This window comes from Ziziphus jujuba, chromosome 1 (genome assembly GCF_031755915.1).
Source record: "Ziziphus jujuba cultivar Dongzao chromosome 1, ASM3175591v1".
Taxonomy (NCBI): domain Eukaryota; kingdom Viridiplantae; phylum Streptophyta; class Magnoliopsida; order Rosales; family Rhamnaceae; genus Ziziphus; species Ziziphus jujuba.
Genome location: NC_083379.1, coordinates 13,377,176 through 13,448,992, shown reverse-complemented (window position 1 = coordinate 13,448,992; position 71,817 = coordinate 13,377,176). Strand labels below are relative to the sequence as shown.

Sequence of the window (71,817 nt, the reverse complement as noted above, 5' to 3'; positions counted from 1 at the left end):
TTGATATAATAATAATTGTGTTGAAGATTTTTCTTTATCATAATTAATAAGAATCGTTTGGTTTGCCTATAATTTGTTACAATTTGTTTTTAATGTTTTCTTGTGCATGAATGTATAAAGTGGCCTTTCCACACCAATTCTTAGATTTGTAATAACCCTGCGTTAATTAGCTGTTTGGCTTTTATCAAGTTTAAAAGTTATATCCGCCCTGGCCTGTAAAAGCTGAGTTGGGACTTTTTCGAACAAGATCTATGGTGGGCTCTATGTGCACACCACCTAAAAAATTGAATATGCTAATTCACCTAATACAAATAATGCCAAAAAAAACAAAAAAGACAAAAAAAAAGCAAAAACCATCACAGTTATGTGCTTAAATATTTTAACTGTTATTTGAAGTTGAAAGTAAAACATATTGATTAATATTTTTAGAAAACCAAAAAAAAAATAATAATAATAATAATAAAAGGGTAACAAGCGACCCACAATATGCTTATGCGTCACCTGATACAAATAATACAAAGAAAACAAAAACCAGAACAGTTATGCTTCTTAAATATTTTAACTGGTTATGTGAAGCTGAAAGTAAAACAGATTGATTAATATTTTTAGAAAACCGAAAAAATTAAATTAAATTGTAACAGGCGACGCACAATATGATTGTGCATCACCTTATAAAAATAATGCAAATATAAAAAAAAAAAAAAACATAATTATGCTTCTTAAATATTTTTACTGGTTATTTGAAGTTGAAAGTAAAACAGATTAATTAATATTTTAAGAAAACAAAAAAAAATACAATAAAATGAATTTGTATCAAGCGACGCACAACATGCTTGTGCGTCGCCTGATACAAATATTTTGTACCAAAAAAAAAAAATCAAGCTCTGTGATGCTGCTTAAATATTTTCACTTGTTATTTGAAGTTGAAAAAAAATCAACTGATTAATATTTACAAAAAACCAAAAAAAAAAATAATAAGTTAACAAGCGACGCGTAATGTTGATTATGTGTCACCTGATATCAATAATGTGGGTTCCAAAAAAATAAAAATCCAGCTCTGTTATTTTTCTTAAATATTTTCACTAGTTTTTAAAGTTGAAAGAAAATCAGATTGATTAATATTTTATGAAAAAGAAAAATAAATAAATTGAAGGTGAACAGGCGAGTCACAATATGCATATGCATTGCCTGATACAAATATTTTTGAAATAAAAAACTAAAACAAGCTCTGTGATGCTGCTTAAATATTTTCTCTTTTTATTTAAAGTTGAAAAAAAATCAACTGATTAATATTTGCAAAAAACCAAAAAAAAAATTACTAAGTTAACAGGCGACGCATAGTGTTGATTACGCGTCGCCTGATATCAATAATGTGGGGACCAAAAAAATAAAAATCCAGCTCTATTATTTTTCTTAAATATTTTCACTGGTTTTTAAAGTTGAAAAAAAAAATCAGATTGATTAATATTTTATGAAAAAAGAAATAAATAAATATAAGGGCATCAGGTGACCCACATTATGCCTATGCATCGCCTGATACAAATATTTTTGAAATAAAAAACTAAAACAAGCTCTGTGATGCTGCTTAAATATTTTCTCTTTTTATTTAAAGTTTGAAAGAAAATCAACTGATTAATATTTATAAAAAATAAAAAAAAATTAATCATAAGTTACAGGCGACGCATAGTGTTGATTATGCATCGCCTGATATCAATAATGTGGGGACCAAAAAAATAAAAATCCAGCTCTGTTGTTTTTGTTAAATATTTTCGTTGGTTTTTAAAGTTGAAAGAAAATCAGATTGATTAATATTTTATGAAAAATAAAATAAATAAATATAAGGGCATCAATCGACCCACAATATGCCTATGCGTTGCCTGATCCAAATATTTTTGAAAAAAAGAAACAAGAAAGCTCTATGATGCTGTTTAAATATTTTTACTTGTTATTTAAAGTTGAAAAAAAATCAATTGATTAATATTTACAAAAAACCAAAAAAAAATTAATAAGTTAATAGGCAATGCATAGAGTTTGTTATGTGTCGCCTGATATCAATAATGTGGGTTCCAAAAAAATAAAAAACCAGCTTTGTTATTTTTCTTAAATATTTTCACTGGTTTTTAAATTTAAAGAAAATCAGATTGATTAATATTTTATGAAAAAGGAAAATAAATAAATATAAGGGCATTAGGCGACCCACAATATGCCTATGCATTGCCTGATACAAATATTTTTGAAATAAAAAACTAAAACAAGCTCTGTGATGCTGCTTAAATATTTTCACTTGTTATTTAAAGTTGAAAGAAAATCAACTGATTAATATTTACAAAAAATGAAAAAAAATTAATAAGTTAACAGGTGACGCATAGAGTTTTTTATGCGTCACCGGATATCAATAATGTGGGGACCAAAAAAACATAAAAATTCAGCTCTGCTATTTTTGTTAAATATTTTCACTGGTTTTTAAAGTTGAAAGAAAATCAGATTGATTAACATTTTTCATTAGTATAGCATTTAAACAATACAATTCATATAAAATATACGCACGCTATTAAAGGCAACTCTATTTGACTGCATATTCAGCGACTCTTAACGGATGGGTCGTATGTTGTTGTTTCTAGCGATTTCTTGACATCGACATTTTTTGGATGCATCGTCTATTTATTGTATTTTTACTAACGCATTAACCTTAGGGTCATGGTTTTATTTTTTTAGACGCATTTATTTCGTAACGTTCCTAAATGGATATCGCTAGATCTTAATTTTCACATAGTGAAAATTCAAATTTGAAATATTCTTTTTGGATCGGGGTTATAGTTGGAGGAAATCGAGATATCAGACTTAGAAAGATTTTGTAGATTTTGATAGAAGGGATGTCCAAAACAACATCATATAAGACTAAGAAGAAAGATTATAAAACTAAAAAGTCACTATTAGTGTTTGATCAGTTAACATGGAGATGTATGTGACAACATTTCAAAACTTGTCATAGTTAGATTGTAAAATATAACATTGAAAATCGGAACCTAATCAGTTTATGGCCATCTATGACAAAATCTATGTGACAACACAAAAGTTGTCATTGAATAACTGGGTCAATCGTACTAATGGGCAGGACAAAATAGTCATTGAAGCATGCCTGCTAATGTGTCAATGAAATGTTTGTCACGGTTGATGGGCCTTCAGTGACAATTTTTTTAATGGCAATCAGAAAAATTGTAAAAGTTTCTCTTCTTTTTTGGTCCTTCTTTTTTTTTTTTTTTTTTTTTTGGGATAGTGTATGTCAGGACCCAAAATTCCTCACCGAAACCCTAGACAAGCCCTGATCCCGGGAAACCCTACCAGACCTTCTAATGGAAAATCCGGCGGAACCTCCCCTAAGGGTTGGACTTACCATAAATTTCCTGCACTGAAAACACACTTCTATATACATCCCCTTATTCCTCCCACATTACTACAAGTTGATTCTACAAATTTACAGCACTCCAAATGAATAACAGTAATCCAGTGCATAATTAATACATAAATGTCCGAGACAGTATACAGAGCTTCATGAAGTACTATTAAGCATAGAATACAACAAGGATGAAAAAAATATTACAATTGAAATAAATGAAGACAAAGGTAACTTCTCGAACTGAGCCAGCGACAGAGATTAGGTTCGCTCCGGAAGAACGTCTACCACCCCTTGCACCTAAGGGAATGGAATTTAAAAATATGAGATGCTAATCATTTCAGTGAGTGACCCTATCTACTGAACACTTTTAATATTAATAGTATAACAAATAAAAGAATTTAACTAATACCAACAATTAAATAAATAAATAAATAATAAACATTTGAAAGTAATATTTTCTCTCAAAACCCTCACTATTCACTCCGTTGAAAATGTTTCCCTTTTAAAACATTTTCACAAAACCCATTATTCGTATTTCTCGAAAACCAAGGGATCAATTAATTTAATAATTAATAATTAAATAACCCAAATATAAATAAAATGTAATAAAATATAATAAATAATTTTTGAACACTTTAGGGTTTGAAATTTCTATCCGAAAGTTTATACTTGACGCACCACACCATATACCAGTGATGGCCTCTGATACCCAGCGTCCCGAGCACCGACTGGCGGGGAGGTTAAAGAGAGAAACTTGCATACGGCGCTTCGGCATCCCGACAGCGCCGCTGCTAAAACCGTCATCCCGGCCACGGAGGGGGGCGGCTGATGCGCAATATATAAGACTTGCCTGACCTCGGTCCAAGGGCAACTCATGAGAGACATAATAACTTGCGCGCTAATCCACATATACAGCCACAACACCAATACTGTAGAGTGCGTCTAAAACCAATTATTAAATTTCTTATTATCGTATCGATTTTCCAAAAATCAACGTGGGAATTATACCAATTTTCAAATTCATCATCCCACATTTTCCTTTAACATTTCCGGTACGAAACCATCGATAACATTATACCAATAATTTTTCTCGTAGCACAAAGTCCATCAAATAATATTCCACGGGCATAATTATCAAATTTGAAACCACCAATTTAAACAAATATTTTCCTTAAAATATTTAAACCAATTATGCCCAAAAAATGATATAAAAATCCAGACACAATTAATTTATGAAAATATCTTGCTCATGTGTAATAAATACAATTAAATCATAATAATAAAAATCAAAAATTTCTTAATAACCCAAAATTCCATTTAGCATCAATAAACATGTACGTACTTATAAAATAATATTTTTCCACAATTATAATTAAATTTCCACCACATGAGCATAATTCCAAATATCAATTTAACACCAAATAAATATAATTAATCACCCCTTACCTTAAGCACGTATATCAATCAAGATCCTCCGCAGGATCAACTCCACTACCCACACATGTACCTAAAACATCCACAATACACCAAACCAATTATATTAATATTTTAATCGGGTAACTCCAAATGGGTACCCGGGGAGCGAACACAAACGACAACCAAAATTGATGAGTAATATACCGAATCGAAGCTTGAGTGACGAGGATTACGAATCCGGTCTTACTTCTCGGAGGTCGGACCTGAGGTGGCCGGAATCTCGCCGGAAAGCTTTCGGGGTTCAACTCTTTGATTCTCTCAAACCGTCACGAATTAAAGGAAAAGAACACCGGATTTGGATTCAGAGGGTCGGAATTAGTGGAGAGGGACCAGAGACGGGACTGGGTACTCACCGGAATAGGGATTTCTCCGGCGAGCCGTCGTGATCACCGGCAACCGTCGCTGCCGGAGGCGCGTACGGTGGCTGGTGGCTAAGATTTTTGGGAGTTTTGCAGATCGAAGGGAGAGGGTTTCAACGGTACTGACGGTGACAAGAATGGAGGCCGGAATGTGGAGATCTCGGCGGTTGAAGGAATCGGCGCCGCCGCCGGAAAAAGCTCTGATCCGGGCGCGTCGCCGATCGGTTGGCCATGAAATTTTGGGGTTTGGCCGGGAATGGAGAGGCGCTCCTGTTTGGCCGGTGCGTGCGGCAAGAATCGGCCTGAAAATTTTGCAACTCCGGTGGCCGGCGATTTTCTCTCTCCCTCTCTCTCTCTTTCTCTCTCCTCCCCCGTCGTTTTGCCAAATAAAAGACACCGTGGGTGACACTGTTCGCCCACGTGGACCTCTCAGATGTCGACATGTGGCGTCACTGTGCACTTAAACCAGATATAACAAAATATTACGGTATTCGGAAAACTTCACATGTCCATAACTTTTTAACCAGATGTCCAATTTAAGTGTGCCGCTAGTCTATGAACTCGTATCGATGAGTACTTTACAACCATATAAAAGTCAAAACAAAATTCTACAACTATAAAAAGTCAACTCCTGGCACCTTTTAGACAGTTTGGATCTCGACTTGTCTTGCCCATAACTTTCAAACCGTAGTTCCATTTTCGACGTGCTACTAGTCTACGAACTCGGGGCATCAAGTACTTCGCCACGGTACCATGGTCAACTAGAATTTTCAATTGGAACAAAAAGTCAACTTTTAACCCACTCGGTCAATGGTCAACCTCGATCAACGTGCGAGAATTTTGATGTGGTTTGGGATGGGGTGTTACAACCTTCCCCCCTAGAAGAATTTCATTCTTGAAATTCCACACGTCACTGGAACAGGTAGGGATACTGATCACGCATCTGCGCTTCGGGATCCCACGTTGCTTCCTCGATTAAATGATTCCGCCATAAAACTTTAACTAAAGGAATAGTCTTGTTACGTAGCTCCCACTCCTTGCGATCCAAAATCTACACTGGTTGCTCTACATACAAAAGATCTTCCCTTAATTCTATGTCAGGAGTCTCGAGTACGTGTGATGGGTCTGCAATATATTTCCGTAGCATCGAAACATGAAATATGTTGTGCACTCGGGCTAGCTCTTCCGGTAAAGCTAATCTATAAGACACGGGGCCAATCCTCTCTGTAATCTCGTAAGGCCCAATATAACAAGGACCCAACTTACCTCGTCGACCAAAGCTTACTACTCTTTTCCATGGAGATAACTTTAGGAATATCCAATCTCCTACTTCGAATTCCAAATCCTTCCTACGCACATCGGCATAACTCTTCTGTCGATCTTGGGCAACCTTCAACCGATCCCTAATGATCTTCACCTTGTCCAAGGTCATCCGTAAATACTCAGATCCAATCGCATTATTCATTGCAAGGAGTCTTTCTTCTCCTACTTCACTCCAGCACAAAGGTGTCCGACACTACCTCCCATATAAGGCCTCATACGGGGACATCCCAATACTCGCCTGATAACTGTTGTTATAGACAAATTCTATCAATGGCAATTGTTCATCCCAGCTACCGTGAAATTGCATAACATAAGACCTTAGCATGTCTTCTAATGTCTGAATTGCGCGCTCAGCTTGTCCATCAGATTGCGGGTGAAAGGCGGTGCTGTAGTTAAGTCTTGCTCCTAATGCATCAGCCAACTTCTGCCAAAGTCGTGAAGTAAAATGTGGATCTCGATCAGATACGATGGCTAGCAGTACTCCATGAAGACTCACAATACATTACACGAACAACTGGGCTAATTTCTCGGGTGAAAAATGCTTTCGTACCACTAAGAAGTGTGCCGACTTGGTAAGACGATCAATGATCATCCAAACACCATCATATCTCCTGGGTGTAGAGAGAAGCTTGAACACAAAATCCATATTGAGTTCCTCCCACTTCCACACGAGAATAGGTAAGGATTGGAGTAGTCCTGAAGGCTTCTGTCTTTCTGTCTTTACTTGTTGACAAATTAGGCATTTTGATACAAAATTTTCCACTTCTCTCTTCATGTCGATCCACCAATAATACTTAACAAGCGTTCGGTACATTTTGGTACTCCTAGGATGCATCGCATATATCGAGCTATGCGCTTCTTCTAAGATCTCCTTCTTGAGTTTTGGAACATCAGGAACGCAAAGTCGTCCTTTATACACGAGGGCCCCATCCCTCCTTATGGAAAACTCCGGATCAAGACCTTCTTGTACCTTGCCCTTAATTGTTCTCAATTTAGGGTCTTCCATTTGAGTCTCCAATATACGATCCACTAACACCGGTCGCACCTGAAAACTAGCCATAAGGACTCCCGAAGGATGCATATGCATTAACACCCCATTTTCTTCAACTCCACCATGAGAGGTAGTTGGATGGCTTGAATGTGAGCAAGAGATCCGATAGCCTTCCTACTCAAAGCATCTGCCACTACATTCGCCTTGCCCAGGTGATAATCAATCACACAGTCATAATCCTTCAATAACTCCATCCATCTCCTTTACCTCATATTTAATTCCTTTTGAGTGAAAATGTACTTGAGGCTTTTATGGTCGGTATAAATTTGGCATGTGGCCCCATACAAGTAGTGTCTCCACTTCTTTAGAGTAAAGACTAACACCGCCAATTCTAAGTCATGCGTAGGGTAATTTTGTTCGTGCTGCTTCAATTGCCGTGATGCATACGCTACCACCCTTTGATTCTGCATTAGCATGCAACCCAACCCTTGATGGGATGCATCACAATAGTCTTCCAAACCCTCATTCCCATTAGGTAAAGCTAAGACAGGTGCGGATGTTAACCTTTGCTTCAATTCCTGAAAACTCTGCTCACACTTGTCTGTCCAGCTAAATTCAACCTTCTTTCGGGTTAAGTTATGAAGCGGTCCAGCAATTCTCGAATATCCTTCTATCAAACGATGGTAGTATCCCGCTAATCCAAGAAAACTTCGTACTTCCCTCACAGTGGTAGGGCGCTCCCAATTCAACACTGCCTTTACCTTATCAGGGTCCACATAGATACCTTTGGCTGACACGATGTGTCCGAGAAAATCCACTTGATTTAACCAAAACTCGCACTTGTCGAATTTAGCATAAAGCTGATGCTGTCTTAGAGTTTGGAGCACTCTCTTCAAATGCCTCACGTGCTCCTCTTGGCTCCTATAATAGATCAGGATGTCATCTATAAATACAATGATGAAATAATCCAAGTACGGACGAAACATCCGGTTCATCAAATCCATAAAAGCTGCTGGGGCATTGGTAAGTCCGAACGACATCACTAGGAACTCATAATGTCCGTACCTCATCCTAAAGGCAGTCTTAGGAATATCCGACTCTCGGATCCTTAACTGATGATATCCAAATCTCAAGTCGATCTTGGAAAACACTTTGGCACCTTGGAGTTGGTCAAATAGATCATCTATCCTTGGCAACGGGTAACGATTGGGGATGGTCACCTTGTTAAGTTGTCGATAGTCGATGCACAGTCTTAGACTACCATCCATCTTCTTCACAAACAATACTGGAGCTCCCCATGGCGATATGCTTGGTCTAATAAACCCCTTATCTACTAAATCTTGCAATTGGACTTTTAATCGGGTAACTCCAAATGGGTACCCGGGGAGCAAACACAAACGATAACCAAAATTGACGAGTAATATACCGAATGGAAGCTTGAGTGACGAGAATTATGAATTCGGTCTTACTTTTCGGAGATTGGAACCCAGGTGGCTGGAATCTCGTCGGAAAGCTTTTGGGATTCAACTCTTCGATTCTCTCAAACCGTCGCGAATTGGAGGAAAAGGACACCGGATTTGGATTCAGGGGGTCGGAATTAGTGGAGAGGGACCGAAGACGGGACTGGGTACTCGTCGGAATAGGGATTTCTCCGATGAGCTGTCACGGTCACCGGCAACCGTCGCTGCCGTCAGCGCATGCGGTGGCTGGTGGCTGAGATTTTTTGGGGTTTTGTAGATCGAAAGGAGAGGGTCTCAATGGTACCGACAGTGACAAGAATGGAGGCTAGAATGTGGAGATCTCGGTCGTTGAAGGAATCGGCGCCGCCACCGGAAAAAGCCCCGATCCGAGCACGTCGCCGGTTGGTTGGCCATGAAATTTTGGGGTTTGACCGGCAATGGAGAGGTGCTCCTGTCTGGCTGGCGCATGTGGCAAGAATCGGCCGGAAAATTTCGCAACTCCGGTGGCCGGCGATTTTCTCTCTCCCTCTCTCTCTCCTCTCTCTCTTTCTCTCTCCTCCCCCGTCGTTTTGCCAAATAAAAGACACCGTGGGTAACATTGTTCACCCACGTGGACCTCTCAGATGTCGACATGTGGCGTCACTATGCACTTAAGCCAGATATAATAAAATATTACGGTATTCAAAAAAATTCACATGTCCATAACTTTTTAACCAGATGTCCAATTTAAGCGTGCCGCTAGTCTATGAACTCGTATCAACGAGTAATTTACAACCATATGAAAGTCAAAAAAAAATTCTACAACTATAAAAAGTCAACTTCCGATACCTTTTGGACAATTTGGATCTCGACTTGTTTTGCCCATAACTTTCAAACCGTAGCTCCGTTTTCGACGTGCTACTAGTCTACGAACTCGAGGCATCAAGTACTTCGCCATGGTACCATGGTCAACTAGAATTTTCAACTGGAACAAAAAGTCAACTTTTGACCTACTCGGTCAACGGTCAACCTCGGTCAACATGCGAGAATTCCGATGTGGTTTGGGACAGGGTGTTACAACCTTCCCCCCTTATAAGAATTTCATCCTCGAAATTTCACACGTCACTGGAAGTGCTCGTCGATACGAGTCCATAGACTAGCGGCACGCCTGATTTGGACATCCCGTTAAAAAGTTATGGACCTGTAAAATTTTAAAATACCGTATTGTTTTAATATTATTTTTAAGCATGTAACACTGTACCACATGTGACTTAATAAATGTGATGATGTGTCACCATGATGAGATGCCACATGTCAACCATGCTTAATACCATATTATTTTATTATTGTTATTTTATATAATAATATTATTTTTAATATTATTTAATTATTTTATTTTTATTTTCTTTTCTTCCCTTTTCTTTTCTTTTTTTCTTTTTTCTTTTCCCCCACATGGGAAAAACACCCAGCCACCCAAATTTCTTCTTCTTCTTCCTCCTCCTTTTTCCTTTCCTTTCCTTTTCTTCCTCTCGGGCCCTTGCCGTTTCTCCATTTTCGGTCACGGGACGACCACACGCGCCGATCGATGTGAAAGCCCGTAGTTGGGCAACACCGGCGGCCAAATCTCTGGCTGAATGGCCAGCGAACGCGGCGGGATCGGCCTCTAACGCCGGCGGCCAGTGTGCCGCTGGTTTGCTGGTTTTCCGGCAGCCACCGGTCGTGCAACCGGTCCTTTCCCACTAATTTGGACCATCTAATTCCGATTCTAAGCTCCGAATAACTCAACTCCCGTCGATTTGCGAGATACGAGGAGATCAAGACCGGCCGAAGCTTTCTGGCCAAATTCCGGCCACCGCCAGTTGAATTGAGCTCAATAGAGGTCAGTAATGTGATCCTCATCTCACAAGCTTTCCATAGACTTATAATTTGTCAATTTTGGACAATGTTTATGTTAGGCCCCCGGTACCAGGTATTAATTATCCGAATAAAATATTAATTTATTTGAGTTGTGTAATATTATTGTTCTAGGAACACGTGTACATCGTGGAATTGATTGCATGGAGGATCTTGGATTAATTGCGTGCTCGAGGTGAGTGATCCACCTTCAAAATTATTTTGGGATGTTAAAATATATATATTTTGTGTTAATTGGTTATTTGAAAATATGTTTGATGTGTTGAATATTTAGTAAATTTATATTTGAAATTTGTTATGCCAAAATTGAATGGAATTAAATATTTGGGCATCATAAAATATGTTGGTTCTAAGGAATTTGAGATTTTGGTCAATTTTATCAAATTTCATTGTTGAAATATCTCATAATTAAATATTTGATAAATATGTTTTATGTATTTGATATTAAGAGAATTTCCAGATAAATTGTATTGCTAATTTATAATGTTTTTAATATATGTTTTGGTGCCAAAAGAATATATTTGGAAATTTAAAGAAATTGATTTATTTTAATTATTGCTATGGTTATTAGTTTTAACAATTGTTTTGGGGTTTAATATAATATATATGTGTTTATGAATAATTTGGCTTATATACCATTTGATTGAATGTTTAGATTATGCATATAAAAATATTTGCCTTATTAAATATGAGTTGTCATTTTACATAAGGTTTGACAATGTATTAAATGGGTTTATATTCTAATGGGTTCATAAGTGAACTTGGAGTAGTTAAATATTTTGGTATTTAAATTGGGGTTTTAAATCATTTCGGAAATGATTTATTTGAGAAGCAGATGGAAAGTTTTATAATTTTAAGTATGTTCCAATATTTTAAGAATTTTATGGGTTTAAAAATTGATTTATGGTGAATATATTTCACTGTGGTATTTCTGATTTTCGTATGAAATGACGATTTGAAAATTTTGAAATATTTAAACAAGTGGTTGAACTTGACAATTAAATTATGATTATGATACAGTAGGATACTGTATCGGTTATTTTTTATTGATGTACCATATAGTACCAGAGTTTGGTTCAGTATTATATTACAGCGTGCTGGGTTTACCACGGTGCCGTGAGGTTGGGTTCATCCAACGGTTATCTATTATTATCATGGACTGTGAGGTCAGGTTTATCCGACGGTTTATTATTATTACCACGGTGCCGTGAGGTTGGTATCATCCAACGATTTATTATTGCCACGGACCGTGAGGTTGGGTACGTCCCGATGGTTATTTATTATTTCCACGACACCTTTCATATATTGAGGGTCGTGAGGTGGGTGTATTCCACGGTTTACAGATTGGTACATCGTATGGTATATTTTATATGTTGTATAACTTGTTGTTTTTATTATTTGTTTAAATTTAAAGTTTTACACAACTTTTATGGAATTGTTATCGTAATTTTATTACCTATTCTCATTAATGTTTACAAGTTATTTGTCTTGATTTTATCATTTAAATCGATTGATATTTTAAAATAAATTCTATTATATTTTTATCAATTGTTTTATATAGATGTTTAAATTGATTTAAAATATTCCTTTGGTTATTTTCTTGATTTAAACAATAAATTTTATAATTTATATATTGGATTTATTTTTGTTCTTATGCCAAATTTCTTTAATATAAGAATTATTTATGATTTTATTTATGGTATCCAATGATGTCTTATTCTATATTTTTCCATTATAAATTTGGATCCTTAAATTCTTGTATTTTATTCGAAATTTATTGACTAATTGTTTTCCTTGATGTTTGGGGTATAAAAGATTGGGTTTTGCGAAAATGATTTTAAAAGGGAAACCTTTTCAATGGAGTGAATAGTAAGGGTTTTGAGAGAAAATATTATTTCCAATTAATTATTAATTAATTATTTATTTATTCTTAATTAACCAAGTGTACCATAATTATCGTTGCTTTATAATTGTACAGTAGATAGGGTCACTCACTGAGATGATTAGCATCTCATATTTTTTTAAATTTCGTTCCCCTAGATCCAGGTTGGGAGACGTTGATCGTCCCGGACGAGCCCGACATCTCAGTTCATTGCCGAAAGTCTAAGAAGCATTTCTTTCCTTTTTCCTCTCCATCTTGTATTGCTTCATCTATCATTGTATTAATTCCACATTTATTTGTATAATGCTCTGTATACTGTATTGGACATTTAGTTATTAATTATGCACTGATTTACTGTTATTTATTTTGAAGTGCTGCAAATTTGTGGAATTACATTGTAGTAACGTGGGAGGAATAAGGGGATGTATATAGAAGTGTGTTTTCAGTGCAGAAAATTTGTGGTTAGTCCATGTCAGGACCCGTCCAAAATTCCTCACCGGAACCCTAGACAAGCCCTGATCCCAGGGAAACCTACCGGACCCTCCAATGGAAAAGCCAGCAGAACCTCCCCTAAGGGATGGGCTTACCACAACTTTCCGGCATTGAAAACACACTTCTATAAACATCCCCTTATTCCTCCCACGATACTACAAGTTGATTCCACAAATTTCAGCACTTCAAAATAAATAACAGTAATCCAGTGTATAATAAATACATAAGTGTCCCATACAGTATACAGAGCTTCATGAAGTACTACTAAGTATAGAATACAATGTGGATGAAAGAAATATTACAACTGCAATAAGGGAAGAACAGGGTACTTCACGAACCAAGACAGCGATGAAGATCAAGTCCGCTCCGAATGAATACCGACAAACCTGGTACCTAGAGGAACGGAATTTAAAAATATGAGATGCTAATCATCTCAATGAGTGACCCTATCTACTATACAATTATAATACCACGGTAGTAAAGTAGATAAATAATAATTAGTTGGAAATAATAATTTCTCTCAAAACCCTTACAATTCTCTCAGTTGGAAAAGTTCCCCTTTTAAAACCTTTTCACAAAACCCTTTATTCGTATTCCCCGAAAACCAAGACATCAAATAAATACCAGAAACAATAATAATTATATTTTTAATTCCAATACAATTTCAAAATATTTATTTTAAAATCACAGTTCTGAAAATCACTTGATGCACCCACTATATACCAGTGGCGCCAACAGTACCCAGCGTCCCAAGGTACCGCCAAACAGGAGGTTATAGAAAGAAACCAGCATACGGTCGCGTGGTGTCCCACCGCGCCGCTGCTAACTGGTGTCCCGGCCATGGAGGGGCGGCCTACCCTCATCCGATGGCAACCACAGGACGACCTCATAAAATCACCTGCGCGCTACTCACACCCACCTGCGCTCTAATCACATCTGTGTGCACACTAACCATATCACATATAAACAGAACACCAGTACGTGCACGGTGCATCTAAAAATCATAAAATCCACATATTTATTTTATATCTCAAAATCTCAAATTTTCCTTAAATATACCGGGTTTATTCCATCCAATTAAACCCGGAAATTCTCCACAATTTCTTTATAATCAACGTCATAATTCCATGAAAATTCAAATCCACCAACTCCCAAAACCACCAATTTAACATTCCAATTTTTCCCAATAGCATAAATAATTCTTGAAATATAATAAATTAAATCACATAATATTCCATGGGCATACTTTATAAAAAATTGAAGTCACCAACATAAACAAATATTTTCCTTGAAATATTTGAAATCAAATCATGCCCACAATAATGTTAAAATCACAAGAATTTCATAAATAATTGAATTTCACAATAAATCAATTAAATATTTGGCACATAGAATTTAAATTCCAAATATTCAAATCACACATAATATTCACCAATTTAATTCCCGAAATTAATTTGAAGGTGGGTCACTCACCTTAAGCACGTATCTCAATCAAGATCCTCCGTAGGATCGACTCCGCTACTCGTACGTGCACCTAAAACATCCACAGTACACCAACCAAATATATTAATATTTTATTCGGATAATTCCTAAATGGGTACCCGGGGAGCAAACACAAACGACATCTAAAATTTACGAGTTATATACCGAATCGAAGCTCGAGTGATGAGGATCACGGATTCGGTCTTACTTTCCGGTGATCGGACCCGAGGTGGCCGGAATCTCGCCGGAAAGCTTTTGAGATTCGACTCCTCAATTCTCCCAAACCATCACGAATTGGCAGAAAAGGATGCCGGATTTGGATTCAGGAGGTCGGAATCAGTTGGGAGGGATCGGCGGTGCAACTGGGTACTCGCCAGAACAGTGATTTCCAACGAGCCGCCGCGGTCACCGGCAATCGTCGCCGGCGGCGGTGCGTGCGGTGGCCGTTGGCTGAGATTTTTGGAGGTTTTGTAGATCAAGGGGAGAGGATTCCAACGGGACCGGCGGTGAGGCAAACAGAGGCCGGACGGCGGAGAAATCGAGGTTTGAAGATTTTCGGCCCCTTGCCGGAAAATGCTCCGATCCCGGCACGTCGGAGGTCCGGTGGCCGTGAAATTTGGTGGGTAGGCCGGACTTGAGAAGGTGGTGAAGGGTGGCTGGCAAGTGTGGCCGGAAAACGGCCGGAAAGGGGTCAAACGGCGGTGGCCGGCAGTGGAGGGAAAAATCGCCGCCGAGCTTCGCCGCCTCGATCTGGGCGAGTCCGGCGGTCGTGAGATTTTGGGGTTTGGCCGGAAATGAGGAGAGGCTTCCGTCTGGCCTGCGCGTATAACAAGAATCGATCGAAAAATTGGTCGGAATCCGACGGCCGGTCGGTTTCTCTCTCTCTCTCTCTCTTTCTCTCTCTTCCCTGAGATTTTTGTCCAATAAAAGCCACCGTGGTGACACTGTTCATCCACATGGACCAATCAGGTGATGACATGTGGTGTTACTGTGCACTTAAGCCAGATATAATAAAATATTACGGTATCCGGCGAACTTCAAACGTCCATAACTTTTTAACCAAATGTCCGATTTAAGCGTGCCGCTAGTCTATGAACTCGTATTGACGAGTACTTTACAACCATATAAGAGTCAAAACAAAATTATACAATGGTAAAAAGTCAACTCCCGACACCTTCTGGACAGTTTGCATCTCGACTTGTTTTGCCCATAACTTTCAAACCGTAGCTCCGTTTTCGACGTGCTACTAGTCTACGAACTCGGGGCATCATGCACTTCGCCACGGTACCCTGGTCAACTCAAAATTTCAACTGAAACAAAAAGTCAACTTTTGACCCGCTCGGTCAACAGTCAACCTCGGTCAACGTGCACGAATTCCGATGTGATTTGGGACGTGGTGTTACAGTCCAACCCTTAGGGGAGGTTCTGCCGGATTTTCTATTGGAGGATCCAGTAGGGTTTCCCTAAGATCAGGGCTTGTCTAGGGTTCCGGTGAGGAATTTTGGACGAGTCCTGACATTCGTCTTAATGTTAAAGACCTGATTTAAGTCTAACTGAGTGTAGCAATATATCTTAATTAATGCCTAAAATTTTTCAATTTTAATTGAGTTTGACCAATTCAATGTGTGAGTCCTAGATTTAGGATACGTTTGGTTTATAGAATAGATAGTGGAATAGAATAAGGATTCCTAAAATTTTGATATTCTTTTATTTGATTGAATTTTTAAAATTTGCCTTATTTATTCTTATGGAATCCTGATTCCTTAAAATAAAGAATTGCTATTCCTTTTAAAAATCTCATAATCTTTATTCCCTAAAATAAAAGAATGCGAAACACGCTAATTTACGTTCTTTTTTTTTTTTTTTTTTTGTTACGCTTTGAATTTTTTTAGTTTCATATTAACTTTTTTGTCTTTTTTTACCAAACTAAATAATAGGAATAGATATTCTATTCCACCTTTTTTATTCCTAAGAATTACTAATCCTTAATTTTTAGAAATAACCATTCTTTTAACCAAAAGTAACCTTAACTTTTTGGTATGACCAAGTTTTGGTTTTGACGAGTACATTATATAGAGCTTGTTCATATGGATTTGTAAACTGACAATATGCTTAATTCTGAATTATGATTAAAAATTTCAAATTTGTGAAATTCTGAATTATAATTGAAAATTTCAAATTTGTGAAATTCTGAATACCAATATTTTATATATGTCCAGACCAATCCCACTTTTGTCTGTATTTGACTCAAGTGTCTATATATATCTTAGGAAGCACGCCATGCATCAAAGAAATAAAAAAAAATAGTACCCAATATATCCCAAAAATTCCCCAAGAAAACAATCAGTCCCACGACTCATATAGGACCTTACTAGGATCAATTATGACACTCCATCAGGTTTGATATAATTGACCATTTTGTCGGCCATTGTAGCCTACATGTGCCACTCTTTCATGTTACCTTTCAAAAATCTAGCCGACTATTGAAATTTCACAGTGAACTATCATCAGATGCACGGGGATCGGTGTGTTGCAAGCCCTTCACCAATGTTCCAATCAAGTTGCCAGAAATTCAACTCTTTTTGGCTATTTCAAGCCAACCCATACAGCCTTCAACTCTAATTTACATCCTCTAAGTTTGAATTTGGCTTCTATTTGTCAAGATTCCTTACAATTTGAAAGATCCATCAACATTAAGTTTAACTGAAATTTTCCTCGGATTTTCCAAGCATCAACTATATCTTTGAACCAAGGTGAGCTTACCATCTTATTACCTATTTCAAGAGCTTTCCATTGATATATAATTTGAGAATTTTGGATATCGTTTGAATATATTTCTTTTTTTGGTTAATTAATTAAATATCGGATAAAATTAGACTTTGTTTAGACAACCAATGACCAAAGTGGAGTTGATTTTGCATAATTAGATGCTATTAGGATCTAAGAGAAGGTTAAATTTTATAAAATTGACCATAAAATAAAAATTCCCAAAGTTAGGTACTATAGCCAACTAGGTATAGTGTAATTTGACAGGTAAGTGTAACACCCCGTACCAAAAAATATACATAATTAAACAAATTCGACCAAATTGACTAATTTTGACCAAGTTTGACCAAGTAAACAATATATGGGTTCAAGTTGACTTTTTCAATAGCCAATATGTTTTGTTTGACTAAGATACTATTATGTAGATCTCGTCGATAGGAGTTCATAGACTGGCGGCACGCCAAATTCTGAGTTATGGATAAAAAGTTATGGTTCTGAGAAGTTTTAAGCATAAGTTTTAAATCAGTGTCCAAGCCAGTCCCCAGTTTTTATCTGTTAGTGATCCAAGGCTTTATATAAGCCTAGGTAAGCATATCAAACAGGAAACAAAGCCCAAAATACCCATTTATTCCCCAAAACCCGAGAAATTCTCTCCTTATACCCACGGGTCTGAACTGGGTTGTTTCGGTCAGTTTACCGTCGAACTGGGTCACCGCCTTTTTGCCCATTTCCGGCCAACCACCACTTACACGCGCCAGCCAACTAGAAAGGTCACTTGAGTTTCACGGCAAGAAGCAGTCGGACTCGCCCAAATCAGGCCGGCGAAGTCCGCGACGGCTGGCGAGGTGGGTCACCAGATTTTCTCATTTCTTGGCCCTTTCAGGCCAACCTATACACCTTCTTCACTATTTTTGACCCCTCTGAACTCATTTCCGTGGTTATTTTGTCCAGATTCCTCACCGTTTGAAAGATCTGACAATGGAAAGTTCGGCCGATACTTCAACAGTGTTTTCCGGCCACCGGAGGAAACTTTGGACCAAGACACTCGAGTTGAGCCTGGAGGCGATCCTGTAGAGGAGCAGGCGTGAGCATTTATAGTACTGTGAGTGGTTATTAGTTTTAAAAATGTTTTGGGTATATAGTATAATATATATGTGGTTTGATTATTTTACTTATACCTATCGTTTAATTTGAATGTTCATTCTATGGATGCATGAGGATCTGTTTCTACATATATGTGTTATCATTTTATATGATTTTTGTCAATATTTTAAACGTTTGGCAATTCTATTGAGTTCATGAATAAACTTGTGGTATTTAAATATTTTGGTATTTGAATTGAGTTTTTAAATCACTTTGGAAATTAATCAATTTGAGAAGGCATATTGAAAATTATATGATTTTAAGCATGTTCAAATATTTTATAAATTTTTAGATGCTTAAAATCGGTTCATGGTGAATATATTTCACTGTGGTATTTTTTTATTTTAGTAGGAAATCATGATTTGAAGTTTTTTTTGAAATATTTAGACAAGTGGTTGAGCATGAATATTAAATTATGATTTATGATACAGTAAGATACTGTATCGGTTATTTTAAATTGATGTACCATATAGTACCAGAGTTTGGTTTAGTATTATATTACAGCGCACTGGGTTTACCACGGTGCCGTGAGGTTGGTTTCATCCAACAGTTATCTATTATTACCACGGACTGTGAGGTCGGGTATATCTGACGGTTTATTATTATTACCACGGTGCTGTGAGGTTGGGTATGTCTCGACGGTTAATTGATATTTCCATGACACCTTTCGTATATTGAGAGTCGTGAGATGGGTGTCTTCCACGGGTTACAGATTGGTACATCGTTTGGTACATTGTGTACGTTTGAACATATTATTGATTTACAAACATTATGGTAATTTCTGCATTTTCATATTTATTTGGTGGAACTGTATTTATTATATTTTATGCTCAAATATTTATATCTTGATTTAAGACATTTTATAATATTACAATGATCATCCATTTTATATTTGAGCATCGGTTTTATGATATAGTAAATTGGGATACAAGTTTGGATCTTGTGAAATGATTTTTAAACAGGAAACTTTTCAAACGAGTGGAACGAGAGGTCTTGAGAGAAAGATTTTTCATAAATAAATTATTATTTTTCTATTATTATGCCACTCACTGAGATTTCTTTATCTCACATTTTATTGTTTTAAATTCGTTCCCCTAGGCCAGGCAGCTAATAGCAGTCTACCTCGCGCACAACTTATCGTTTTGTTCCTTCCACGACAGCAGCCGTATTTATCTCTCCTTTATCTACTATTATCTTTTGGATTTATTTATTGCTTATTTGTACTCGTGGACTTCGTTGATACTCTTAGAATGCTTTGATTTTAGATATGGGACTCAGTAGAGACCATGGTACTTATGCGTGTAGTTATGGCCTGTAGTACAGTAGGCTGGTTGTAGACTTTATGTTGTTGTGGATTTATTCTTTTTTTTTTTAATATACATATTGAGGTATTATTATTATCGTTTGTGTTTGTTGTCCACGTTTTAAGATGAGGTTCTATTGGATATTCTCTAAGGATTGTTCAGTAGGACTTCACTAGGCGAGGCCACCCAGGGGATCCTGGGAAGGTTCCCAGGGCGGGTCCTATCATAAGTGTACAATTTCTATAATACAAAATTAGTATTATTAGCACTTTGGGTGTGCAATAATGCTTTAGATAAATTTTTGGAAGCCTAATTAATATTTGCACATTTTAATCACTCATACTGATTAGGATTGGGCACCACCGGTATATGTGAGTTAACTTACTTTTAAATATATTTGTGGGCGTTGCTTAAATATGAATTTCATGAATTTGGAACCACATGTGAATTGTCAGGACCCGTCCAGAATTCCTCCCCGGAATCCTAGACAAGCCCTGATCCCAGGGAAATACCACCGAACCTTCCAACGGAAAATCCGGCAGCACCTCCCCTAAGGGTAGGACTAACCAAAAATTACCTGCACTGAAAACACACTTCTATAAACATCCCCTTATTCCTCCCACAATACTACAAATTGATTCCACAAACTTACAGCACTTCAAAGAGCAGTAAATCAGTGCATAAATAATAACTACACGTCCAATACAGTATACAAAGCATTATACAATAAATGTGGAATTAATACCATGACAGATAAGAGGCAATACAAGATGGAGAGGAAAAAGGGAAGAAATACTCCTTGAACTTTCGGCAACGAACTGAGACGTTGGGCTCGCCCCGGACAATCAACGTCTCCAACCTGGACCTAGGGGAACGGAATTTAAAAACGTGAGATGCTAATCATCTCAGTGAGTGACCCTATCTACTGAACACCGTTAATATTTATAATATACCAAATAAAAGGGATTTAATTAATCAATACCGAACAATTAAATAAATAAATAAATAAACAATTAAAGTAATATTTTCTCTCAAAACCCTCACTATTCACTCAATTGGAAAAGTTCCTCTTTTAAAACATTTTCACAAAACCCGATATTCGTACCTCCCGAAAACCAAGGGATCAATCCATTTGATAAACAATAAATAAATAAATACCCCAATATATAATTAAAATGTAATAAATCATAATAAGTAATTTTTGAACACTTTTGGGGTTTGAAACTTTATCTGAAAATTTCACTTGAGGCACCATGCCATATACCAGTGATGCCCTCCGATACCCAGCGTCCCGAGCACTGACTGGGGGGGAGATTAAAGAGAGAAACTTGCAAACGGCACTTCGGCGTCCCGACAGTACCGCTGCTGAAACCGTCATCCCGGCCAAGGGAGGGGCGGCTGTGGCCAATATCAAACTTGCCTGCCCACAGTCCAATGGCAACCACGGGAGACATAATACTTGCGCGCTGAACCACATAATACTTGTGCGCTAAACCACGTGTACATACACCAGAACACCAATACTGTATGAGTGCGTCTAAAATAATTATTAAATCAACCGTACCGTTCTTTCCAAAAATTACCGTGGGAAATATACCAATTTTCACATTTACCATCCCACATATTTTCATTTAATAAACTCGGTACGAAAACATCGATAACAGTAAAACAATAATTTTTCTCGCAACACGCGGTTCAAAGAATAATATACCACGGGCATAATTATGAAAATTAAACCACCAATTTAAACAAATAATTTCCTTAAAATATTCAAACCAATTATGCCCAAAAATAATACTTAAACCACGTACGATTATTACCGAAATATACTTTGCTCATGCATAATAAATAAAATTAAATCACGATAAAATAATAATCGAGAAATTCTTAGTAACCCAAAATTCCATTTAGTATCAATGGGTAAATATAAATATATAAAATAATATTTTGTTCCTGATTATATTTAAATTCCACCACATGAGCATAAATTACAGATATCAATTTAACACCACATAAATATAATTAATTGTCCAAAATAGTTTTCAAGGTGGGTCACTCACCTGGAGCACGCAATTAACCTAAGATCCACCATAGGATCAATTCCACGACTCACCGGTGCTCCTAGAACACAATTCACACACAGTCAAATAAATTAATATTTTATTTGGGTAAATAATACCTGGTACCCGGGGGGTCAAACACAAACGTTAACCAAAATGGTTGAATAATATACCGAATCGAAGCTCGTGGAACGAGGATCGTATTACCGGTCTCCATCGACCCCAATTCCGCTGGAGGTGGCTGGAATTTGGCCGGAAAGCTTCGGCCGGTTTTGATTCCTTTGCATCTCACAAACCACTTCGAATTTTGGAAATTGGAGGCCATATTTGGACTCAGAGGATCCAAAATAGGGGGAGAGGGTGGCAATTTGGACTGGGTTGGCTGGAATACGGCGGAATCGCCGGAAAAAAAATCAACCCGCCGCTGCGACTTCACCGGCCCGATCTGGGCGCATTGCCAGCCGGCCGGTTGCCAAATTTGGCTGGTAAGCTCGCCGGCGTGTGGTCTACGTCTATGGCGGGCGCGTGTAGCTTATGGGTGGTCGGAATTTGAAAAATACGGTGAGGCCGAGAGGGAGAAAGGAAAGGAAAGGAAGAAGAAAAGAAGAAGAATAAGAGGAGGAAGAAGAACAGGCCCCCGTGGCCTTTTTTCCCACGTGGGGAGAAGAAAAGAAAAAGAAAAAGAAAAAGAAAAAAAGAAATAAAAAGAAATGATTTAAAATTAATTAAATAATATTAAAAATAATATTATTACATAAAACAACAATAAAAAAATAATTTGATATTAAACATGGTTGACATGTGGCATCTCACCATGGTGACACATGGTCACATTTATTAAGGCACACGTGGCACATCGTTACACGTTTAAAAATAATATTAAAATAATACGGTGTTTGAAAAACTTTACAGGTCCATAACTTTCAAACCACATGTCCAAATCGGACGTGCCGCTAGTCTACGGACTCGTATCAACTAGTATTTCACAACCATGCATGAGTCAAAGCTCAACTTTGCATGAATAAAAAGTCAACTCCGGCACCCTTTGGACAGTTTGGACCTCAACTTGTTTTACTCATAACTTTCAAACTTTAGCTCCGTTTTCAACGTGCTACTAGTCTACAAACTCGTGCCAACGTGTACTTCGTAACGGTACCTCAGTCAACCTAGAATTCCAACCGGAACAAAAAGTCAACTTGACCCCTTTCGATCAACGGTCAAAATCAAAGTCAACGGTCAACGGTCAACCTCCATCAACGCGCAAAAATTCCGATATGGTTCGAGACGGGGTGTTACATGAATTTTGAATATTCATGATTATCTACATAGATACATATATATATAGTCCTTCGATGGTCAGGTTGGACCTGATCAACATGGTGCGGACCAAAAATGTGCCAAAAAAGTGGACCATTGGATTCAAATAGTTTTACTAGGATGGCTCAAATTGTAAGGAAGCTCATGTGCCAAAAATTTCCATTCGCACCAAGTCTTTTCTCCTTTTCTCCTTTGATACCCATTTGCATCACACCTCTTCTCCTCTTCTTCTTCTTCTCCAATAATGTTTTTTTTCCTTTGCCTCCACCACCATCTCTAGCTCGTACGCAAGCCGTTGTAGCCCTGCCGTACCACAATCAAACTTATTAAAAAAAGGAAAGAAAACGAAAAAAAGTTATTCAAAAGTTAGAAAAAAATTACCAAAAAAAACAAAAATTTACAAAAGCCAATGCTTTTACAATGTAAAAACGTTGGCTTTGCACCCCCCTCCTTTTTAATTATCTTTTAATTTTGTAATTTTCAATTGGTTCTTAATTTTTTTAGTTAAGTTTGAATTTTATAATTTTGAATGATACTTGTAAAAATAAAAATAAAAATTATAAAAAAATTAAAAAAAGAAAATAACAAAAACAATTAAAAAAATTTACAAAACCAACATTTTACATTGTAATTAAGAAAAACTTTGAGGGTGTGCAATATAATTATGGAAATATAAAAATATCCGATTGTAATTAAGAAAAATCTCGAGAATGTGCAATGTAATTATGAAAATATTGAAGGTATCCGGGTGTAATTAAAAAAAAACTAGACCTGGCAACGTATTGTGTTAAATCGTGTTTGTGTCGTGTTTTGTCATGTCGTGTTCGTGTGAAATTAAGTTAATCCAAATACGACCCATTAAGTTTTCGTGTGAAAATAGATAAATTCGAACCCATTTTATAAATTAACGTGTAACCTGTCACCAAATCCGTTAACCCTTTAACGATAAATACAAATTTGAAAATTTAAATTTCACTTAGCTTTGAAATAGTAAAATAATATTTGTTTTAAAAAAAATTATAAAAATTCTTGTTTGTTTTTAGATTTTTTAAAAATTAAACTAAAAAAATAAAAAATTAATACATGTTTAACAATATATTAAGTAATTTTAATATTATTAAATATATGTAATTACTAAAATACTCCTCTTTAATGGATCTAATGGGTTTGTCGTATTTTATCCGTTGAAACCCATTAATTTATTAGATCTTATTAAGTAATACTGATACGAACCTGATACAATATCGTCAATCCAAATCCGTAAATTATCGTGTGTGTTTATATCATGTTATCGTATCGTGTGAGATTTTATCAAACTTAAGAAAAATTTTAAGAGTGCCCAGTATAATTAACCCTTTTAATCACTTAAAATAATTTTTCCATTATCTCGTTTATATCAACCTCACCATCAATATTATTAAAATCTTAAATATAAAAATAAACAAATAAAAAATATCAACAACTTCTCCAATAATATATATATATATATATATTATTAGAAAATATTTTATTTAATGTTATACAATACAAGTTCTATCACCAATACTGAAATAATGTGTAAAAAATATTTATATTATTTTAAATTAATAATGTACAAAAATAAATATAAAAATAATAAAATATTATCGGAATATCTATAAAATTTTACTAGGCCCAAAAGAAAATTTACTATTTTTATATTCATTTTTTTTTTTAAACTATGGAAAAGGAAAATAATAATAATAATAATAAGTTTAATGGTCCATATACCCGATCCATAAGGCCGGGTTCCCGCTGGACAAATTGGCAGACGAATGAGGATAAAAATGTGGGCGTTGGGAAGTGAAGCGAAAATGAGAAGGAGATGGGAGGCAACTGGTTGATTCAGTGTATGAGTGTTAGTCGTCCAAACCACACCGCACTTTTCCTCTCCTTCAGACGCCTCAATATTCCCTTCACAACCTCCACCCTCTTCTTCCCCACCACCACTACCACATCATCCACCCGCTTCTCTTCCTCTCGTTCTCCATCGTCTTCTGGTCTCTTTCCACTTCACTTTCAACCATTTTTATGTTTTCTTCTTCAAAAAATTGTTTTGGGTGTTGATTTATTTTATTTTATTTTATTGTTGTTGTTATTGAAGCTAACTTGGAAAATGGCAAAGTGGGTAGAGTTGGTTTACCTCAGCTGCATGTTTTGAAGCAGAAAATGGAGCTTCTTAGGATAATCTGCACCCATTCTTGTGTCCCTGGACGCTACTATAATCTTCTCTGTCCAAAGGTATATTGGTTATTCATTCAAACTACCAGGTGGTGGCTGTTCATATTGTTTAGCATAATGTTGTAAGTGGGAAGTATACTCTGTTGGTTTTTGCTTGATATGGTGCAAAGGTGGGCAGTCAGTGGGAAGAAGTTGATGAAGAAGCTTTCAATTAAGCAAGAAAAATGGGTTTTTCATTCACAAACGACCAGTAGAGAAGGTATTGGAATTTCAGCTCGGTCACCAAGCTATTACATATAATGAAAAAAATGGTAATTATCTAACCCGAAAAGGTGGCAAGCTATTACATATATATCAATTTACTAATGAAACGGTGCATTCTATTACATATATATCAATCTACTAATGAAACGGTGCATTTTGTCTAATCGTTCACAAGAAAATCAGAACAAAGTAAAACGATGTGTTTTGGCTTCATAGCAAATGATTCACGTGATTGGAACATACACCATCCTAACGATCATCTAATTTAAATTAGGTTTGTTTTTTAGCTACTGTAGCACTCTATTCTCTCCTACTTTAGGTATTGTTACTGTTCATATTGAAGTTGCTGTTGTTTTGAGCTTGCTGTTGCTGCTGCTGCTGCTGATGTTGCGGTGTTGCTGCTGTGCTGCTGTATTGATGCTGGTGTGCTGCCGTGCTGCTGCTGTTACCATGTTTCTGCATGTCGTGCTGCCGCTGTTGCCGTGTTTCTGCATCTCCATCATATACTCTGCGGTTTTTGCTTAATATAGTGCAAAGGTAGATAGTTAATGGACAGAAGTTTATTGCTACACATTGTGCAAAACGGGTATTATGCTCTAGCTGGTTTTGTTAAAATTTTATTACTACTATAGCTTTGTATATCATTGAGTTGAGAAAGATATTATACTGTAATAAATTTTTGTAATTTGTTGGAAAAAAATATAAATAAAATGAAAACTTATTTTTATAGGTTTAAATTTTTGGATTAGTGATAATTTAATATGGTATTATATTAAAAAAATACTAATTTTAAAACTCAACAATTTCATTTAAAAATGATCTATGACAATGAGTGTTAGGACCAGAAAAATATAAATGAAATTCAACAATTAGATCGTCATTAAAATGCAGGATTTTTCTGTTTGGCTATTTCTCACTTTTATGAGAAACGGTCATACAGATTTTAACAACAAAGGTCAATATTGTAAAATGCTAAATCATATAGAATACTTTTTGTTGCCAAACGTAGAAACGTCCACCATCATCAAATAGTCAAATTGTTCAATCTGCAGGATTTTTCTGTTTTGCTATTTCACACTTTCATGACAACATGGTCATATAGATTTTAACAATAAAGGTCAATATTGTAAAATGCTAAATCATATAGAATACTTTTTGTTGCCAAAAGTAGAAACGTCCACCATCATCAAATAATCAAATTGTTTAATCTGCAGGATTTTTCTGTTCGGCTATTTCGACTTTCATGGCAACACGGTTATATACAATAAAGTTCAATATCGTAAAATGCTAAATCATGTAGAATACTCAAATATACAAAACTGTTCTTGCAATGTTCCTTCAAATTAAACATTATTTCAAAAGAAGGAAAATATATATATATATATATATATATGAATGAAACCACTCCCCCACAACTTTTAATTAATATATATATATGCGCATCATAGTGGCTGCACACTAATTTTACGGTGGGCGTAAGGTTGTTTAAATCCGATAATAAATCAACTTATTACCATTTATTATCAGCACCTATATCCATCATAGCAACATCCTTATATATATATGTATATATATACACACATAATATATACATATATATAACATTAAAAAAAGAAAAAAAAAAAAACGTTTTTTTTTTTTTTTTTCAAAGGATTGTTTTCGGTTCAATACAGTTCTATTAAAATATATAAATAAGTATATATATATATATGGACTTAATTATATATATATATATATATAAGGAATTTTCTTTTCTTTTCTGCTCACACACACACACCCACACACACACACACATATATATATATATATATACAATTTGTTAAATTTTGATAAGCCTAATACATATGGTATGCAGCTGATGAACAATCAGAAACGTATGTGAAAGTAAATTTATAAAAATCTAAACCAATATCATGAAGTCAAGGTCAAATGTCAATGAAATGCAAATTGCACGACATTCTTATCAACTTGAACTTGGTTTTCAAACTTTTCCTTCTCTCCAGTTAATCCATTTCAAAGATGAATTTTAAAGGTTTAATTAATCAATCCTTTCCTTGCACGAAAATATTTAACCATATACTCGAGGTAATATACACGTAATCTGAAAATAAACGAAAAAAAAAACTATAAATAGGGCTCTCTTTGTTAACTTTTATTCACAAACCCATCAAAACAAAATATTCACAAACCCATCAAAAACAAAATGAACTCCCCAATAACCTCTTCAATGTCTTCTCTCCTTTTTCTTTTTCTTTTCTCATTTTCATTGGCATCATCAGCTTCAGCTCATACCCATGAGAACTTTCTCCAATGTCTTTCTCACTATCCAAACACCACCTCCAATATCTCCCAACTCATTTACACCCAAGCCAATTCCTCATATGCATCTGTCTTGAACTTCTCCATTCGAAACGGTCGTTTCTCTTCTCCCACAACACCAAAACCCCTCGTCATCATTACACCATTACAACTTTCCCATATCCAAGCAGCCATTAACTGCTCAAGAAAACATGGCATGCAGGTTAGGATTCGAAGCGGAGGCCACGACTACGAGGGTCGTTCTTATGTCTCCCAAGTACCATTCGTCGTGATCGATCTGATAAACCTAAGATCGATCACGGTTGATGTTGATGAAAGAACTGCATGGATTGAGTCCGGTGCCACAATCGGCGAACTTTATTATAGAATTGCAGAGAAAAGTAGAACTCTTGGATTTCCTGCAGGCGTTTGCCCTACCGTTGGAATTGGAGGACATTTCAGCGGAGGAGGATATGGAACTATGCTACGAAAATATGGCCTAGCTGCTGATAACGTCATTGATGCACATATAGTTGATGTAAATGGAAGGTTTCTTGATCGACAATCAATGGGAGAAGATCTTTTTTGGGCCATTCGAGGCGGTGGAGGAGCGAGTTTTGGGGTTGTTCTTGCATGGAAGGTTAAACTTGTTCCAGTTCCATCAACTGTGACTGTGTTCTCAGTTAATAGGACCTTGGAACAGAATGTTACCCAACTCGTTCATCGATGGCAATACGTGGCGGACAAAGTCGACGAAGATCTTTTTCTCAGAATCCTCTTACAGAGTTTAAATGCAAGTGGTGAAGGGAAAAGGACAATACAAGCTACATTCGATACCTTGTTCCTGGGAGGTGTGGATAGGCTTATTCCATTGATGGAGAAGAGCTTTCCCGAGCTTGGTTTGACGAAAGAGGATTGTATCGAAATGAGCTGGATCGAATCCACTCTTTACTTCAATAGATTCTCAAGTGGAGAATCATTGGATGTTCTTCTTGATAGGACTCCAGGTTTTATTCCTTTCAAAGGGAAATCTGACTACGTGAAAGAACCTATCCCTGAAGAAGGATTGGAAGGATTGTGGGAAAAACTGCATGAAGAAACTGCAGGAAGAGCTCAACTGCTCTTCATTCCTTATGGTGGAAAAATGGCTGAGATTTCGGAATCCGAAATTCCATTCCCACATAGAGCTGGAAATATATACAAAATTCACCACGTGGTTGTTTGGGAAGAAGAAGGAGATGAAGCTGCACAAAGGCATATAAGTTGGATAAGAAAGCTTTATGCTTATATGACTCCCTATGTGTCTAAAAATCCAAGAGCTGCATATATGAATTATAGGGATCTTGATATTGGAACAAATAGGAATGGAGTTACTAGTTACACAGAATCAAACATTTGGGGGATCAAGTATTTCAAGAACAATTTCAACAGGTTGGTGCACGTGAAGACCATGGTTGATCCAACCAATTTTTTTAGGCATGAACAAAGTATTCCACCTCTTTCAGCTAGGGTGTAGAAAATTGATAACTAGAAATTAATTCTTAGGTATGTAAAGAAAATTAAGTACCATACATATTTACCCTCTACATTTTTATTTTTATTTTTTCTAGTTTTCTCATATAGAATAAATGTTAAAGGTCATGTGGACTTTTACACACACACACACACACATATGTACATATATATATATATATATATAGTCTGCATCATGGTCTTGTTACTTGTTGATATAATAATAATTGTGTTGAGGATTTTTCTTTATCATAATTAATAAGAATCGTTTGGTTTGCCTATAATTTGTTACAATTTTTTTTAATGTTTTCTTGTGCATGCATGTATAAAGTGGCCTTTCCACACCAATTCTTAGATTTGTAATAACCATGCGTTAATTAGCTGTTTGGCTTTTATCAATTTTAAAAGTTATATCTACCCTGGGCATGTAAAAACTGAGTTGGGACTTTTTCCAATAAGATCTATAGTGGGCTCTATGTGCACACCACCTAAAAAATTGAATATGCTAATTTAATATGATATTAGATCCAAAAGAAACTAAATTTAAAACTCAACAATTTCATCAAAAAGGATCTATGTGTTAGGACAAAAAAATATAAATGGAATTCAACCATTGGGTAGTAAATAAAATGCAGGATTTTTCTATTTGGCTATCTCTCACTTTCATGACAAAACGGTCATATAGATTTTAAGAGTAAGGTCAATATTGTAAAATGCTAAATCATATAGAATACTTTTTGTTGCCAAACGTAGAAACGTCCACCATCATCAAATAGTCAAATTGTTTAATCTGCAGGATTTTGCTGTTTGGCTATTCCACACTTTCATGACATCACGGTCACATAGATTTTAACAATAAAGGCCAATATTGTAAAATGCTAAATCATATAGAATACTTTTTCGTTGCTTAGAAACGTCCACCATCATGAAATAATCAAATTGTTTAATCTGTAGGATTTTTCTGTTTGGCTATTTCACACTTTCATGACAAAACGGTCATTTATATTTTAACAATAAAAGTCAATAACGGAAAATGCTAAATCATATAGAATACTCAAATATACAAAACTGTTCATGCAATGTTCCTTCAAATTAAACATTATTTCAAAAGAGAAAAAAAAAAAAAAAGAATTAAACCACTTCCCCACAACTTTTAATTAATATACATATGCGCATTACAGCAGCGGCTGCACACTAATTTTATGGTGGGCGTCAGCTTGTTTAAATCGAATAATAAATCAACTTATTACCGTTTATTATCAGCATCTATATCCGTCGTAGCAACATCCTTATATATATGTATATATAAAAAAGGATTGTTTTCGGTCTCAATACGGTTCTATTAAAATATATCAATAAGTATATATATATATATATATATGGACTTAATTATATATATATGGAATTTTTTTTTTCTGTTATGCTGACATATGTGATACATATATATATATATATATATATATATATATATATAATTTGTTAAATCTTGACAAGCCTAATACATATGGTATGTAGCTGATGAACAATCAGAAACGTATGTGAAAGTAAATTTAGAAAAATCTAAACCAATATCATAAAGTCAAGGTCAAATGTCAATGAATGCAAATTGCAGGACATTCTTATCAACTTGGACTTGATTTTCAAACTTTTCCTTCTCTTAAATTAATCCATTTCAAAGATGAATTTTAAAAGGTTTGATTAATCAATTCTTTCCTCGCACGAAAAAATTTAACCATATACTCGAGGTAATATATACGTAATCTGAAAATAAACGGAAAAAAAAAAAAACCTATAAATAAGGCTCTCTTTGTTAACTTTTATTCACAAACCCGTCAAAACAAAATGAACTCCCCAATAAGCTCTTCAATGTCTTCTCTCCATTTTCTTTTTCTTTTCTCATTTTCATTGGCATCATCAGCTTCAGTTCATACCCATGAAAACTTTCTCCAATGTCTTTCTCACTATCCAAACACCACCACCAATATTTCCCAACTCATTTACACCCAAACCAATTCCTCATATGCATCTGTCTTGAACTTCTCCATTCGAAACCCTCGTTTCTCTTCTCCCGCAACACCAAAACCCCTCGTCATCATTACACCATTACAACTTTCCCATATCCAAGCAGCCATTAACTGCTCAAGAAAACATGGCATGCAGGTTAGGATTCGAAGCGGAGGCCACGACCACGAGGGTCTTTCTTATGTCTCCCAAGTACTATTCGTCGTGATCGATCTGATAAACCTAAGATCGATCACGATTGATGTTGATGAAAGAACTGCATGGATAGAATCCGGTGCTAAACTCGGCGAAGTTTATTATAGAATCGCAGAGAAAAGTAGAACTCTTGGATTTCCTGCAGGCGCTTGTCCTACCGTTGGAGTAGGAGGACATTTTAGCGGAGGAGGATACGGAACTATGCTACGAAAATATGGCCTAGCTGCTGATAACGTCATTGATGCTGTTACGGAATTGGGAGAAAAACAAATGGCAACAGAAACAAAGAAATCGAAGAACAAACACACAATTAACGTGGAAACCCTTGACGGGAAAAACCACGGGCAGGGAGAAGCAAATCCAATATCGAAAGATTTGTACAAGGTGAGCCAAATTTCGAGATACCCTAAAAAAAAACCCCAATTACGGCCGAACAAAAATACAGATATATATATAGTACAGAAGAAACCCCAATTACGGTCTCGGGCCTATCGGCCCGAGACCTCCGCTTCCACCACAGAGCCCCAAATTTTTCTCCAAAATTTAGTTTCACTAAATGGGTCGCACCGCGAGCTTTTCGGGTCGGGTCAACAAGAATTCGGGTCACAAACTCTAACAGATGCACATATAGTTGATGTAAATGGAAGGTTTCTTGATCGACAATCAATGGGAGAAGATCTTTTTTGGGCCATTCGAGGCGGTGGAGGAGCGAGTTTTGGAGTTGTTCTTGCATGGAAGGTTAAACTTGTTCCAGTTCCATCAACTGTGACTGTGTTCTCAGTTAATAGGAACTTGGAACAGAATGTTACCCAACTCGTTCATCGATGGCAATATGTGGCGGACAAATTCGACGAAGATCTATTTGTCAGAATCATCTTGCAAAGTTTGAATGCAAGTGGTGAAAGGAAAAGGACAATACAAGCTACATTCGATACCTTGTTCCTGGGAGGTGTGGATAGGCTTATTCCATTGATGGAGAAGAGCTTTCCCGAGCTTGGTTTGACGAAAGAGGATTGCACCGAAATGAGCTGGATAGAATCCACTCTTTACGTTAATGGATTCTCAAGCGGAGAATCATTAGATGTTCTTCTTAATAGGACTACTTCAGATTTTATTCCTTTCAAAGGGAAATCTGACTACGTGAAAGAACCTATCCCTGAGAAAGGATTGGAAGGATTGTGGGAAAAAATGCATGAAAAAACTGCAGGAACCGTTCAACTGCTCTTCATTCCTTATGGTGGAAAAATGGCTGAGATTTCAGAATCCGAAATTCCATTCCCACATAGAGCTGGAAATATATATAAAATTCACCACACGGTTATTTGGGAAGAAGAAGGAGATGAAGCTGCACAAAGGCATATAAGTTGAATGAGAAAGCTTTATGCTTATATGACTCCCTATGTGTCTAAAAACCCAAGAGCTGCATATATGAATTATAGGGATCTCGATATTGGAACAAATAGGAATGGAGTTACTAGTTACACAGAATCAAGCATTTGGGGGATCAAGTATTTCAAGAACAATTTCAACAGATTGGTGCATGTGAAGACCATGGTTGATCCAACCAATTTTTTTAGGCATGAACAAAGTATTCCGCCTCTTTCATCTAGGGTGTAGAAAATTGGTAACTAGCAATTAATTCTTAGGTATGTAAAGAAAATTAAGTACCATATATATTTAACCTCTACATTTTTTTTTCCCTCATATAGAATAAATGTTAAAGGTCATGTGGACTTTTACACAGACAGACAGACAGACAGACACACATATATATATAGTCTGCATCATGATCTTGTTATTTTTTGATATAATAATAATTGTGTTGAAGAATTTTCTTTATCATAATTAATAAGAATCGTTTGGTTTGCCTATAATTTATTACAATTTGTTTTTAATGTTTTCTTGTGCATGAATGTATACAGTGGCCATTCCACACCAATTCTTAGATTTGTAATAACCATGCGTTAATTAGCTGTTTGGCTTTTATGAATTTTAAAATTTATATTAATTCCTTAATTACTTTCAATGAGCAAATAAAGATCTTTACTGTCTAGCATTCACATAAATGGCTTATGTATAGAGACAAATTAAATCGCGCTGACAGAAATTATTAAAAAAAAAAAAAAGGTTGATACCTTTTAGATGAAAAAATTTAAAAAGAAAAAATAATAATAATAATAATACTATCTACCCTGGGCCTGTAAAAACTGAGTTGGGACTTTTTCGAATAAGATCTTTGGTGGGCTCTATGTGCACACCACCTAAAAACTGAATACGCCCACGTTAATAAATTTTTTGTTTTTATTTTTTATCCCTTAAATAATTTTATACTATCTTGTTTATCAATTGAAACAATTTTAATTGATATATATTAATATTATTAAAATATTAAATATAAAAATAAACGAGTAAAAAATATCAACAACTACTCCAATAACTTACATATAAAAATATTTTATATTATTTTCATTTTCTATTTAGATTTCGTATTATTTTTATTATAAAAAAAATTATATTATTTTCATTTAATTTAATAAATATAAAAAATAAAAAAATATTGTGGGAATATCTATAAAATTTTACCAGGCTCAAAAGAAATTTTACTTTTTTTTATATTCATTTTTTTTTTCTACCATGGAAAAGAAAAATAATAATAATAAAAATAAAGTAAAAGAAGTTTAATGGTCCATATACCCGACCCATGAGGTCGGGTTCCCGCTGGAGAAAGTAGCAGAAGAATGAGGATAAAAATGTGGGCGTTGGGAAGTGAAGCAAAAACGAGAAGGAAATGGGAAGCAACTGGTTGATTCAGTGTATGAGTGTTAGTCGTCCAATCCACACCGCACTTTTCTTCTCCTTCAAACGCCTCAACATTCCCTTCACAACCTCCACCCTCTTCTTCCCCACCACCACTACCACATCGTCAGCCCGCTTTTCTTCCTTTCCTTCTCCATCGGCTTCAGGTCTCTTTCCCCTTCACTTTCAACCATTTTTATGTTTTCTTCTTTGAAAATTTGTTTTGGGTGTCGATTTTTATTTTTTTTGTTGTTATTGAAGCTAACTTGGATAATGGCAAAGTGGGTAAAGTTGGTTTACCTCAGCTGGATGTTTTGAAGCAGAAAATGGAGCTTCTTGGGATAATCTGCACCCATTCTTGTGTCCCTGGACACTACTATAATCTTCTTTGTCCAAAGGTATATTGGTTATTCATTCAACCTACCAGGTGGTGGCTGTTCATATTGTTTATCATAATGTTGTAAGTGGGAAGTATACTCTGTTGCTTTTGCTTGATGTAGTGCAAAGGTGGGCAGTCAATGGAGAGAAGTTTATCTCTACACATCGAGCAAAACGGGTATTATGCTCTAGCTATTGTTGTTATAATTTTTATTACTATTATAGCTTTGTATATCATTGAGTTCAGAAAGATATTATACTGGAATAATTTTTTGTAATTGGGAACCACAGGGATTTTGCAATGTGGAGGTGCTTTCGCTTTGATTGTGGATGGGCTGGCCGGGTAATATAATTTGGTTATGTAATTTTGTATTCTTTGTAATATAATTTGGTTATCTATTTTTGTATTCTTTTATATGCTTACTGTTTCAATTAGTGGCAAGCTAGGATGCCTCAACCATTTGATTGCTTGCTATTTAGGCATTTGCAGACGATCAGGCAACACGTGATGGAGTCCACAAAAAGGTTACGTCCACTGGAAATATGACAGAGAAGAGCCTAGGTTTAGTACCGCTAGATGATAAGGTACTTAGATTCATATTTGTCTGCCAATATGTGAGTTTTTTTCGTTTCTGAGTTTTGTTTACTAATGTGTCTTTATGTGTCAAAGTACATATTGAATGTGGAAATGTCATTGGAGCTTCATTCGAGGTAATTAGAAACTAAATAGATAATATATAAGAATAAAAAATATGAATGCAACCCAGAAAGAATAAAGAAACCTTAGAAAGCAATAGAAGCTATTAATACGATAAGTTCCAATGAATAAATACCATAATTTGAAAGATATTATTTTGTGTGATAAGAATTTTGAATAGAGATGTAGAGGTAAGGAATAAGGGAATATGAATAAATGATATGTTATTTCTGCCCCACTAGAAAATGTCTTACTTTTGCTGAAGCCCATAAACCTCAGCGTTATTTACCTTCTTTTTTCTCTTTTTGGTTAGAAATAAATAGGCTCATGGAATATTAATATCTTGCACAAATGCTTCTCTGTTTTTCTTCCCCCTTTTTTTTTTTTTTTGTTTTTTTTTTGTTTTTTCCACCCTAATTTGTTTTGTTATCATCCTTCTGTTTGAATATGTTGTACAAAATGAGGGAAAATGACAAAATGTTATCTGATTTGCCAGAATTACTCCTTTTCCTACTAAAGCTGAAATTACTCATAAGATAAATTAAAGGCCAAACTTTAAGATAAATTAAAGGCCAAACTAACTCCTTTAGAATTCTAGGTAACCTATATAACTATGGTTAACTACATGCAAGAGGGTGAGAATGGTTAAAACTTCTTGGCCCTTACATGATGTTATGCATGTATTAACATGAATGCATGGAGTTTGATTTGATGATAGCCCATTACAAATTGATTTTAAAGACTATGTTTGCAATTTTATTTATTTGAAAATCATATTAAAAATTCTAGGAAAAGTGTGTCTACCTGTGTCCAAGACTCAACCTGAATAGCCTCATTTGCCTAAAACCTGTTAAAGGCTACAAGGGATCCAAAAAATTTTGATCAAGAACCAATCATAATATTGACTATCTACGTTCTTGCTATTTGAGGTTCTTCCTGCTGAATGTGGACACTCAATGTGTTTTAGTTAGCATGATTTTTAAAAAATGCTTATCATATTGAGTTTAGTTGTGTAGTCCTTTTGTGAAATTTGTTGTGTCCAGACTCCATAACTCATTTTTGAGTTGAAACATGACTCACATGGTCATGCCCACATATCTGGTCTGGACTCACAGACTATATTATTTACCTCTCTATCTCTCTCTTTCTAAAATGCCATCCTTGTGACTCCGGGGGCCGATGATGCATGATTATACTTTTATTTCAGGCAATTGCATATTTTCGTGAACGAATGATCTCTGAGGAAACTCTGCATAGGAATGGTGTTATGCGACTTCTCGGTGACAAGGTACCCTTGAATGGTACAAATTGTTTATCTTATGATAGGTAGTTGGAACTTGTTTGGAGAAGTTTAGGTGGTATTGAACAGAAATTAGTTAATTTATTGACTTAGACAAGTAAGTATATGATGAGAATTTATTATTATTATTATTTTTTTGGTTGATTTTTTACAGGTCTTGTTTGCTGCAAACATACATAAATCTTAAGATCATCGTACCTAGTAAAAGACAGCAATCTCACCCTCAAATAAGCCAAAAAACCCACTGGAATTTTTTATTAAACTCCGAATAGTTCTTACAGATCACGGACGGTACCACACAACACATGTATGTTCACAAACATGTATCCCAATATTATACCGTATGTTTGACTAAGCTTTCTAAACTGCTACAGACTAGACCCAAGAATAAGATGGCACACTCACAATAAGAAGAACGAGTAACTGAACCAGCCTATTTTACAAAGTCTGAAAATTTATAAATTTTTCGATGAAAAATTTGAGCACATTAAAGTTAGCAACAATGAAACCTAGATAAAGCATGAAACCTGATTTACCTAAACTTGACTGTGCCAGTGCCACCAGTATAAAGGAGGCTGCCACAAGTTGTCAAGTGTGCCAGAAAAAGGATAATATTTGAGGTTTAAAGTTGGCATTGCATGTATTAGGTCTGAGCTGCTTGTTTCTCAGTTTAAATTAACATCCCCCAAGATGGTTATTGCTATATATATGTACAAATGTTTGATGCATATGGATAACATGGATATTTTATATTGATCCTCCATGAAATCAGAAAAACAATCACTAAGATGTTGCAGCACCCCCCTGAAATTGAATCACATTATATATATGAGTTGGCTTCTTCTGACTTTTGCCATCAATTAGGCACATTGTATGAAATGGCAGCAAGTGGATTTCCAATCTATAGTTTTGCTTCATGTCCTACTATGCCAAGGGCTTGAAGGTTTCCTTTACTGCTTCAAATTGGTTGTAAAATTGGTTGGTTGTAAAAAGTTATAAATTTGGTATAAATTGGTTGTAAAAAATTATAAATTCAAAAACTTGGATTATCTAAAAGTATATAGTCTCATTGATAACTAAAAAGCAGAGTGTTTTTTGATTTTCCACTTTAAAGGGAAAAAAAAAGGGCTTTCATTTCCTATAGTTTGATAAACAACCAAATATCCCATCACCAGTCTTAATAAATTATTCTTTTTGATTCTAAAGCACAATGTGTTAATGATTGTTGCAGCTTATTATTGCATTTACTTATAAGCAAAAGGGGCTTCTAGTTGGCTGCAAGTACCGAACCGTGGAAAAAAAGTTTTGGCAGGTGCTATTGTGATATTGGTCACACTTTTTTTATATATAGCAATATATGGCGATCTAATATTCACATCCACATTGTTTTCATTTGGTTTGGTTTGCAATTATCTCTCTTTGCTTTTCCATAATAAGGAATTTGGATACGATCAAAGACCTCATGATTTGGATGATAACTTTTATCTGAAGGAGCATGTTTTTATCACAAAGCATTTTACTGGAGGCAGTCATTATGCATGCAAAAACAGTTTGTTAAATCAATCAAAATCATCTTTTGAGCTGCATGTGAGCAATGCTTTAATAATAGTGGATTCTTTCTATAAGAGTTCATTTCAGATAATGTATTATAAGAACATTTTCTCTTTTCTAAGTAAAGAAATTAGAGATTTTCCAAGACAAGCTTTGTTTTTGCCCTCCACATCTCCATGGACTCTATATGTTCATAACTGCATAAACAGTTTATTCAAGATGTTAACGGAAGATGAAACTTTTGAGATTAGGGTGTTATATTATAGATTTTCTTACCCTAACCTATCTTTTGAGTCATAGACATTATTTGGGAGTTTTTAGTGGACACCGGGTGGGGAATCCCCTTATATAATAGTACAGATTGATACATGTCTATTTCATCTGCCAACTTGTTCATTCACCAAATTTGATACAAAATCTTGATGCATTTGATGTAAATTCCATTACAAGTTCATTTATTGATTTTTCAGGAGAGGGGTACAGAAAAAGTATTATATGGACTTGATGACATAGTTGATGCAGATGAAATCATCATTGTAATTACTAGTTCACTATTGTTGGAATTTAGATTGCTTTTGTAAAGATTTTTAATTCTCTCTCCTTCACCTGATTGTTACTGTTTTGATGCTTCTTATAGGTCGAAGGTGAATTAGATAAGCTGTCAATGGAGGAAGCTGGCTTTCGCAATTGTGTGAGTGTACCTGCTGGTGCACCAACAAAGGTTTCCAATAAATTACCATCTTCCAGCAAGGTGAGGATGACACCCAAAAACTTGCTAGATCCTCTTATTCTGGTTTTATTTTAGAATGATCTTTGTTACACAAAACAACAATTAGTGGCCGTTTACATTTTTCTCTTTTCTTTTGGCTTCTTATCAAAGCTCATATTGCAGTATAGTATTTACTATTGGAGACTGTAAAGTGATGATATATAAAATTTTAAACTGATTTTTGCCTTAGCTGAAGCACCAGGACCTCTTTTTCAAGTCTGAAGTAAATGGCATAAAATGTTAATATTATAGAGATACAACCACAGACAGGTGTATTAAGGGCTAAGATTCACTTTGCTGAAACAGTTACCAAGAAAAGATTAGCATAGCTTGCGGAGAAGAAAAGCTCTTTCATGTCAAAGATAACTTGGCCATTGATGAGGAGCTTTGTGTATTTTTCTTGTATAGATCAATGCATTGATGTGTCTCGGAAATAAACTAGCAAATGTTATTCATCATTGTATACTTAGCATTCATAATCATCAAAAGTTTAATCATTTAAATCAGTCTTTCTTTGTAATGTAACAACTATGACTCTGAAGTTTCCCTTCCTCCGTCCAAGATGAGCCAGTGATGTCCACAATCTTTTAGGACCATTGAGAAAGCCAAAAATGGCTCTTAGTTCTGAAACCTGAAATACATATCATAGTATTTTTAAGATACCCGTTGTCAGTAGACTGAATGCATGACCTAATCTTAGAACATTATGAGAATTTCCGCCTGACATTTCCTTTGAGAACTAGTTCTTATATATTATTTGAGCAGTACTAATTTTTATAGTTTGATTCTAATGTCTAGTTGACATTCACTTGCAAGTTAAACCTTGTTAATCATCGATCAGGAATTAGTTTTTGCATGTATCTTTCATACTAGATTTCGGATCCATAAATTCTTTAACAGTCTCTTCGTTTACATAACATCTTTGTATGCATATGTTCGCGAAGTCAGGACACTGCATATCAGTATCTTCAGAACTGCAAAACGTACTTGGATAAGGTATGTGTTTAAACTGCCTGCAAAAACTTTGTCAAGTAGGGATGAAGTTTTAGAGTTATCCTTATCTTCTCGTCTTTCTTTTGTTTCTCACCTATTAGGTTTCTCGAATTATCCTTGCAACTGATGGAGATGCACCAGGCCAAGCTTTGGCTGAAGAGTTAGCACGCCGTCTTGGAAAAGACAGGTTATATAAATCATGTGCCCAAAATTCTTCTGTGTTCATAGAGTTTTGCTTGTTCTATATGTAGATGCCTTTCATATTGAGGCAAAATAAATAATCAAAAAAATGTTTAGGACCTACCTAAACGTTTGATGGGAGTTGATGATAACATTTGTTGAATGATTAATTGTAGTCTGCCTTTAGCTGGAAAAAAATATGGAAGTGGTTAGAGCTATTAAAGTTACATACCATCATCATATTAGTTGTCATGAAACTTGTAAACATTAGCATGAATTACGATCATACAGTGGGGGTCATGTGGTGATGCATCTACTGGTTTATTGTGAGGACCGGTGAACTTCAGGGTTAGAAACTGTAAGGTTCATTATGTTGTTCCTTCGGTAGCTACGATGAAGGTTATGCTTATGCCTTATACTTCATGTTTATTGACTGTTGACTGACTTCTTTTTCAATAAATTGTGGGCTTCCAGATGTTGGCAAGTGCGTTGGCCAGAGAAAGATGAGTACAGTTGTTTCAAAGATGCTAATGAGGTTTGCTCTCGCTATGTTATTTTCTGTTATTGTATTTTTTTGTTTTTTAGATTTTTTATTTATTATTATTATATTTTTTTGGTGCAACTTTTAGGTCTGATATATTTATGGAAGGTTAGAATGCCATATGAATTTGAAAGGATATCTAGGCAAGATGCTATACCAATTCTACTGTAATATTCTTTGGAAGTTATTGGTCATTCCTGAAGGAACCTTTTTATTAAAATGCTAGAGTGTGACTGTTTGGTGCTCGAAATAAAGTGAACTTTACAATGATTTATTTTACCAATTCTCTATGTTCTATTGTTATTAAATAAATTTATCAAATTAATTGTATTTATTAAGAATTTGTTCATATGTTGGAGAATGTGCGGGTGAAACAATTTTTGAACATTTTCTCTATGATAATTTTGGTTACCCTCAATATTTGTAAGATTGATGAAGCCCAAGCAACATGTCAATGAGTACTATGTGCAGTTCAATCATACAAAGTATTCTTTTTCCTTTAATAAAAAAACAAAGAAATCCTTTTAGTGCGAGATCAAAGATGGTTAGGTTATAACTTTCTTCAGTTTTTTTCTCTCTGAGACTTATGATATTGCTGCTTGGAAAGAGAGAAAAATAAAATTATGCTGTGTTCCATTCTTAAATTTAATGCTCCTTACATATTTGCTTCATTTGAGGTTTATATAAAATTGGTTTGGCCATATGCTAACCTTTCATGGACAAGGAGTATTTCAATCATTGTATATATTTTTTGTTTATAAACTGGAAAGTAAAATTTTAGTAGATAGCTTAGGGTAAGCATATCACTTATGGCCTCTATGCTTATGTAATATTTGATCTCTCTACAGGTTCTCAAGTATAAGGGACCAGATGCTTTGAAAAAGGTAATTGAAAGCGCAAAGTTATATCGGTCATCTATTGAGGACCAAGTAACAGAAGGTATATAGGCCAGATATTAACAACCAAAAGTCTTTAACTTTACAGTGCAAGGATACATGCAGACCATGAAATTTTGTACAGATTTCAAGTTGCAGTAGGCAGCAGTAATCTCTCTTCCATTTTGATGGCCTGAGTGATTTTGGAAATGTAATGTTGCTATACAAATTTGAGTACAGAATAAAATAGGTTAAGAAACTTGGGTTTGTTTGATTGTAAATGGGAAAGCAAGTTCTATAGATGTGCTTATTTTGTAATTTGACAGATTATTTTATGATAAGAGATATTCTTGTTACATATATCAACTAATGTAGAGTTTGAAGTCAATCTGACTTTCTTCTGCACAAAATCTGCTTCTCAGTCACCGGTGAAATAGCATCTAGAAAATGCTCCATCAAAATTTATCATGATCTTCTATTCCTCGAGCTTTTTCTTTCTAGCTCTTTAGCTCTATTCTTTTGTACACAACTTTTTATATATTTCTAGTAAAGATCTTAGGCATAGACAAATGGTGCTTCGCACAGTATTATCTGATAGGCTCGAGACTCCCATAAATCATGAGCAATGGCGATGCATAGGGATGTCAACGGGGCGGGGCGGGACCGGTTTTTAAAATTCCGTCCCCATCCCCATGAGGAATTTTACATCCCATCCCCGCGATTTTTCCCCCTTTTTTTAGGTGTGGGGCGGGATCGGGGATTTTGCGGGGCAGGAACGGGACGGGACAGTTTTCCCAATTTTGTTTTTTAATTGATATATTTTTTTTAAAATTTATATAAAAAAATTATTTTATGATTAAAATATAAAGAAAAATGACTATAATGTAATAAAAATATAATAAAATACATCAAGAAACAAATTTACAATTATAATAAAATACATATTTAGAAAAATAAAAAAAAAGAAGAAAATAATTTTACATAAATAAAATTTTATAAAAAATATATATATATATATATATATATATATATATATATATATATATATATATCGGAGCGGGTTCGGGACGAGGTTATTATTCTCCGTCGCCGGCCTATCCCCGACTCGGTTTTTAGGCATTTGTCCCGAGTCCGTCCCACATTCCCGAATTTTCGGAGAAAAACCGCCCCGTTAGGGGTGATGCACCGCGGTTTTGGAAATGGGCTGGGCAAATTGGCATCCCTAACGATGCAGGACTGTAAAATTTTCCTTGGAGGTTAATTGAGTAAATAATAATGTACCAAATAATGTGTAGTAATATTTAATTAATTTATTTATATATTTAAAAATTTTATTTATTTATATCTAAAATCTTTTAATATTTTAATATTTCATTAATAATATATTAATATTTATTATTTTATAAATATTTTTTCAGACAAATTGGTGCCTATTAAATAAAAATAACGAGCAAATTTTTAGTTATAGATCATTGATGAAATAACAATATATCATTTTTGTGTCTAAGAATAAAGAATTTCTAAAGCTCTATTGTGTTACTTCACAAAATCAAATAACTTTTAATTGTTAGATAATATGATTATTTTTATTTTTATTTTTTTGGTAAAGTTTACCAAACAAATGATTAGCTAATTAAATGATTTATTATATGATTTCCTTTTTTTATTTTATTTCAATTTAACATGGAAAGTTCAAAATTCAACGAAACTAATGAATATATATATATATATATATATATATATATATATATATATTTTTTTTCCTTGATTATGAAAAATATGAACATAATTTTGTTCATCTAATTTTCTGGAAAGAAAAAGCAAACGAAGCCAATTGCAACTTCTAAAAAGCTCATCCCTTTGTACATGTGGGTGTGTTCTCGGTCAATCCCTTCCTCACCCAGAAAACTCTCCCTCTCTCTACCTCTGTGTTCGGCCATGGACGTCCTCTCAATCTCATCTCCTTCACATTCCTACATTCCCTCTCTCAGACTCCATCACTCCTCTCGCCCAAAACCCTCCTTCTACATCCCCATCTCTTCTTCTCCCAAACCTTCCATTACCAAATGTTTCCAAGCCACTGCCTCACCCACCCCAACACCCTCCTCCAAATCCCACACTTTCCTGGACTCTTCCGTGCTGTCCTCGGCTCCTCAAACGCCAGCCACCGCAATGAGAGGCGCGGAGGCCGATGCCATGGGTTTGCTTCTGAGGGAGAGGATAGTCTTCTTGGGAAGTAGCATTGATGACTTCGTAGCCGACGCCATTATCAGCCAGCTTCTCTTGTTGGACGCCCAAGACTCCACCAAAGACATCAAGCTATTTATTAACTCTGTCGGAGGTTCTCTCAGGTTAAACAAAGCTTTGGCCTTTTCTGGGTCTTTGTTTATCTTTAATTTGTAGTTTTAAAGCCACTGCTAATATGGGTTTTTAAGATTTTTTTCGAAAGTTTTTATTTTTATGTGCTATCTTTTGGGAAATTCTAGTTGGGATATACTTGATTTTTCCATTAGAACTAATTTTCTTCAGAATTTAGGTGGTTTGTGTGGTATTCATGCCTTTTAGTTTGTATAGGTTCTTGGTTAGAAGTTGGTTTTATTTATTAAAAATTTTGAATCATGCATATAAAGGTGCCTTATGGAACGAGCTCTATTAGTTTGGTAAAGACCCACTTTCTATGGTTCATCATACTAGCTGAAACCTTATCCTTCGAAAGTTTCCACAGGTATGGGTTATAGTGAGGGTGTGCTTGCTGTAATTGACAATTACCGTGGGAGCTGGAGTGCCTATGGAATTTGGTAAATATATAGAGAAATATAGAGTGCTGCGCTCTTGCAATACTCAAATTACAAGAGATAATTTTTTTCATTGGAAAACCTTTGTTTCATGGACGGCCATAAATACAGGCTTACTACTAAAGAGAGGACTGTTTCTTGGGGGCTTGAGCACCAGTTCATTTTGTGTTTTTGTTATAGATCTATTAATATCATTGAAAAATTTATTGCCTTGTCTATTTTCTAGGAGACTGTGTATTCATTTATGCAAAAATACTTGGTATAATGGGGTTGCTACGAGGATAGAAAAATGAATCTCAAGTAAAATCTTAAGGGCCACTATAGGTGGTTTCAGATTTCAAGTTATATGCTTAGGCTTTTGCTTTGATGGTTACATAATTTGGTAGCTGAGTATGATTGTGTACCTCGTCTTGTTTCCAATTCCCACCAATCCAGTTTCTATTAATTTAAGGTTTTCCTGTTATTAGACGGGCCTCATGTGGAATTTATATTTGTGTTCATGTTAACATGATGTATATAGTTGCGTCCATTTCCCAGTTTCTATAAGTTTAAGCTTTGGAATTGGCAATAACTTGACATATATGTGTATATATATATGTGTGTGTATTTATGTATTCATGGATAGATAGATGGTTATGTTAATAAGCATGTGTGCTTGCCCTCATGGCATTCTCCTACTATTGAAGCTGAGATTGGTTTACTGTCCTGCTCCCACTCAATGTACTTGATGTTTATGTCAATTTATAGGATGGTGGTGGTTTGGGATTAAGCTGTAGGAATGATATAAGGAGTAGATGTATGTTTACTGATGAGAATCCAATCACAAGAATTTCATCTCCCCTTTTGCTTTCATCGCTATGGATCAGCAGTAGGGATGGAGATAATATTTTGGACATGCTGTGGAACTATGTATAGTACCTCATGATATTTATACTTACAAGACTAAATAGCTTGTTTGGTGACATTCACTAATGCACACACACTGACTTTTATATCTATTTCGTTACAAACTTAATGATCTACTAGTCTTAGCTTTAGATCAGATTGAATGGACATGTGTTTTGATGTCTTTATGAACTCTATGAACTTGTGATTCTGTGACATTTGATGTTTCATACAAACTTTCATGTCTAGTGTCATGCTGTAAAATTATACTATGTATTCCAAGTTACCATACTCTGTCTTTTATTGTTACTGATTTGCTTTTGAATTATATATTTTAGTGCGACAATGGCTATCTATGATGTTGTTCAGCTTGTGAGGGCCGATGTTTCCACAGTTGCACTTGGCATGGCTGCGTCAACAGCTTCCATTATCCTTGGAGGTGGCACCAAAGGCAAGCGTCTTGCAATGCCCAACACAAGGATTATGATGCATCAGCCTCTTGGAGGTGCTAGCGGGCAGGCAATGGATGTGGAAATTCAAGCCCGAGAAATCATGCATAACAAAAATAACGTAACAAGAATTATTGCAGACTGCACTGGTCGCCCATTTGAACAAGTCCTAAAAGATATTGATAGGGATCGTTATATGTCACCTATAGAAGCAGTTGAATATGGAATGATTGATGGGGTTATTGACAGAGACAGCATTATACCTCTGGTGCCTGTGCCAGAAAAAGTGAAAGGAAGACTAAATTATGAGGAAATTAGTAAAGATCCAAGGAAGTTCTTGACACCAGATGTCCCTGACGACGAGATATATTAAGCATTAGATGTTTAATGGAGAGGTAAATTATTTTTACAGCTTTCACTTTATTTGTTGGTTGCATAGAACTCTGTGTGCAAGTTTCAAACAGAATCGATATTTGTGCAATGAAGCAATGAAAGCCATTTTTATTGAGTGGTATTGGTGAGGGAAATATGATTTGCATGGAGATTGTGTTTAAATAGCTGTGCCAAAAATGTTTCCGATTAAATTGTCAAATGAATATGCTGTTGATGCATTTGGTTTTTCTTGGAAAGTTTTTCTAGCTTGACTTTGGGAAATTACTTTTGCCTGCCTATAAGACTAGTTTAATGGGCAGCTGACCTAGGCTTATAAGATGCAACCAAAATCTAGAATTCTTTCATATTGTGTCACATGACAAAGATGGTTCCCCTATGTTTAAAGGATATACAGAAATTGCATAATATCTTGCATTCTGCCTTGTGGCTAATAGGGACTAATGGTTAGATGACTGTGTCAGAAATTTTTGGTAGACTCACCTGTTATTGTGAATATCTTGTAGAGGTTGAATTTGTTCAAGAGAGTTTCTTTATATTATAGAGCAGTATTTTAAACTCAGAAGATTCTTGCCCTGAAGTAGGCACGTCTTCTACCTAGGTAACTCAACAATATATTGGAAGTATTTAATGAAAGGTAAATTAGTTTTTGTGTTTGTATGTTTCCCTCTATGTTAAGTCTCTTGAAAATAAAATAAGTTTAGCAGAAATTAATGTTAAATTAATGTTTGTGCTTACTTCAAAACATGGAACGTTTCTAACATGATTTGAGACATTTTGCTTTATACCTAGCTGTTCATGATAATGTGGTATTGTTTAGTTGAATATTTGTCCATAAAAATGCCGATCATTGTTCAATAGCTTATTACCATGTTAATTTGTGTATTGTGTTTCGAACAGCTCCAAGCAATGATAACTGATCTTTTCCTCTGGATCTTTCTTCAAGCAGTCAACCTTGGAGTTTGGCAAAGCGTACATCTCTTTCTGAATGTTGCTAGCTGGCTTTTGGGCAAAGTTTTTTGCTCTTCCTTCCTTTCCGATAGGGCTGTACCATAGCATAACTTAGAACAGGAATATTATGGTTAAGTCGAGCTTTTGCTCCCTTTTCAATTTTTTGTTTCTTTTTAAATTTTATTTGTAACTTTTTTGGGTTAAGTGTAAGTTTTAAATCGATGATATTCCTTGGGACCAATTGTGAAAGAAAAAGCTCTCTCGTACACTCCAAACAAAGAGCATACTAAATCGTGTAACATCTTTGGATAAAAGTGGTTTTGGATACCGACCACAAGTGTTGTGTCTTCCATCACTATGCAAACGTGTATATTGTGCCTTTTGATCATATGCAAGCCACAGGAACTATCAAGTATCTTCATTTTCTTCTCCACTGAAATAGGGAAGGTTTCGTTTGCTTGTTGTCATTGGTCACGTGACCGAGTGAAGCAAATATATCAAAATGTTTTTTTCTAAGTATTTGTGTGTATGGTTAGAGCTTAACCAAATTGAAAAAAATAAAATATATATATATATATATATATATATATATATATGCACATGTATACATTGGTTAATGAGCAGTGAGGAATGGGAATTTTGTTCTCATCTCTTTTTGATGATAGAAACGTTTTAATTTCAATAACAAATTATATAAATGTTAAATAAAATTAAATAAATCATATCCAATGAAAACTTGGAAAATATTAAAAAAATATATTATAAATTCACTTCTATTATATGTTCTGTAATGATAGGTAAGGTTTGCTAGACATTTAAAATAGTTAATGATAGGTAAGGTTTGCTAGACATTTAAAATAGTTAATAAGTTTTGAATAAATAAATAAATAAACAAAAATATCAAATTAAAAAATAATTTAAAATTGGTGATGATTTTTTTTTCTCTATGTAGTTAATCAAAATATTTAACAAATTTAACAATTACTAATTAACATTTGAATTACACAAAATACTTAATAATTAAATAGAAAAAATGAAAACAAAAAAATTGAGAGCTTTTTTTTTTATTTAAAAAAAAACTATGAAATAAATTAGAAAATCATGGGGGAATTTTTTTTTTCTTTGATTAAAAAAAAAAAAAATCAAAGTGGAATTGACTGCCCCCCCAAAAAAAAAAACGCAGGTGAGCCGTTTGCGGTTCAGGTTCGGTTTCGGGTTTCCGATTTCTTATTCCCATTTGTACAGACCAGACAGACAAAAGAGGGAAACAAGAAGAGCGCTTTTGGACCCCTACTAGCACTAGTACCGATTACTCTTCCTTCGTCACAGCCGTTTGACCCTTTTGAAAAAACATGGAGAGGAAGCCATAGACACACGTATAGAATACTCGTGCCGAGGCGGGTTTGCACCTTGCACAGAAATGCGTTTTCCTTCTCATCCACTTTACAAGCTCTCCTCTTGTGCGTCTCCCTCATCCTCAGCCACTCTTTTCATGGCTTCAAAGCAATTGTTCAAGTCCACCTTTTCCAACCCATTAACTACCACTCCTTGTTCACACAACAGGCAACTCCTCAACACTTACAGAATCCTTTTCTCTGTTTTTCCTTCAAAACCCAGCTCCAGAACTTCACCATTTTGCCTTAAAACTAATGGGTGTTACACACTATCTCATGCTAATGTCCCTAGACCCGGTATGACTTTTCAAACCCGCATTCCAATTTCTCTATGTATTTGAAATGTGCAGGTGTACTTGTTTCTCACCCTGAGTTTGGTTGTTTTAGTCTTAAATTTATCAACTTTATGTTTATTAAATAACTCAGGACCCGGTGAAAAAGTGTGATTTTTGTGTGTACATGTTGATGCTTATTTGAAAGATTAAGAGATTTTTGTTTGTAAAATTTTTATGTAGCTGTTTTGGAGAACGCAGAGGAGAGGAGTTTAGTTGCCATGAGGAGACGTTTGACGCAGAAATTGGAGGAGCTTGGCATGGACATAGAAATATGTACACCAGGGCAGTACAACCACTTGGTTTGTCCCATGGTATACTTATGTTCTTACTTCCGTCCCTACGTTATTGTATGATTTCGGTGGTAAAATTAAAGTTCAAAAATTATATGCTCATTGTTTTAGTTTCTCAAGTCTTTTTTCTTTTCTTTCGTAATTATAATAAAATAAAATATGCTTCAAATTAACATTGTTTAAACTCTAGGCTGCTTGGATAATAATATAAATAAATTACTGGGGTTGCAATGTTGGTATTATATCTAGGTGACTACTGACTAATAGGTGCATGGAAGACAATTATGAAGACAGATTTAGCTGTAGTTCTTAACCATTTTAACATCAAAGTAGTTGACAATTTTAAAAAGTAGACATCTTACAACAATCCCTTATGGAAATGGCTAACTAATGGCAGAGTAATAAGTTAAAAAATGGCTGAATAGTAGATTTACTGAGTAGAATAACAATAAGTTGTCCAGAATAGCTTGGTATATGAACTTCCTATTATATGAAAACATATCTTGTAATGCAGGCCAAGACTGACATATGGTGTAATTTTGTTGTTGAATTATTGTTTTTTTTTTTTTCATCAATGCAGGAATTTTTAATTGTAAACAATGTTGTGTCATCATGTAAAGGTATATGTTTTTAGGATATTCTAGAGAATACAAAAAAGAAATTGAAATAAGACGGCTCTGCAGTAGGAGGATTGCTCTTTTTATTGGGCTCTTGATGTGTCTGTTTGTGCTGTTTATTCCATTTTAAAAGCAGCACTTTAAAAGATTGTATATGCTTCAGGGAAAAGAGTGGAAATACTTAAAACATTCCATTTAATACACCAGTTGGAAAGTTATATACCGGCCAATGAGTATGTGTATAATTGCTAAAAATAAATTATCATCTAGTGTAGAAACTTAGGCCATTGGAATGAATATCTGTAACAAGAAACCTGTGCAATTCTTAGCTTTAGTGGGCTTCCATTGGTTTTTATATGTTTCATTTTGAGTTAAAAAGTTTTTATTTTGAATCTTAAATTTTTAACTCAGATGTAGTTGCTTCTGTATGCTAGTGCAAAGGTGGTGATTCTGAGGAAGCGAGCTTGTCGCTGTATATCTCACATGATTGGTATGCTTTACCCTTTCACCAGTTTCTCTTTTCATTTTTTAACAGATTGTAAATCATCTTTATAGTTTGCATGTGTAATGTGTAGGAGTTCTGCTTTGTGGATGTGCTTTCGCGGAAAGTGTGGGTGGAAAGGCAGCACAATGGTAACATCATCTCTTATCTGAGTTCATTTAAAATGATTTTAAATGACACTATATTGAATGTTAATGGATGTGAGGGTCACATGGCTTATTGTTGCTCCTTTCTTTCAGGCTTCTGCAGGTAGTAGACCATCCTATGAGACTCCACAACGTATCACCAAAGTTAAGAACATAAGAGAAATATCAGTGGAAAGTTTAAACCTGGAACCACTTTGTGATGAGGTTTTTTACTTCCCATTCTTTGCATTACTTTTGTTGAAAATAATGTTAATAAGAATGAATGGGCAGTTTGTTTCACTAGCTTTATTTATTGTACCTTACTTTCTTACCAAAGTTGGAATTTAATTGTAGTTGTCATTTAAGCTAAGGACAGCTATATTTTTTTATTTGATATGTATATGTTTCCTTCTCTCAAATATTATCTGATTGACATAGTTGTGTAGTTGAAAAAGAAGTTTTTTTGGTGGGCTTTTCTTTAATAGCGTGCATTAGGTGATCCTAGGAAGCTGACTAGTTGTATTTATGGATTATTATGCTATCTAAGTTTTTATCTGCTAAGCTCATAATTTTCACACGATAGCAGCATTTGGGATTGGATTGGCTAATGTGTGTGTTGGAAAATTTAAAATGCATTTGTTTTTTTCCTTGTCTCTTCTCGATGGGAAATTTGTTTTTACTTATTCCCCTTATTACTCCATTAATCCAACCATATTAGCTGTCATCCCTATCATTTAAATACTTATGTTTCTTGTTATAGTGTTTACTAGGCAAAGTTTAATTACTTGAATGCAAATCTTTTTAATTTTATTTGGTTTGCATGATTTCTATCCATTTGATTGCTTGGGTCGTAGTAAAAATCAATTGCCAAATGTCTATTTGGTTTGCTGTTACAGAACGAATGATTGCATCGCTGAAAAATGCTTGCCTTTGAGTCCTGATAATGAACTTTTTGCTTTATTGTTTGAAGTTTGATGTTGTTTGTTCTTTTAATACCAGTAATATTCTCAAGTGAATTTATGCTTTTAAAGATGCATCGTAGTTAATGTAATCTTATTCGTCTTTGCTTCAGCTAGTTGGTTATTTTGCGGAGCGAATGATTACAAGGGAGACATTGCAGAGAAATGCTGTAATGCAAAAATCTTATGGTGATCAGGTGCAGTATATTGCTGAACAATGAAAACAATTAGTTCCTGTTCATCTTCTTTTAAATGCTTTTGATCTCATTTTTTGTTTTGACATAGAACAATATATTTAGCAGATTGTCAACATTATCTGGATGAATATATTAGTGTTGTCCTTTTTGTTTTGTTTCATAGCCCTCAAAACTGAGCCCAGGAGTAGACAGGAGAGCAGGCTGGTATATTGATTCAGTTGTTCGTTTTGTTTGACAATTAAATTAAAATGCGTTATTTATTTTAAGAAGGTCAAAAGAATTTCAAACTTAAAAGTTTTGAAAATCTCCAATTAATCAAGAAATGTACAATAAAAGAATTAAGTGTGCATCCTTGTTTAGCTAAGCCTGTAGTTAAAATCTAATGCAGTTTTTGTTCTATTTTACTTTGTATTTTTAAAAAGAGAGGATAAGCAACTAACTAGGTTAAAATATGAACGGATGGCATGATTGAAGGAAAATAAATATGTATCATATCTAGGGTCAAGTTGGCTTTCAGTGCGGTAGCCAATTTTTTTAGTTAATTTTCCACTTTGGATTATTAGGTTTTTGTTACGTATTTTCTAAGTAAAAACTGTTTGAAGCAGTGAAGAAAGAAAAGAAACAGTGATGCAAAATTAAGATGTAAATTTTCCTACTTTAGAAAATATTTTGTGATACTTTATCTTTGACTATACTTCTACCAAAAAAGTCTGATACTTTTTCTTCTTTTTTTTCCTCCTTATGCAGATTGCTATTGCATTTACTTACTGGAGAAATGGAACGCTGGTTAGTTGCAAGTATCGGGACATTGACAAGAAGTTTTGGCAGGTACGATTGAAAAATGTTGCTCTTATTATATTCAAGTGGTTGAAAATAAAAATTTGCATGTTGAACATTATGTATTCGTGTGTATGTGAATATACACAACACACATACATCTATTAATAATGTTGCATAGCTTTTGAACTCATTTTGTGCTTGGCTTTTGATAATGTTCTCAAATTTATTGTAAAAAATACATGTTAGCTTGATATACATAGCTTGGTCCACTTCCCATCAATCTAAGGTTTTGGGAACTTAACAGGGTATTAGAGATTAGTTATTTGTCAAGCATTTTGTTCAAATCCTGCTGTCCTATTTCTGTTAATCAACTGTTCTGCACATGTAAGGCCTAGTTTTTGTCCTCTGTTAATGGGTGAGCCTCATCATGAAGGGTAGTGTTAAGACTATTTGTCATACTTTGATATGCATAGTTGGCCCACTTCCAATTAGCTTAAGCTTTTGGGATAAGTGTGTAACTGACAATTCTTTTTCATTTGGATTTTTCAAGTATAAAGAAGTTTTAATAATGGCTTTAGATCTCATTTTCCTTTGTCCTATGGTTCTTTTCAGGAAGCAGATACTGAAAAGGTTTTTTATGGGCTTGATGATATAGAGGAAACTGATGATATTATAATAGTATGTCTTCCTCTGTTCTGTCAACAAATGATTGCATAAGTTATAATTCTCTCTAATACTTGACATATTACTCTATACTATAGGTTGAGGGAGAAATGGATAAACTAGCAATGGAAGAAGCTGGCTTCACTAACTGTGTTAGTGTCCCTGATGGTGCACCTGCATCAGTTTCGAAAAAGGATTTGCCACCTGAAGAAAGGGTTTGTGTTATGCTTAGGGAATTTGCCGCAATCTTTGACTTTGTGTAGTTCTATTTGTACATAAATAAAATAGTATCCACTGGGGTAAATGACACAAAAGGAGTCTCTAGTTTGGAAAGTTAAGGGTTTTTTGCACCTATGCTCCATTTGCAATTTGCCCTCTGAACTTTTTATTTTTTACCTAGAGAGGAAGATTTTAAATTTTCCTCTCTAAGAAACATTACTTTATTTAAAATAAGAACCAAACGTTACATAAAAGGAGGATGTGAAATTCTCAAAGATTATAAACAAAGGAAATTAGTATTAGGAATACAGAATCTATATAATAGAAAGCTATAACTGTTGGAATAATGGTATCATTGTTCTTCGATACATTACCAATTGGTGAATTAGGTGAAAAGTATGGAAAGAGAGGGATACAAAACATAAAAGAGCAACAATAAAACATAAACTGGCATTTGGCTTACACATGGCATCCGTCCAACATATGCTAATCATGAAAAATGGGTAATCTTTGAATTCTTGAATTCTTTAGAAGAGTGATGCCCAAAAAGAAGCTAAGAATTAGGAATGCCAAGTTTTCTCTATACTCTAATCATCTGAACAAAGTAATTAATCTGAGTAATTATATAATCTCTTAGGTTTATTTTACCAGATTTTGGTCCCAAACACTTGCTAACATTTATCACTTCTTGATTCATTAGGACTCCTATATCTGGTTCACTTAAACAAATTCTTGTTCTTTTCTAGATTTGCAACTCTTTGTTCAATTCAGATATATTTCAATTTATCCCTACTTAATCCTAGTAATCTGATGCTCTTTCTGTGTTCTGTAAAGCTAGGACACAAAGTATCAGTACTTGTGGAACTGCAAAGAGTACTTAAAGAAGGTTGGTTATAATAGCTTTACACTTATTAAAGTTATAGAGTTGATTGATTCGGTACTAAATTTGTGATAATGATAGGCATCGCGTATTATACTTGCCACTGATGGAGATAACCCTGGTCAAGCCTTGGCAGAAGAGCTTGCACGTCGCCTTGGAAGAGAGAGGTTTCTATCGTTGTTTCCTGTTAACATTGTTTATTGTTGTTTAGTGTTGAAATACTCTTCATGAGTTCTTGGTTAAATTGTTATGTTGTTCATGTTATTACAGATGCTGGCGAGTCAGATGGCCCAAAAAAAATGATGTCGAACATTTCAAAGATGCAAATGAGGTTGGATTTGATAATATACAGATCTGTAATAGTGAGCAAATTTTAATATCAAACTCTGGATAATATGTTCCAGCTGTTCCTTGACGCAAGCACAACTTAAAATCATATAGTTATAACTGTGATGTGTATTTTCAGAATGCAGAATTGTAGGAAGCTTGCATATGACTTTTCCTTATTGGTTACTTTTCTATACACACACACACACACACACACACACACACACACACACACACACACATTAGGCATGATGATTTGTTTGTATGTATGTGTTTGATTTCTTTCAAGATCAAATTGATTATTGAAGTCCAGTGGGCTTTTATTTTGCATGTTATACGTTAGTATCCTAGGGAGGTCTGTGCAATTCTGTTATTCCATTCAGAAATAACAGGTTGATGTCTTGGTATTGTTGATCAAAAGTTGATAGATTATAAACTCTGGAATATTAGGAGTATTGCTTATTTATCATGCTACATCGTCTGTAGCATGAATCTTCCCCTTGACTCCCCATGTATAAATTTTGTCATTCGTTGGTCACATAGTTTGTTTTGAAAGTTTTTTGAGTTTTACCTTGCTATTTTTCTCTAAGACAATTCTAGCAACATCTTACCATATTGTAAAATATGCTTTTGCAGGTTCTCATGTATTTGGGTCCTGATGCACTGAAGGAAGTAATTGAGGATGCCGAGTTATATCCTATTAGGGGATTGTTCAATTTCCGAGACTACTTTGATGAAATTGATGCATATTATCATCGGACATTAGGATATGAATTTGGTGCCCCAACTGGGTGGAGGGCTCTGGATGAGTTATACAATGTTAGTGTAATCCTAGATTACCTGTCACTTTTTCAATGAAAAGTAACAAATAAAATGAATGATTACAGAGACCACCTAGTTTTCAAGTAGACGACCTATATAGACAATATATATTTACATTAGAGATTTTTTGAAATCAAAGTGATGGAAATGAAATGAAATAATTTATTAGCCATGCTTTCTTACTTTTTTAAACAATAATAATTAATTGATTTTTATAAAAAAAAAAATGTGGTCTGTTTTAGATGTGCACTGTCTATGTAGGCTACTCATTTGAGTAGTAGGTGGTCAATTTCATCAAGCTCTTATCTGAAACTCAGTGGAGGGGCAAATTTGACATTATATCATAGCAGGGGGTGAAATTTCAAAAAAACTTTGGGGACTAAGTTAAAACTCAGCAGAAAGTACATGACTTTTTTGTAATTTTTCTTGCATTCTCTTTTTATGTTATGTTAATAATTGTTAGGTTTCTCATCCTCTAGAATTTAGGTTTAGAGTGGTTTATATTTTTAATAAAGAAATATCACCAAAATGACTTGATCTGTTGTTTGTTACTGTTCTTTTGGTTATGATGAAAACATAACTGGTAGAAATCTGTAAGTCTTGTTGCTAATCTTATTATTTTTATGAACTGACTGTTTCTTATTTTATATCCTTAAGGGGTTGATATTTGCTGACTTGTATTGGTGACTGCTTATGGAGAGAAAGTCTATTCTAATTCATATTTTATTATTTGATCAGGTTGTGCCTGGTGAGTTAACTATAGTAACTGGGGTCCCTAATTCTGGCAAGAGTGAGTGGATTGATGCTCTCTTATGTAATCTCAACGAACGTGTTGGTTGGAGATTTGCACTTTGCTCTATGGAGAATAAGGTAAACTGATCCCAATTTAATGTTTTTGATGTTTACTCTTTTATGTATATTTGTCAACTTTGTATATTGTATGTCAATATATGGGTACTATTTCCAGGACATAGTATTAATGATCTGAAGGGAGAATATCAGTAAGGCTCTACATTATTTTGAAAAGTTATTAAAGATTTTCTAGTTGAAAGTGTTAGATTGAATATCGTGCTATGACTCATGACAGTTTCTGTTCTTTATTTTTTCATTTATCTTGTGCCAATTTCTTAGAATCTAACTATTGGCATTTATGTCCTGCCCTCTAAATTCTACACTTAATATTCCTTTTTTTCCTCTTTTTTTTTTCTCTCTCTGAGGAAAGTTGAATACTGCTTTTTCAACAAAATATTCTCTTGAAAACTGCAGAGGCTTATCTTCCAAACAACCACCCATTTATATTTATAATTGAAGCTCACTAGTTACAGGATATAGATTAAAGACTGGAACGTAGCATGCCCTGTAGCTTCTGCCTGTAGATTTAAGAAACATTCTGGAATTTGGAGTCTTTAGTTTAAGCACAAGCTGCTAAGAAGTTTAATATGTTTAGTTTCCATCACTCCCAGTGAGCTCAACTATGTGAGCTGACTAAAACACATACTAACACTCACCTTCATGAATAAGCCTGCCCAAAAATAGAAATTAATTTTAGAGTCATAAAGATGCAGAAGAAGAAACTATTGAAAATGGGAGCCACCAAGATTTAAACACCTTTACAAATTGACAGCCAAGGCTCTGTTAACCATATTTCTTAAAATCCAAAAGTTTCAGTTGCTAGGAAGTGACATATACGAGTATAAGTTGGAAGAGTTCTTGGATTGCTTTAACTGTGTACTTCTTTTGAAATTTAATCCTGCCTGAATAGTAACATGTTCCTTTTAATTCTAATGACCATGTCTGTGAGTGTGCATGTGAGGGTGCATGTGCTTACATTTTTTAGTTTTTACATATATTTTCTTTTAAAATTGTGATGGGAAACTTACGTAATATAGTTTTTTTTTTATTGGTTAATTATTTCATATAAAGAAATCCTTAGATACGAAGAAAAATAACATAAGTAATGAAACTAAAGAATATCCTTAAACTTAGGATCAAAGAAACGTGAATTTCCTTGAAGTCCTTTGAGTGTATGCCCATAAAGAAGCCCCAAAACTTAATATTATCCCATTAAGTCCTCAAATCTTGACTCTTGTCCTTAAAAGGCCTTCTAGCCAAGTATTCCATGGTAAAAGCCAATACTGTACGTATCCAAAGAACATTCCCACCTTTCTACCAGCAAAGCCTTTGACATTACTAATCATCAATGATGAACAGATTGGGGGAATTCGCATAAAATCCCAGTGATGTAGCACAGTGACAACAAATAGAAGAAATCGATAGAATTTGACAAGAAGGGAGGGAGAATTAGAAGAAAGGGGAGATAAAGACGAAGGGGGTAGAATTGGAAGAACAAAGAGAGAAACAGACAAATATTAGAAGAGAGGAATAACAAGGGAAAACCCTAAAGGGAAAATAACTTTATTCAATAATTCATAATCTTAATTATCTTTATGATAGTCCCTATATATAATAAAACAACCCACTAACATGAGGTAACTAAATACAATAAGGAAATCTAATTAAACTAGGAAACTAATTCAAAACAGTGACAGAACGTTATAATATTAAAATCCCTAAATAAATCATAAAAATCCTATAAATTCTAATTATTTTTTGTATTCTCCATCACCCAGTTTCATTGATTAACCAAGACCATTACTTAATGCCCACTTCACATTATATAGGAAACAAGCAAGCATGTGGTCTTCTTGTAAAATAAAAGTAAGAATATATTTGCAAGATCCCACCAACTTTTTACCTAGTAAAGCAGGATTCCTCCTTTTGATATTTCTCATTCCTTGTCCTTTTGATTTGACTATTGATACAACAGTCCAAGATATCAATTGGTCTTTAAGGCCCTTTAACTGCTCTCCCACGTGGAACCCTCTTATGAATTTTCTGGAAAGTATTCTGCAAATCTTCATCGGTAGTCTAAACAATGAAATATAGTAGATAGATACTTGAAAAATGGATTGTACCAAATATGCTTTCATTTTCACTTGCATCAGCATTTTTATTATATATTATTCTGATTTGGGTTGTTCACCATTACTCACATTTCCATACCTCTATGTGGCTGCAAGCTTGTGCATTTGTGTTTTTCTTGTGCCTTCGTAGGAATACAATTACAAAATGCTGTTGTGATTTCCATTGTTCAAACATTTTACATATCTGGTTTAGTTTGGAATTTGGAATGCAAAAATGGCCCCTATTAACTTTAGATGAAACAGATGGATATCATTGTTTGAATTTTGTATTTTGACAATTTTTCTGTTCCCAGTGCCTTGTCTCATTCAAGCATTGGTTTTTATGAGCAATGACATTATAAGAAAAAATGTTATTTTGGGTGATCATCTTTACTTATATTTCAAAATTTTAACTATGAAACTTTGATTTGTTACTTCCGGTGTCTTTATGTGCAAATTATTATAGACCAATAACATCATCCATTTAGTTGCATCCACTTTTCCTGTTGCTGCACTTTGTGCTCATTCTACTCATGTAATGGTTCAAAGGTTAGAGAGCATGCAAGGAAACTGTTGGAGAAACACATAAAGAAGCCATTCTTTGAAGCGCGGTGATTTTTCTTGTCTTTTGTAATTGCTTTCCATGAACTAGGTGTCTTTGTTACAAAGTTTAATTTCCTTTTAAGTAGCTTGGCACTGATATTTAAGGATATTTTAAGTTTCATAACATTTTATTTTTCTCTTATTCTCCTTGTTTCAAAATTTTCATTTTCTTGTCATTAACTTTACCTTTGCTCTATATATTGCTTGAAGTTATGGTGGCTCTGTTGAGCGAATGAGTATTGAAGAGTTTGAGCAGGGAAAGCAATGGTTAAGTGACACATTTTATCTCATAAGGTGAGTTTGGAAGTATAAGTAAGCTGTTTCATATGTTAACGCAACAAAATTTGAAATGTTAACATGATTAGTAATGCTATTGCTAAATTTACATCCTGCCTATTTGGCCTGGTCTGGATAGCATTATTGTTCTGTTTGTTGCGATGGAACTGATTTAAGTCCTCGTAGATTAGTAAGACAAGTCTGTTTTGAATAGTCAAGATCTGTTATCATTGAAATATTGATATGGGTATGGTGTCAGTCTGCTGTAGAGCTGCCTGTATGGAGGGGTTAAGCTAGCAGCTGCTTTATTTAGTCCAACAAATATCACTTTGCCTTCTAGGAGAAAATTTTTCAGTAACAAACACTCTGTTTGCTCCTTTCTGGCTGGGATTGGTCTTTCTGATCAATTTTGCACCATTATATATTCCTTTGCCCTCGTAAAATGAGTACATAACAATATCATTTCAAGTTGGTGCTTTAGGATGCATTCGCATGAACATTAACTGACTTTTATCTTAGAATATTATGTCTCACATCTTTGCAAATTATCTATTTACATCTTTTGATTACCTGTCATGAGGATCAGTTTCATAGCTTTATTTGGCATTTTTCTGGTGTAAACTCTTTGCTTCCTTTAGTTAAGGTATGAATTTCACTGTGCCATTTTTTATTTCTCTTATGGACCATGTGACAGGTGTGAAGATGATTCCCTTCCAAGTATAAAGTGGGTTCTTGATCTAGCAAAGGCAGCAGTTCTAAGGTATGGGGTGCGTGGACTTGTAATTGACCCTTACAACGAGCTCGATCATCAGCGTCCTGTGAGCCAGTGAGTCCTTTCAACACCTCTTCTGCATTTTGATTGTAGGTTTTCTTTCTGTTTGAAAATGTTTCTCTAGTTTATGAGAAGTAGCAGTTTAAAGCCCCTAGACCCATTCTTGAATTTGTACCACATATGAACTCTTCATTCTTCCTGTGAAGTGGAATTAGAATTGTATTCTAGTTTAATACTATGTTTATTTGCATTTTTATTACGTTAGGACTTAGGATTTTAGGTACTTTTAATTTTTAAGGTATTCTCAGTCTTTAATCCTGCCACTACACCCTTTGCCCCTGTTTATGCGAAAATCTTTATCTTCTCTCTATTCATTTTAGATCTGTTCCTTCTGATCATGCATCTCAAACTGCTTTTCACTTGATGTTTTCTTCTCTATTTGCTGGAAATTTAATATTCTAGGTGCCTTTTACCGGAAAATTTTATTATATTTTGTTAATTATTACATTTAATTGTTTAAAAAAAAAAAAAGTTTAATTGATCCCTACAGGTTTTGTAGGGCACATGGCACATCAAGGCACATTTCATGCATGCAGAGATGTGCCTTTTGAAACCGTTGGTAAATACAACTATTGGTAAACTACATTTAGGTTCATTCTTCTTTGCAAGTTTAGGTTCATTTAGGTTCAGTCTTCTTTGCAAGTTTACCCTTACTTCCGAACATAAAAGAATTAAAATTCAAAACTTGATATAAAAACCCATCATACGAACAATAGGAGTTGATAATTTTGTTATTGTTGGTATGGATTATAGTGCTCTTTGGATCTTTGCACCGCATGGAAACCGGAAGCATATAAGACCATGCACAGCCTAAAATATTATATTGGACCTTATGAGGTCTCTTTATTGCCTTTTAAAGGAAATAGTTATTCCTACAAATTCAGGAATGACTATCCCAAAGAATATATAAAATAACATACTGTAGAATAACTAATCCCATAAAATAGCTATTCTATTTCTTAACCTTTTAGACGTTCCAAGCGTACTCTTATATCTACCATAAAAGGATTAAAATTGGAATATTTATATAATAAGCATCAGATAAATGTGGGAAGAAGATGATGGTTTTTCTGTAGATGGTAGCTATTTTAAAATAATGGTCTAGTTCTTTGCACCACATGGAATAGAAACTTAAGAACCATGGCTATGTAGATATTATCTGATGATGAAGTTTGAAATTCTGTCTCTAGATTCCCCCCCTCCCCCACCACAAGCCCAAAAAAAGAAGAAGAAAGGTAGCTGCAATTTAATTTTTTATTCACTGAAGTTAAATTTGTTTTCACTTGTAACAGGACAGAAACAGAGTATGTCAGTCAGATGCTAACCATGGTTAAACGGTTTGCTCAACATCATGCTTGCCATGTTTGGTTTGTAGCGCATCCTAGACAGGTTTGCTGCCATGTGCTCTGTTGTATTAATATCTTTTTGTTACTTTTTACTTATGCTTTCTGCCAATTTTTCCCATGGCTAACAGTTGCACAATTGGGTTGGGGGTCCACCCAATCTATATGATATAAGTGGAAGTGCACACTTCATAAACAAATGTGATAATGGAATTGTAATCCATCGTAATCGGGATCCAGAGGCTGGTCCTATTGATCAAGTTCAAGTAAGTGTTGTTTCTCAATGCTACTCCACTCCATTTTCACTGTTGTTGTATAGTGCCTGTGGCTGTCGGTGTAGGCGTTGAAGTGCAGTGTCATACTTCATAATTTGCAGGTTTGTGTTAGGAAGGTACGGAATAAGGTTGCAGGAACTATAGGTGATGCATTCTTGTTGTACGATAGGTATGATTACTTTCTGTCACGAATATGCAAATCCAAGTTTCATCGCCATAGAAAACTTGTATGCTTGAATATAATGCTTTTGAGGAATTACATGTGATCATAAAATACTAGTTGTAGCATTAGTTAGTTGCATTTGGTTGCAATGAAATAACATAGTCTAGGGTGTTTGTCATGTAAAGTTGCGCTCGTATTTGGCCATTTTTTTTTTTTTTATTAAATATATCAGGTCAAAACATATTTCTTCAAATTGGTTTACATGCAATTAGTTGTTAATATCGATGAGAGTACTCTGGTTTTGTCACAGTAGGGGTAGTACCTAAAAGAAGAGTCAGAAAATAGTCTTTTGAGACAAAAATGACGGTGGTTGTTTTTATTGTCTGGACAGGGTTACTGGTCAATTTTTGGATGCAAATGAACCACCGTCTTTGAAGAAGAAATAGGCAATAATGTAACTTGGAAAAGGCCTTGTACATTAGCATCTATTGGATATCAGGGCCTGTTGAATTTCTTGATTCCGGTGGGTGTTTCTGAATTCATGCATTCAATGTTGGAAACAGAAGAGAAGAAAACTAATTGATGCATTTTTGGAATCTGTTGTAACATAAAAGTTTTAGGTGGATAGGCTGAAAATTTTGTTTGATTTACTATTGGAGGCATGTCATTCAAGTGCTTATTTGTATAGATTTGTTCATTTGAGATATCAAATTACATAAAAATGATAATTTTCGGCTCCTAAAATTTTCTTTTCTGTGTATGGTTTGCTAACTTTAAATTTCTCCTCCCTTCGACCCACCCTTTGGAAACTTTATATATCGAGCTCAACGTTGCTTTTTTTTTTTTTTAATTATTATTTTTTTATAATATTTTTGAGATGTTTGTTTTGCTTCATTGCTATTCAATACCAAACTAGACAAACAATCCAAGTAACAAATATTCTAAAACTATTAGATAGTGGATATAAATATGCAAATTTGGTTTTAGGAACTATCTCTTAACTTAATAATGGAAGATATCGTAATGTAGCTTAGATTATAGCATTTCTAATTGGATTTTCAATATTCAAACATGAAAGATTAGTCTCAAGATTGATGTGGTAAGAAGAAAATTTTGAAGAATATAAACTCTAATATTAAAGATATGAAAGAATTAGTCCAATCATTGCTTTCTTCTGTAATAAAGTTGTTTCAAATTTTTTTTTTTTTAAAAAAAATGGTTTAACTTGTAAAATATGTAATTATTGTCGGCCAAAAACACTAGTCTTTGGTTGACTATTCATGATTTGTAAAAAATAAATAAATAAATCGTGTAGAAAAAAAATGAAAAAAGAAAAATCAAGATTCCCTTCATACATTAGGGATGAGAATAATGGAAGAAAAATTGAAGTATTAGGGTGAAGAACCATTAATCAAACACATGGTAAAGAATAAACAATAGAGGGGTCCATATGAGTGGGTTAAATTATGGATTTTGATGGGCTGTCGATGTAGTTGATTAAAATTTCCAATGGAAACGAAAAGCATTCAAATCCGGTGCATTATTTAGGTGGGGCCCAATCCTCTCACATGCTTAGCCAACTAATCATTTGATTACAAGACCAAGTCAAACAATGTGGTACACGTCATTCACCAGTTATACTGTGCCAATTGGCAAGCTGTGAGAGGCTGTGGACATCGGGAAATACAAGAAATTCCTTTTTCCACAACGGGACAAAGAGGACAATTTGGGCTAATACAAGGAAGGCATAGAAATAGTAAACAGTATCCTATTCCACGTGGCGCTATCCCAGTTGTGCCAGCTGAGCTGCAAAAATCAATGAGGCTACATAAAATTTTATTGTTTCCAAATAAAAACACTTTAATACATAAAATAAAATTTTAGTCTAGGATAAATTAGAAAATAATAATAATAATTCTTTTTTTTTTTTGGTGAATAAAAAATAGTTTCGTACATGTCATAATATTTAATAATAATTTATCTATTATTAAAAAATTAGTAATTTATCTTACTTGAAAATGTGTGCCTTTCATTAGACTATATTTGGAGCATTTCAGGCTAGTAAGAAAGAAAAAAAAAAAATGTAATTTGTATAGTTTAGATAAGAGAAAATTTTAGAAATATATGAAATTTCTTACAATTTAAATTTGTTGGACTCTTAAATTTAGTATTTACATAAAACAAGGAGTGATTTTAATGCAATAAATTTATTTTGCACCGACAACATCGGCTAAAATTATTGAAAAAAAAAAAAAGGAAAGATAGCTAACAACATTCGTAAAGGTTAAGTTATATATATATATATATATGTATGTATGTAAAGTAAATTGCTCTTTTTGAATAAATGCATGTATCAATTTTGTATACATAAAATGTATAGTGCAACCATATGGCATGTCTAGTCATGAACACGTATATGATTTTTTAAGAGGTAATTATGAGCCTTCATTTATATAACCGTTATTATAATAATTTATAATATAAATAAATATATTTGTTGCTGGCTCCCTTTTTTTTTTTTTTTTTAAATTTCTTTCCTTTAAATTTCTTAAAGGACTTGGAACATTGTCATTTTCGTTAAGACTTCTAGTATGAATATAATATTAATACTTCATATCCAACAAGTCATATAATTCATTGTTCTTATTCGAAAAAAAAAAGCTAATTTGAAGATCACAAGAAATAAAAAATAAAAATAAAAAATAAAAAAAGATGATGATTCACTTCCAAAATCTAAAAGAAAATCTAGCTGTCCATAACAACCACACAAATTAACAAAAAAGACACCAACATTGATATTAAACTTAAAAAAATAAAAAAAAAATGCCAGATAGCAGATCATCAAATTGGGAATCTATCTGGGTTTTGCTTTTGAGAGGTTGGCAAAATTAATTAAAGTGGTTCAAGTCACTGCTCTGACTTTTCCAAGCTTGAGCCAATGAAAATTTGACAATGTATCATAATGATAATTAAGACTGAGCATATGGGACTAAAACCTTCTCCTGCCAAAGAACCACAAAGTGGGGCCCAAGTGATTCGTTCACGCCAAAGGTTTGCTGGCCTCCAGCTTGGCAAAACCCTTGGGAACAAGAATCCCAACGGCTCCATTATATTTATGCGTTGGCTACAGATAAGTAACCGTTTGGTGGACCCCACCAATTTTCGAAATTTTCAATAAACATATGTAACGGCTATATATCATCCATCCCTCACTCTCTTCCCACTACAACAACAATTCCTTCTCATTTTCCCCTTCCCCAAACACACGAGAATCCCCAGTTTGTGTTTTAGGTGAGTGGGTTTTTTTTTTAATTTTTTTTTTATTTGTTTGGAAAATTTTCCCGGAAGATTTTTTTTCTTTTTCCTACAAAATGACGGTTGAGGTTGTTAACAACGCTGAAGAGACACAGATTGCCGAAGTTGTTTTGGCTGCTCAAAGTCAAGATGAAGAACCCAAAAAGATCGTGAAGTCAGAAGAAGAAGAAGAAGAATCGAAACCCAGAACAGTTGAGAAAAGCTCTTCTTACAAGGAAGAGAGCAACTTTCTCTCTGATCTCAAGGATTTTGAGAAAAAGGCTTTGACTGAGCTTAAATCCAAACTCGAAGAAGCTATTCTCGGAAACAATCTGTACAAGAAAGACGAGCCGAAGAAGAAGAAGAAGAATGACAAGGCATTGAATGAAAATGCAGAAGAGAAAGAAAACCCAGTGAAGGAAGAGAAAGACAAAGAGGAGGAAAAAGAGAGCACTGAAAAACCTGCTGAAGAAGAGGCTAAAAAGGAGGAGGAAAAACCAAAACCAGAAGATGAAGAAGAAAAGGAAAAAGAAGGAGATCAGAAATCAGTCAATGTCGAAGAAAAAAGCTCGGAAGTCATCGTCGTCGACAAGGAAATCTCACTCTGGGGTGTTCCTCTTTTGCCTAGCAAAGGCTCTGAAGGCACCGATGTGGTGCTCTTGAAGTTCTTGAGGGCTAGAGAGTTCAAAGTCAATGATGCATTTGAGATGCTGAAGAAGACCCTTCAATGGAGGAAGGATTCCAACATAGATTCCATCTTAAAAGAAGAATTTTCCAACGATCTGAGCTCCACCGCTTACGTTAACGGGGTTGATCGTCAAGGCCATCCAGTCTGCTACAACATCTTCGGTGTCTTTGCAAACGAAGAACTCTATCAGAAGACATTTGGAACAGAGGAGAAGCGAAGCCATTTCTTGAGGTGGAGGTGCCAGTTGATGGAGAAGAGCATTCAGAAGCTTGATTTGAAGCCTGGTGGTGCTTCTTCTCTGCTCCATATCAATGACCTCAAAAACTCACCAGGACCTTCCAAGAAGGTTCTCCGGATTGCCACAAAACAAGCTGTTGATCTTTTACAGGACAATTACCCTGAATTGGTCGCCAAGAATGTAAGTCTTTCAGTTTGATTTGATCTAAAGCTAGATAGATAAAATGGACTGTTTTTTAATTTTTCAATTCGATGGGATTGATGGGTTTTTGTTTCTGGCTTTGGATTTCTGTAGATATTCATAAATGTTCCATTCTGGTTTTACGCTCTCAATGCCCTCCTATCTCCTTTCTTGACACAAAGAACAAAGAGCAAATTTGTTGTTGCTCGCCCAGCAAAGGTCACCGAAACCCTTCTCAAGTAAGTAATATGTTTGTTATTTTAGTTAGATAGAAATATCTTTGATATCCTTATATAACATAATTACATGAAGCACCTTTGTTCTGTCCAATATGTTGTTCATTTTGATTGTGATTGCAAAACTATACTGCAAAATTTAATGGAATGTGTATGAAACTGTACCATAAATAATATAATACTCATATATCAGGAATAAAAAATATTCAGCTTCTCTTAAAGCTAAACATATTAAGGAACTAAAATTTTCAATCAACAGATACATTCCAGCTGAGGAAATCCCAGTTCAGTATGGTGGTTTCAAGAGGGAGAATGACAGTGAATTCTTTGGTGAGGATGGTGCTGTTTTTGAGATATTCATCAAGGCAGGATCCACTAAAACCATTGAGCTTCCTGCGCCTGAGGTATTTTCAGGCACCTGATACTGTTTTAGATCTTTATTTATTTATTTTTTACTCCCCCATAAAAATGGCTGATTTTGTGGTCTTTGGAATATAACAGGTTGACTCCACATTAGTCTGGGATCTCACCGTTTTGGGTTGGGAAGTTAACTACAAGGAAGAATTTGTTCCTACAGATGAAGGATCTTACACCATCATTGTTCAGAAGGGGAAGAAAATGAGTGCGAGTGAAGGGCCGGTTCGCAACACTTTCAGGAACAATGAGCCTGGAAAGGTTGTTCTGTCGATCGAGAATGTTTCAAGCAAGAAAAAGAGAGTTCTGTATCGATACAAGACCAAGCAAAGTTCATCCTTTTGAGGGAGGAAAAGAAGAAACTTCATATTTTGAAAAAGTTTTATTATGATTTGTGATTTTTCAATAACTTTGAGGAAGTGGGAGAGAAAGATGGATATATATAATATATAGTTGGGAACATGTTAATATTATAGATTCTTTTTATTTTACATTAATTCTTACAGGTTGAGATAATTGAGTGAGGATAGAGAAATTTGAAAGTTACATTCTTTTTGCAGGATATCAGTATGGTCCCTCCTGTAACTTCATTTGTTTGTTTTGAATCTTTTTGCTTTGGTATTCCCATTTTGGAGACTTATAAGAGTGACATATTTGTATCTTTTTTCATTCAAAGGAAATTTACTCTCTTTTTATTTTCTCTCTTTATAGATTTTTTTATTTTGGTTTAGTATTTGGAGGTTGGAACTTGGAATTGAATTAGAGGATTTTTAATTTTGATTATTTATTTAAAAAAGAACAATGTGATCATATGAGAGAATTGGTAATTCAGCCTCTAGACGCAAATTGGTCATCAACCTTGTTGAGAAGCATCACAGGCCCTATTGGGGAAGATTAGCTTCTAGTTTGGCTCTGTTTTAGTTTATAAAGATGCTCGACGGAAAGGAGAATATGAGAATATGAGAATACGTGGGTTTGTTCCCAAGTGTTTTCTGTTTCTTTCAAAGTGGCTAACGGCTTTTACTTGTGCTTTGTAGTTAAATAGGCCTCTATAAAGATTTTGATGATTTTTAGTGCAAGTTCAGACACAAACTTTGTAACATGGTTAGGTAAAGTCCTTAAGAGATTCAAAGATTACATTTAGCAAGGCCTCATTGTGGAAAAAATCTTCAGTGGGAAATCCTGTAGGACCGTCCCACGGAAGAATTTCTACTCATTGTGAGGTTTATGGTTCAGAAAGTCTTATTTAATATAATATTTAACGGCGTATGATTGTGTTGGATTTTTGGAACAAAAAATACAGCAAAAACAAAAGAGCAAGAAGCTTAAACTGGTGTGTTCTTCTTACCTCGTTCATTTTGGACATAACATATAACCACAAATTTTCAGAAACAGTAAACCACTTAATTTTCACCTACTACTGCAGGAATCATATTGCCAAAAGATATGCCATACTTTGGCTACCTAATACAACAGTGTTTTTATCAAAAAATGAAAGTATAGTAACTAATCATTACAAAGCAACTTATGACAGCAACAAAAGTGACATTACACTAACACTCCTCCTTGGCACTTTTGCTGGAAACACTAAGATCATTTCTTAATGTTTCAAACCTGTTTCTTGGCAAAGCTTTTGTCAAAATATCAGCAAGCTGGACCTCAGAACTGCAATGAACCAGCTTCACTTCACCATTTCTTTCAGCTTCTCTCACAGCATGATATTTGACTGGAATATAATTTGTTCTTCTATATTGACCTGGATTTTCAGCAATGGAAATTGCAGACTTGTTATCACAGTATATAGTGGTAGCTTCTTCTTGCCTCTCATTTAAATCAACAAGCAACTTCCTTAGCCATAAAGCTTAATTTGAAGCAGCTGCAGCAGCAAAATAATCAGCTTCAGCTGTGGATTGAGCAACTGAACCCTATTTTTGTGAGCTCCATAAAAAAGGACCTGAGCCAAGAGAAAATAAGTACCCTGAAGTACTTTTTGAATCCTCCATGCTTCCAGCCCAATCACTATCAACATAGCCCATCAACTTGTCTTCTTCTTGTTTCAAAAATCAAACACCATAGTCTATGGTGCCTCTAATGTACCTTAGCACTCTTTTAGCTGCAGAATAATGCATATGTGATGGAGCATGCATAAATTTGGAAAGCAAACTCACAGAAAACATAATGTAAGGTCTAGAAGCACATAAATACAGCAAACTTCCAATAAGGTTTCTATAGGTTGAAACTTCAATCTTGGCAGCACCATCTTCGAGTTCAAATTTTTGATTGTAAACCATTGGAGTGTCAACTGGATTACACTTCTCCATGTCAAACTTTTTGAGTAGTTCCACAGCATACTTCTTTTGGAATAAGAAAATGCCATGACTAAATTGATATATCTCCATGTCAAGAAAGTAGTTCATCACTCCTAAATCTGACATTTCAAACACCTTTTACATTTTAGATTTAAACTCCAACACACATTGTGAATCTCCTCCTGTAACAAACAAGTCATCAACATATAGAGAAACAATCAATTTTTCATCATTTGAACCTGACTTCACGTACAAAGTAGGCTCATTCTCACTCCTTTTAAATCCTTTTCCAACAAGGTGTGAGTCAATTCTGCTATACCAAGCTCTGGGAGCTTGTTTCAAGCCATAAAGAGCCTTATGCAATTTATAAACCTTGTCTTCCTTTCCTTGAACAACAAAGCCTTTAGGTTGTTCAACATATACTTCTTCCTGCAGGTAACCATTTAGAAATGCAGATTTCACATCTAAATGGTAAACTTTCCAGCCCTTTTGAGCGGCAAGTGCTAGTAGAAATTTGATTGTTTCATGTCTCGCAACTGGTGCAAACGTATCTCCATAATCAATACCAGGTTGCTGTATATAACCTTTAACTACCAATCTTGCTTTATGCTTATTTATTGTACCATCAGCATTGACCTTGGTCCTAAAGACCCATTTCACTCCAATGGCCTTTTTGCCTTGGGGTTTGTTCACCAATTCCCAAATTTTGTTTTTGCTTATCATATTGATTTCCGTTTTCATGGCCTCTCTCCATGTCTCAAACTGGTTTGCGTCATTGAAAGTAATTGGATCACACAATGCTAGGTTGCATCTTTCATATTCATTAGTCAAAGGTCTTGTACCTCGAACATCGGACAGAGGTCTTATAGCTCGGACATCGGAAAATGATCTTGTATCTCGGACATCGGACAGGGATCTTGTATCTCGGACATCGGACAGGAGTCTTATAGCTCAGACATCGGACAAGGATCTTGTATCTCGGACATCGGACAGGGGTCTTATAGCTCGGACATCGAACATGGATCTTGTATCTCGGACATCGGACATAGGTTTTATAGCTCGGACATCGGACATGGATCTTGTATCTAGGACATCGGACAGGGGTCTTATATCTTGGATATCAGATAGGTGTCTTGTATCTCGGACACTTCTCTCGGATGCATCAGTGAAGGGTCTTGTACCTCGGATGCTTATCTTGGATGCATCAGTCAGAGGTCTTGTACCTCGGATGCTTTTCTCATATACATCAATCAAGGATCTTGTACCTCGGATTCCAACAACATCTTCATCATTTGAATCGTTCTCCTCCTGAATCTCATCATGTTCTTGGATAAAATTCTTTTCTGAGGCTTGAACTTCACTTTTTTTCCAATTCCAAACAGCAACTTCATCTACTTTAACATTCCTACTAACAATTAGCTTATTAGTTTTCAAATGATATACTCTGTACCCTTTTGTGTTGCTGCTGTAACAAACAAAAATTTCCATATCAGCTTTTTGATTCAACTTATCTCTCTTAATTTCAGGAACATGTGTATAACAAATGCTCCCGAATATCTTCAAATGCTCCACAGTAGGCTTAACCCCATACCACATCTCATATGGAGTTTTAAACTCCAATGCTTTAGTTGGTAATCTATTTAGCAAATACAATGAGGTGTTCACTGTTTCAGCCCAAAACTTCTTTGGTACTTGCTTCTCAAACAACAAGCATCTACACATCTCCATGATAGTCCTGTTCTTCCTCTCACTAACCCCATTTTGCTGAGGAGTATAGGGAGAGGTCAGCTGATGTTGAATTCCAACTTCTTTGCATTGCAACTCAAACTTTTGAGCTGTATATTCAGTTCCATTATCAGATCGTATCACCTTGATGCTACATTTTGCTTGATTTTCTACCATGGCTTTAAAGCTAGTGAAAATCTCAGCAACTTCAGATTTTTATTTCAGAAAATACACCCAACATATTCTGGAGAAATCGTCTATGAAAGTGAGAAAATATCTACTACCATTGATAGAATTCTCACTCATAGGTCCATATACATCACTATGAATTAACTGAAGCTTTTCAGAAACTCTTCAAGCGCCTTTCGAAGGGAACGGCAACCTTTGTTGCTTACCAAGCTGACACACTTCACACACTTCTAGGTTTTTGCTAACAGCAGGCATATTCTCTACCAATTTTTTTTCATGCATTAGATTCAATGAGTTATAGTTAAAATGACCAAGTCTTTTATGCCACACCTTAGATTCATCATTAGTTTTGGCATAAAAAATATTATTTCCCTTCTTGTTCCACTCTACCACAAAACTTTTATCTTTCATTCCAACATTTAGAATTTCACTTCCATGTTGATCATATATTATGCAAGACTTATCTTGAAAATTCAAAGAATATCCATTTTTAAGCATTTGTCCCACATTTAACAAGATTTGATTAATTTCGGGTACATATAACACATTTGAAATGAGTTTAGTACCTGTTGAAGTTTCCATAGCCACTTCTTC

The 71,817-nt window shown here is 34.8% G+C and overlaps 5 protein-coding genes and 2 pseudogenes across 12 annotated transcripts; all 7 read left to right on the top strand.

Annotated features, from left to right (window-relative positions):
* Window positions 1-72, top strand: part of LOC125419280 (tetrahydroberberine oxidase-like) — a 1,909-nt pseudogene extending 1,837 nt beyond the window's left edge.
* A 27,881-nt stretch (window positions 73-27,953) lies between these two features.
* Window positions 27,954-29,902, top strand: LOC107418377 (tetrahydroberberine oxidase-like). Its single transcript, XM_016027067.4, has one exon. It carries the CDS (start codon window positions 28,012-28,014, stop codon window positions 29,620-29,622), a length of 1,611 nt encoding a protein of 536 aa, XP_015882553.3. The 5' UTR covers window positions 27,954-28,011; the 3' UTR covers window positions 29,623-29,902.
* A 1,527-nt stretch (window positions 29,903-31,429) lies between these two features.
* LOC107418321 (tetrahydroberberine oxidase-like) lies at window positions 31,430-33,719 on the top strand (annotated as a pseudogene).
* An 875-nt stretch (window positions 33,720-34,594) lies between these two features.
* Window positions 34,595-42,275, top strand: LOC107418353 (primase homolog protein). Of its 6 annotated transcripts, XM_060813881.1 has the most exons (14): window positions 34,595-34,798; window positions 34,893-35,029; window positions 35,132-35,187; window positions 35,301-35,352; window positions 35,490-35,594; window positions 36,914-36,994; window positions 38,238-38,318; window positions 39,028-39,093; window positions 39,195-39,308; window positions 40,275-40,322; window positions 40,421-40,506; window positions 40,974-41,034; window positions 41,889-41,924; window positions 42,025-42,275. In XM_060813881.1, the coding sequence occupies exons 1-14, from the start codon at window positions 34,624-34,626 to the stop codon at window positions 42,046-42,048; spliced, it is 1,122 nt and encodes a 373-aa protein (XP_060669864.1). In that variant the 5' UTR covers window positions 34,595-34,623; the 3' UTR covers window positions 42,049-42,275. The 6 variants fall into 6 exon arrangements, 5 of the variants coding, with proteins under 5 accessions (XP_060669864.1, XP_048323401.2, XP_015882528.3 ...); XM_016027042.4 differs by having other exon boundaries at window positions 34,596-34,798; window positions 41,889-42,275; XM_048467445.2 differs by having other exon boundaries at window positions 34,669-34,798; window positions 34,955-35,029; window positions 41,889-42,275.
* Window positions 42,276-43,697: 1,422 nt separating this feature from the next.
* LOC107418339 (ATP-dependent Clp protease proteolytic subunit 4, chloroplastic) lies at window positions 43,698-47,806 on the top strand. Of its 2 annotated transcripts, none has more exons than XM_016027032.4 (3): window positions 43,698-44,266; window positions 45,934-46,439; window positions 47,384-47,806. In XM_016027032.4, exons 1-2 carry the CDS (start codon window positions 43,782-43,784, stop codon window positions 46,415-46,417), a joined length of 969 nt encoding a protein of 322 aa, XP_015882518.3. In that variant the 5' UTR covers window positions 43,698-43,781; the 3' UTR covers window positions 46,418-46,439; window positions 47,384-47,806. The 2 variants fall into 2 exon arrangements, with proteins under 2 accessions (XP_015882518.3, XP_015882512.3); XM_016027026.4 differs by having other exon boundaries at window positions 43,700-44,266; window positions 47,335-47,806.
* A 770-nt stretch (window positions 47,807-48,576) lies between these two features.
* LOC107418329 (twinkle homolog protein, chloroplastic/mitochondrial) lies at window positions 48,577-62,678 on the top strand. Of its 2 annotated transcripts, XM_048467441.2 has the most exons (21): window positions 48,578-49,076; window positions 49,295-49,425; window positions 50,456-50,511; window positions 50,597-50,654; window positions 50,763-50,873; window positions 51,721-51,804; window positions 52,552-52,632; window positions 53,197-53,262; window positions 53,346-53,462; window positions 54,305-54,352; window positions 54,428-54,513; window positions 54,617-54,677; window positions 55,310-55,492; window positions 56,234-56,365; window positions 59,008-59,069; window positions 59,272-59,355; window positions 60,032-60,163; window positions 61,462-61,558; window positions 61,644-61,778; window positions 61,889-61,956; window positions 62,342-62,678. In XM_048467441.2, the coding sequence occupies exons 1-21, from the start codon at window positions 48,806-48,808 to the stop codon at window positions 62,394-62,396; spliced, it is 2,118 nt and encodes a 705-aa protein (XP_048323398.1). In that variant the 5' UTR covers window positions 48,578-48,805; the 3' UTR covers window positions 62,397-62,678. The 2 variants fall into 2 exon arrangements, with proteins under 2 accessions (XP_048323399.1, XP_048323398.1); XM_048467442.2 differs by lacking the exon at window positions 61,889-61,956 and having other exon boundaries at window positions 48,577-49,076.
* Window positions 62,679-65,247: 2,569 nt separating this feature from the next.
* Window positions 65,248-67,695, top strand: LOC125421970 (patellin-4). The gene is made up of 4 exons (XM_048472274.2): window positions 65,248-66,350; window positions 66,465-66,589; window positions 66,846-66,990; window positions 67,088-67,695. Exons 1-4 carry the CDS (start codon window positions 65,322-65,324, stop codon window positions 67,343-67,345), a joined length of 1,557 nt encoding a protein of 518 aa, XP_048328231.2. The 5' UTR covers window positions 65,248-65,321; the 3' UTR covers window positions 67,346-67,695.
* The last annotated feature ends 4,122 nt before the right edge of the window (window positions 67,696-71,817 follow it).

Excerpts from the sequence above, each read along its gene's own strand:
- LOC125421970 (XM_048472274.2), top strand. The coding sequence starts at position 65,322 with ATGACGGTTGAGGTTGTTAACAACGCTGAAGAGACACAGATTGCCGAA. Across the intron at positions 66,351-66,464 it reads CTGAATTGGTCGCCAAGAAT|ATATTCATAAATGTTCCATT; the intron begins GTAAGTCTTTCA and ends GGATTTCTGTAG. Across the intron at positions 66,590-66,845 it reads GTCACCGAAACCCTTCTCAA|ATACATTCCAGCTGAGGAAA; the intron begins GTAAGTAATATG and ends TTCAATCAACAG.
- LOC107418377 (XM_016027067.4), top strand. The coding sequence starts at position 28,012 with ATGAACTCCCCAATAACCTCTTCAATGTCTTCTCTCCTTTTTCTTTTT.
- LOC107418329 (XM_048467441.2), top strand. The coding sequence starts at position 48,806 with ATGCGTTTTCCTTCTCATCCACTTTACAAGCTCTCCTCTTGTGCGTCT. Across the intron at positions 59,356-60,031 it reads GACACATTTTATCTCATAAG|GTGTGAAGATGATTCCCTTC; the intron begins GTGAGTTTGGAA and ends ACCATGTGACAG. Across the intron at positions 61,779-61,888 it reads GTCCTATTGATCAAGTTCAA|GTTTGTGTTAGGAAGGTACG; the intron begins GTAAGTGTTGTT and ends CATAATTTGCAG.
- LOC107418339 (XM_016027032.4), top strand. The coding sequence starts at position 43,782 with ATGTGGGTGTGTTCTCGGTCAATCCCTTCCTCACCCAGAAAACTCTCC. Across the intron at positions 44,267-45,933 it reads TCTGTCGGAGGTTCTCTCAG|TGCGACAATGGCTATCTATG; the intron begins GTTAAACAAAGC and ends TATATATTTTAG.
- LOC107418353 (XM_016027042.4), top strand. The coding sequence starts at position 34,624 with ATGGGAAGCAACTGGTTGATTCAGTGTATGAGTGTTAGTCGTCCAATC. Across the intron at positions 39,094-39,194 it reads ATGCAGATGAAATCATCATT|GTCGAAGGTGAATTAGATAA; the intron begins GTAATTACTAGT and ends TGCTTCTTATAG. Across the intron at positions 41,035-41,888 it reads GTTTCAAAGATGCTAATGAG|GTTCTCAAGTATAAGGGACC; the intron begins GTTTGCTCTCGC and ends ATCTCTCTACAG.